The 64476-nt window shown below is 49.9% G+C and overlaps 3 protein-coding genes across 4 annotated transcripts; 1 reads left to right on the forward strand and 2 right to left on the reverse strand.

Moving 5' to 3' along the window:
* Positions 1-748: 748 nt before the first annotated feature.
* On the reverse strand, positions 749-6441 carry LOC311581830 (uncharacterized protein; the record flags this gene model as incomplete). The annotated part of the gene is made up of 2 exons (XM_084754350.1): positions 749-1577; positions 5365-6441. 2 exons carry the CDS (start codon positions 6439-6441, stop codon positions 1233-1235), a joined length of 1422 nt encoding a protein of 473 aa, XP_084610476.1. The 3' UTR covers positions 749-1232.
* Positions 6442-21601: 15160 nt separating this feature from the next.
* Positions 21602-33569, reverse strand: NDUFV3 (NADH:ubiquinone oxidoreductase subunit V3). Its single transcript, XM_084755086.1, has 4 exons — positions 33411-33569; positions 31944-32064; positions 24087-25187; positions 21602-21809 (listed from the first exon to the last, which is right to left on the reverse strand). The coding sequence occupies exons 1-4, from the start codon at positions 33456-33458 to the stop codon at positions 21673-21675; spliced, it is 1407 nt and encodes a 468-aa protein (XP_084611212.1). The 5' UTR covers positions 33459-33569; the 3' UTR covers positions 21602-21672.
* Positions 33570-37630: 4061 nt separating this feature from the next.
* On the forward strand, positions 37631-56868 carry WDR4 (WDR4 tRNA N7-guanosine methyltransferase non-catalytic subunit). Of its 2 annotated transcripts, none has more exons than XM_084755087.1 (11): positions 37631-37803; positions 39585-39653; positions 40451-40594; positions 48825-48981; positions 49542-49654; positions 51596-51656; positions 52237-52335; positions 53067-53131; positions 53844-54027; positions 54538-54607; positions 56010-56868. In XM_084755087.1, exons 1-11 carry the CDS (start codon positions 37715-37717, stop codon positions 56198-56200), a joined length of 1242 nt encoding a protein of 413 aa, XP_084611213.1. In that variant the 5' UTR covers positions 37631-37714; the 3' UTR covers positions 56201-56868. The 2 variants fall into 2 exon arrangements, with proteins under 2 accessions (XP_084611213.1, XP_084611214.1); XM_084755088.1 differs by having other exon boundaries at positions 54538-54653; positions 56010-56174.
* Positions 56869-64476: the final 7608 nt, after the last annotated feature.

The following is a 64476-nucleotide window of genomic DNA, read 5'->3' on the forward strand; positions in this document are numbered from 1 at the left end:
GACAAGCTGGACTAGCACACAATAGTGGGTTGCAGCAAATATGGCAGTGGAGACACAAGGGGTGAGTCCAGTGTTGCAGGCCCACCATAGGTTAGAGGGAGGAGTAAGGAAGTAGTTACTGGTGGTGGTAGTTATGGAGAAGGTAAGATTACAGAGGTGTTGGTGGCTAGGAGGAACAGTGCCTAGGCAGGTCCCCTGACCTGAAACTTCCGTCAGGGTGAGCTTTTTGTGCTGACCCCAGTCACAGGAGGAATGATTACTTGTGTTAGAGAAAGTGGCTGAGGTAGCAATTCCCTCATAATAAGGTGGGCTTGGGGTGATGCAGAGCCAACAGGACTGGGTTGCTTGGGGGTTGGTGGTGTTGAGGGCTTGGAAAGCCCCCTTAACCAGATTAAAGAGCCGATCTCCAGTCTTGGGTAAGGGTGGCTCTGTGTTTGGGGTAGTGGGTGGAGGAGTTGGGGCAATAGTCGGGAGCCTGGGGCGTGGGGGTTGTACTCCAGTGTCAGCAAGGACGGGGTTGGGGCCTATAGACATTTTTAGGGGTTTTTCTAATTTTAATCTAATGGAGAAAGTAAGTCCTGGGTCAGTGCCTTCTACATAAAATCTTAAGCCCCACTGTCGCCCTGTTACCCAATCTGAATACTTTTTTCCTTTTTCTGTAAATTTTATAACTATGGGATTACATTGGCTATTGTGATTGCAAGTAGCCTGGGAGCTAGGAAGATAGCGTCCCCGCTGAGGGCATTTAGTAGTGCCAGAGTGGTTGCGGGATACAGTTATTAAGTCCCATGTCGAGGAGGGCTTCCAATAGACAGAGCCTGACGTTTCACACCCCCAGGCAGCACAATAAGAGCTTTCCAGCCCTCCGCATCGGTGGGCTTCTGATCTTGATCTACCATCTCGAGGACAAACATAAAAAGGAGCCAGTCGTAACTGGCATCTTGACCAGGGCCTGGCACAACCTAAGGCTGCTGTTCTTTGGTAATGAGTGGCTTCAGAAAGAATGGGTAACTCTTTATAACTTCTCTCTGGGATATCCCAAGTATCTAAGCCAGCAATTAAGAGGCACAAGTCTAGGGTTAGATCAGGCCACCAGGTATGGGGGGGGGCTTCTCGGGATATTGACCAGACCACATCCCCCAGTTGGGATCGGACCTGCCAAGTGAGTTTCATGGGCTGATGGGGATTGAGGTAGGCCACTGTCCCTAGGGCCAGCATGAGGAAGAGCACAGTTAAAGACCAGATCTGGTGAGTCTTATCTTTAGAGGATCTCCGGAGCGGTGTAGGCGCCATTGGGAGCGTTGCTCGGGGTCTGGAGGAGGAGGAGGAGCGGCCTTGGCGTGGGAGGCGTGTACCCAAGCTGCAATTCCGTCTACTTTGAGAGCGGTGGGTGTGGTCAGGAGGACTGTATAGGGTCCCTTCCACCGAGGCTCGAGTCCTTGGGACCGGTGTCGTCGAATGTAGACTGAGTCACCGACGTGGAAAGGATGTCCTGTCTGGTTGTGGCCAGGCTTGTAGATCTCAGCAAGGGGGGCCCAAACTTGGGCCTGTACTGCTTGTAGTCCTTTTAGGCGAGCCTGCAAATCAGTTTTGGAAGCAGAGGGCTGATAAGAATTGAGCATAGTAGACAGAGGAGGTGGCCCTCCATATAAAATCTCATATGGAGTCAAATTAAAACGAGAAGGGGTGTTTCTGGCCCTAAACAGGGCCAGAGGTAGGAGGCGTCTCCAGTCTTTTAAGCCAGTCTCTATGGTCAATTTAGTTAAGGCCTCTTTTAGGGTTCTATTCATCCTTTCTACCTGTCCTGAACTTTGGGGTCTATAAGCACAATGTAATTTCCAATCAGTCCCCAGGATCTTGGCCAATCCCTGACTTACCTGGGAGATGAAGGCTGGCCCATTGTCTGACCCAATTACCTTAGGGAGTCCAAACCGAGGAAAGATGTCTTCTAGGATAGCCTTGGTTACTGTTTGTGCTGTTTCCCGTCGGGTTGGGAAAGCTTCTACCCATCCTGAAAAAGTGTCTATGAAGACCAATAAGTATCGATAACCCGCAGCTGGGGGCTTTACCTCAGTGAAGTCAACTTCCCAGTAAGTTCCTGGTCTGTCCCCACGGACCCTGGTTCCTTCTGGGGCTTGGCTTTTTCCAGCGTTGACTTGCTGGCAGGCTTGGCAATTGGCTACAGTTTTGTCAATCAGGGCATTGGCTCCAGGGATGATGAACTCTGTTTTGTCCAGGATCTGTCGAAGCTTTTTTGATCCTAGGTGGGTCCAGGCATGCATCTGTTGGATCATGGCAGTTGCCTCTTTGGCTGGTAGCACAGTCTTGCCATTTTTGATCCACTGTTGGAGTTTTGAGTCTAATGAGGCCCCTAAGGCCTGAGCCTTGGCTTGGTCTTCTGAAGTGTAGATATATGGTTCTACTTGGCTGATTGCCTGATTGGCTTTATCAGCCTCTAGGGCCAGTGTTAGGGCCTCCATACAGGCGACTTGTTTTGCCACTCGGTCTGCCTGTTGGTTCCCCAGGGCAATGGGGTCCTGTCCTTTTTGATGCCCAGGACAGTGAATGATGGCCACTCGAGCAGGCAAGAAGAGGGCTTTTAGCAAGGCTTTAATTTCGGGCTTGTTTTTTATCTCTTTGCCCTCTGATGTTAGTAAGCCCCTCTGTTCATAGATGCTCCCATGTATATGGGCAGTGGCAAAGGCATACCGGCTGTCAGTGTAGATATTAGCCTTTTTGCCTCGAGAGAGTTCCAAGGCTTTGGTTAGGGCTATAAGCTCAGCCTTTTGGGCAGAGGTCCCCGAGGGAAGGGCCTGGGCCCATATGACTTTCTGCCCATCCACCACTGCTGCCCCGGCCCGTCTGGTACCTGAGTCCAAATAACTGCTACCGTCTGTATACCAAGTGTGGTCGGCTTCTGGAAGTTCACGATCTTGGAGGTCCTCTCGAGTTCCATGTGTCTCAGCCAACACTTGATGACAGTCATGTGGAGTCTCTTGTCCTTGGTCTGGGGCTGGCAGCAATGTGGCAGGGTTGAGGGTAACTGGAGGGCCAAAGGTGATACGTTCGGAGTCTAGGAGTAGAGCTTGGTAGTGAGTGAGACGGGCGTTGGTGACCCATCTATCGGGGGGCTGGCGTATCACTGCCTCTAATGCGTGAGGCGTGACTATGGTCAGGGATTGTCCCAAGGTCAGTTTGTTGGCATCTTTAACCAACAGCGCAGTGGCAGCCATAATGCGCAGGCATGGAGGCCATCCAGCGGCTACAGTGTCTAGTTGTTTAGATAAGTAGGCCACAGGCCGTTTCCAAGGTCCCAGAGTTTGTGCCAATACCCCCTTGGCGATCCCTTGTTTTTCATCTACAAAGAGGGTGAATGGCTTCGTGGTGTCTGGCAATCCCAGGGCTGGGGCAGACAGGAGGGCCTTCTTTATGGCTTCAAAGGCCTGTTGCTGGGGGGCCCCCCACTGGAAAGAGTCAGTGCCCCGTGTCAGAGGGTATAAGGGGGCAGCCAATTCAGCAAAGCCTGGTATCCATAATCTACAGAAGCCTGCTGTCCCCAAGAACTCTCTTAACTGTCTGGGGCTCTGAGGTGGGGGAATCTTGGCCACCGTGTCAATTCGGCTCTTGGTAAGCCATCTTTTTCCCTCATGCAGGACATAACCCAAATATGTTACCTCCTTTTTGCAGATCTGGGCCTTCTTGGCCGATGCACGATAGCCCTTGTTACCTAGTTCTTGGAGTAAGTGCTGGGTGGCGGTGATGCAGGCCTCCTTGGTGGGAGCAGCCAATAGAAGGTCATCCACGTACTGCAGGAGTGTCACCTCAGGGTTCTGGGTGCGGAAGTCAGTCAAATCCTGGTGCAGGGCCTCATCAAACAGGGTAGGAGAATTCTTGAAACCTTGAGGAAGGCGCGTCCAGGTCACCTGTCCTGAGAGTCCTAATTCAGGGTCCTTCCATTCGAAGGCAAAATACAATTGGCTTTGGGGGGCCAAGGGCAGACTAAAGAAGGCATCCTTAAGGTCTAGAACAGTATACCAAGTAAAATCCGGCCTTAGAGTGCTCAGTAGATTGTATGGGTTAGGCACTGTGGGATGGATGTCTATCACCCTCTTATTGACTTCTCTGAGGTCCTGCACGGGCCTATAGTCCTGCGTCCCTGGCTTTTTTACAGGTAAGAGTGGAGTATTCCAGGGAGATTGACAAGGCTTTAAGACTCCTAGTTGCAGGAATCGGTGGATATGTTTTTTAATGCCCAGCCGGGCTTCTTGACTCATTGGGTATTGTTTGATTGAGACTGGTACAGCCGAGGGTTTAAGAGTCACAATAATAGGTGGCTGTGTGTGGGCTAGTCCGAGCCCTCCAGTCTCTGCCCATGCCTGAGGGAACTGCTGGAGCCATGGGTTATCTTCTGAAAGAGGCCCTTGAGGGGTGGGTTCGAACAGTCTGTGCTCATCTTGCAGTTTGACAGTAAGAATCTGCACAGGCATTCCCATGGAGTTAAGTACTTGTGCCCCTTCTTCTGAGAAATGTATTTGGACCCCCAATTTGGTTAGCAAGTCTCTTCCTAGCAGGGGATAAGGGCATTCAGGAACTACTAGGAAGGAGTGGGTCACGATACCTGTGCCAAGGTCAACAGTCCGTTTATTAGTCCATCGGTGTAACTTGCCTCCAGTTGCTCCTTGGACCCAGGAAGTTTTTGATGACATTGGTCCAGCTGGCTGGGTCAGGACTGAGTGTTGGGCGCCAGTGTCCACCAGGAAGGTGGTACGTTGCCCCCCGACTGTAAGAGTTAGCCTGGGCTCGGGGGGGGGCTTCAGAGCCCTGACACCTTCAGTCACTATCTTCGCCTAGGGCCAAGACTGGAACCCTTTTCTGGTCTCTGGGTCTCTTAGGGCAGTCTCGGATCCAATGGCCTCTCTCCTTGCAATAAGCACATTGGTCCTTTTCTACCCTGGGCCGCCTCCGATCTCCCCCCTCTCTATCCTGCCCCTTAGACCTAGAATTATTAGCTACCACTGTGGCCAAGATCCGAGTTAATTCTTTGCCTCTACGTCTTTCTCGACGGTCCTCTCGTTCTTCTTGTTCCCTTGCTATCCTAGCCTCCTTCTCTTCCTCTGTTTCTCTTTTATTATATACCCTCTCTGCCTCTTTCACAAGATCCTGGGTGCTGAAGGACTGAATGTTATCCAGTCTCTGTAACTTCCTTTTAATATCAGGAGCTGCTTGATCTATGAAGGACATGACTACTGTTGCCTTGTGTTCAGCTGCCATGGGGTCAAACGGGGTATACATTCGGAACCCCTCTAATAATCTCTCCAAAAAGGCTGCAGGGCTCTCATCCTTTCCCTGAATTATGGTTCTTACCTTGGCCAAATTGGTTGGGCGTCTGCCCGCTGCTTTGAGGCCTGCCAGCAGAGTCTGGCGATAGACACGGAGACTTTCCCTACCTGCTGGGGTTTCATAGTCCCAGTCTGGACGGGTGAGGGGGAACCCTGCATCAATCTCATTGGGCAGGAGTGTGGGTGAGCCCCCGGGGCCAGGAACATTTTTTCTGGCTTCTAGGAGGACCCGCTGTCGTTCATCGGTCGTCAGGAGCACCTGCAGCAGCTGCTGGCAATCATCCCAGGTGGGTTGGTGTGTCAGCAGAATGGATTCTATCAGAGATGTCAGTGCCTGAGGGTCTTGGGAGAAAGGGGGGTTATGGTTTTTCCAATTATAAAGGTCTGAGGCTGAAAAAGGCCAGTAAGTGATTTCTCCGTTGGTTGTACGGAGAGGAAAGAGGGAAGATTGCCATTGGTCTTCAGTGGGGCCCCGGCGGAGGCGGAGGCGAGGAGGGGAGGGAGCGGGTGCTGGGGTAAGAGGAGGGTCAGGGGAAGGAGGTGCTGTGGGTGAGACAGTGGAGGGGGTAGATACGGAGGTGGTAGAGGGTAGAGACGAAGTTGGTGGGGTTAGAGGTAGGGGGTACGGAGGAGGGGAGTCCAGATGGAGAAGGTCCTGCATTGGATCTTGGGGAATAACAGGTTTCAAGAACTGCCGAGAAATCGAATCGCGGGAAGTTGAAGTCTGGTCCTGATCTCCAGCAGCTGAGGACGTTACCGGCAGGAGGGTGGTGTCAGGTTTCAATTGAGGCTTCAGCGGCAGGAATGGGCGGATCCAGGGGGGAGGGTCTGAAACCAAGCTTTCCCACATTAAGATATAGGGTACCTGATCGGGGTGGCCACGCGACCCTGGACTAAAGACAATGGATTTTACCCTAGTGATAGTCAGTGAGTCAAAGGTCCCTTCGGGTGGCCAGCCTACATTGAAGGCGGGCCACTCCGAAGAGCAAAAAGTCTGCCAGCGTCCCTTGCGGACGCTTAAAGAGAGGTTGTGTGCGCGGGCACGTATATCTTTGAAATGGTCAAGCGTTAGAGTCAAGGGGGTGGTCACAGTCTGTCCCATGTCAGCGTTGGTCGCTTCAGTCAACACAAATACAAAGAGGGCTATAACACACACAAACGCAACTAGTAGACAAGCGAACACACGCTGCGCAGCATTGAATCGACGCCAAACCAAAAATACTGATTCTGACGGCGGCGTGCGGACACGCTCGCCTACTGATTTGAGGAGACTGACGGTGTCGCCGTCAGGGCTCCTCCAGAACACCACTGAAGCGTCCTCCAGGGTGATACCAAACCACCTAGAGCGTCCTCTAGGGTGAGGGAGAGAGAGTGCTCAGCACGTCTGCCCTTACTTCTCGTCCCTGCTACTGACTTGCGCGCTACAGAGAAACAAAAATACAGACAAATACGAAACAAAAGTCACTTACGTCTCAGTCGTCCGTCGGCGGCCCGGGCCGGGGGGAGGGGAACCTTCAGTGGGTGAGTCGGGGGTCTCGGGCGACCTCAACTTCCCGGCCAATGCACCAAATGTTGGACTCTAACACCCAACTCGGGAAGGGGGGTCGCCGTGAGAGACCACGCGAGGCACAACACACTGATGCAAAAGCAAAGGTTTATTGTTTTTACTGACGCGCCAGGGTCCCTTCAGCCTCGGGAGGTGAAGGACCCCGAGTAGCTGTTACAGACTAGTTTTTAAGGGCAAAAACCACAAAGCACGTGGGGTTCCTTATCAAGCTTAAACCATATGGACATTGGCAGTGGGAGACTTCTTGTGGGGACTTGGGTGTGGGTCCCTAGGGCGGTTACTAGAAACCATATGGGACTTCTGATATCGGGAGCTCGCATGTAGCTATTCTGGGAACTAGGGTGGGACTCTGAGGCTAGTAGTAACGAGAACTGGGAGAAGCCTCTGGGCAGGGCAAGCAAGCGTCTTACATTTTATAATTTTATAATTTCTCATGAGCAACAGTTGGGTTTTGTTTTTGTTTTTGTTTTTTGAGACAGGGTTTCTCTGTGTTAGCCTTGGCTGTCCTGGACTCACTTTGAAGACCAGGCTGGCCTTCTGCCTGCCTCTGCCTCCCGAGTGCTGGGATTAAAGGCGTGTGCCACCACACCTGGCTGAGCGACAATTGGCTTTTCAAGGCAAGGTATCTCTGTGTAGCTCTGACTGTCCTGGAACTTGCTCTGTAGAACAGATTGACCTCGAACTCACAGAGACCCACCTACCTCTGCCTCCCAAGTGCTGGGATTAAAGGCGAGCACTACCACTGCCCAGGCTGTGAGCTGCAATTTTGATGGAGGTCTGTTCACAGTGAGATGGACTGGATCACATGACTCACTCAGTCTGCAGCCCTTCTCTCCTCTCAGAGGGCAGCCTAGTAGCATCCGAGGGTGGTTTCACAGGCCTGCGAATTAGAGACTTGGTTACCAGCTGGCTGGTTTGGCAGATGTAATTGGATCCTGAAGGTCCTGACCTGATGACTGGACTGTCTCTTGACGTATGATGCCACTATTGGGCAGTGACCACCTACTGGAAGATGTAGATCACTAGGGGAAGGGGGGTATCTTAGGACCTCTATCTTATTATTGCCCTCTCTCTACTTCCTGTCCACTCTGACATACTGCCTCAGGATGAGCAGAGCCTCTGAAACTGTGAGCCAAAATAAAACTCATAGCCGGGCATGGTGGGGCACCCCTTTAATCCCAGCACTCGGGAGGCAGAGGCAGGTGGATCACTGTGAGTTCGAGGCCAGCCTGGTCTACAAAGAGAGCTCCAATATAGCCAAGGCTACACAGAGAAACCCTGTCTTGAAAAACCAAACCACCACAAAACAAAACAAAACAAAACAAAAAACCAAAGCCAAAACAAAACCTCACGTCCCCTGTGTTATCACTTACATGTGGTCACAGTGACCCCAAGGCTGCCCCAGTAAGGTTAAAAGCTCCCAACCCTCCAATGGCATGTTCTTTCCAGCAGGAAGGGCCTCTCCCGAAAGTGGGGATCCACAATGTGTAGTCCGAGGGCCATCATGAACCACCCATGAAACCCATGCATTCAGACACTCCCCTCTTGGAGCCAGGGACAGCCAACTCAGCAGCTTCCCAGTGGAGGACAAAAGCCAGTACCCTGTGAGGCTTCTTTGGGACCCATCCTAAAAACCACATCCTAGGGAGATGCAGGTACAGAGGACGCCAGGTAAGATACTGAGCACTCACAGACCTGTCAGGAGAAAACTTACAGCTGAGATGTCTCAGTGGGGTGGTGTTTACCAAAATGTTCCTCACAGGAATACAAAGTGCAGTATGCTGTGTGCAATAGCAAAAACAAGATGCTCTCTACGAGTCTCCGGTGACCAGCCGTTCATATGCTTGCTCTGACGCCTCACACTAAGATTTTAAACAATAGCCTTATACGTAAATGTGACTTTGTATTTCTCCATGTAGCCTTGGTTGTCCTGGACTCACTTTGTAAACCAGGCTGGCCTCAAACTCACAGCTATCCACCTGCCTCTGCCTCCTGAGTGCTGGGATTAAAGGCGTGCGCCACCGGGCCCAGCTCTTTGTATTTAGATTTAACAACCATGAGGCCCTCCAGTCAATCCCCACCACACACACACACACACACACACACACACACACACACACACACACACAGAGAGAGAGAGAGAGAGAGAGAGAGAGAGAGAGAGAGAGAGAGAGAGAACAAGCCTAGTAATGTGTCAATCAATTTACTCTTTAAAAAACAAAACAGGGTCTCACTATATAGCCCTTGCTGTGGCCCCAAACTCATAGGAATGCTCCTGCCTCTGCACTTCTGAGTGTTGGGATTTAAGGCAAAATATGCATGGGTGTGTGATGGGGATTGAATGGGGGGGGGGGGCGGGGAACCTCATCTCCGAGACCTTAATTTTGAAGCTGAATGCTGATCACATAGATTCCTTATACGCTCCTCTGTACCTTCATGCCTACAGAAATGCCCAAAATAATAGGTAAAAAATAACGTCAATAGCACCTGGCCCTGCCTAACACGTTAACTAAAAGCCACACCAGCTTCACAGTCCTCCCAGGGTGTTTGCCACTCCTCGGAGAAGGTGTCAGTATAAATGAGACTTTGCAGTGTTATTCTGTGGTCCTAAAAAAAAAAAGCGATTGCATCACACTGAGAGGCATTGTTGACAAGGAGACAGAAAATAGATTAGAACCCTGGGGAGGAATGTCTGTGAAGGACCAAGATGAAGCTTTCAAACAGGGGCAGCTCTGAAGGGGATTTGCTTTTAACATGAGGAATGGGAACCCCATCTGGGCCCATTGCTGATGAAGGACATAAACTCGAAATATATCAAAGATATGTTGCCTCCTAGCTGACAGTTTATTTCTGGAGTTCTATGTGTATAACATTTCTTGCCCAATAAAGTGATGAATAATACCTCTTTTATTTATAAATCACTGGCTTCAGGAAGGTACATACACTGAATAAAAAGAGGCTTCTAGCCAGGCAGTGGTGGCGCATGCCTTTAATCCCAGCACTTGGGAGGCAGAGGCAGGTGGATTGCTGTGAGTTCAAGGCCAACCTGTTCTACAAAGCAAATCTAGGACAGCCAAGGCTACACAGAGAAACCCTGTCTCAAACCATCCCCCCCAAAAAAGCAAGTCCAGGATGGCCAAGATAACAGAGAAACCCTGTCTAAAAAAAACCAAGAAGAAGAAGAAAAAGAAGAAGAAGAAGAAGAAGAAGAAGAAGAAGAAGAAGAAGAAGAAGAAGAAGGAGAAGAAGAAAAGAGGCTCCCGACAGCTGGGTGTGGTGGCACACACCTGTAACCCCAGCACTTGGGAGGCAGAGGCAGGTGGATCTCTATGAGTTTGAGGCCAGCCTGGTCCAAAAGTGAGTCCAAGACAGCCAGGGCTACACAGAGAAATACTGTCTTGAAAAACAAACAAACAAAAAAAGACTTTGTGGTCCTAAAGCCAGGCATGGTAGCACATACCTTTTATCCTAGCACTCAGGAGACAGGAAGGTGATGTCTAAGTTTGGGGCTAGCCTGGTCTATAATCAAGTTCCAGAAGAGCCAGGGCTACATAGTGAGACCCTGTCTCAAAACAAACCAAACAAACAAACAAAAAGGACTTTGTGGTCTTTGTTCATATGAAATGGTGTGAGAAGACAGTCATTTATAGGATACCAGCATACGTCACCCCAACTATACCTCATGAGCACAAGTAGACACCAGGGACACTTGAGGGATGTGGGGCACATCTAAGAGTGTCATTTTGTACAGGAAGTCTCCTTCTCCCTCCCCCATATCTCTCCAGACACTTAAATCTGTACAATACTTTTTATTTATTTGTTTGTTTGTTTGTTTATGTTTTTCCAGACAGAGTTTCTCTCTGTATCAGCCTTGGCTGTCCTGGAGTCTCTTTGTAGACCAGGCTGGCCTCGAACTCATAGAGATCCATTTGTCTCTGCCTCCCGAGTGCTGGGATTATAGGCGTGCGCCACCACGCCCAGGTTTTTGTTGTTGTTGTTGTTGTTTTCTCTGTGTAGCTGTACTGGAACTTGTTCTATAGGGTTTTGTTTGTTTGTTTTGTTTTTAAGCTTGGACCCTTCCTCAGAACTGGAGCTGCACAGCCTTCCCTGACAAAGAGAGCCCGTCTCAAAAAAAAAAAAAAAAAAAGGGGGGGGGGAGAGCAATTGAGGAAGACACCTGATTCTGACCAGAGGCTTCCACATACGTGTGCACACCTATACTAACAAGTACATGTACCACACACACCACAAAATACACCCATCACAAACACCTAGAAGCTGGTGGCACTAGGAGAAGGCAGAGCCCTTTGGAGGCTCAGAGCATGGCAGCTCCTCTAAGGGAAGCCCCAGAGAGCTCCCTTCCCTGATGCTGTGAGAAGATGCAGTCAGCAGGCACCATTTAATCCAGTACTAGGCCACTTTGAAATGACTGCAAACACCATTGGCTACGCGAGTGGCATATGCTTTGCTAGGACAGGAATTTGAAGGGAAGTCCACCTCTCTTGAGAAGGGTCACATTCTACCTCACCAACCACCACAGTAAGTCACCTGTCTCAAGTACTAGGGTCCAACCTCTAGGCTTGACAACACCCAAGGGCTTGACCGACACTCAGAGCTGTGTGTCCCTGCTAACCTCTGGGCTGATTTCCAAAGTGTCTTTCCCACAAGCAGCACTATCCAGTGTGAACGCTGATGTGCCCAGGCAGTGTGAGCACTCACACACCCAGTGGGAGTACTCTCAAACCTGGAGAGAATACTCATGTGCCCTGTGTAAGTACTCATATGCCCTGTGTAAGCAGTCACACACCCAGTGTGAGCACTCATGCACCCAGAGAGAGCACCCATGCGCCCTGTGTGAGCACTCACACACCCAGTGGGAGCACTCACCCATCCGCCAGGATCCTCCCACACCCACCCCGATGCACTGGCCACACCCACCTCAGCCTCCTGACTTTCATCAGGCTTAACATCCTACAGGCTTGACTAGGCAGTGCTACCAGCCATGTCCAGGGTCCAGGTGTTTCTCCTCCTCATCCCTTCCTTGTTAGGCACTGTGAACAAAAGGAAGTTCCTTTGTCTGCCCTTGGTCAGTCATGTGACCCATGAACTCATCTTCTTATTTTAACCTTACAAAACAACCAGTCTTGGGCTCGCCACTCCAGAACTGTGAGGAGTACGCCTGTTGTTTATAGGCCACACCACTAATGGCATTTCATTGCAGCAGCCCATATGGGAGGACAAAGACAGCTCCGTTCCCCTTGGCAGGTTCCCAGGCAGCGGCTGCTCCCACACAGCTGAGCGGGAACACGACAGAGAGCTGGACTGAAAAGATGGCTCCCGTTGTGTGTGCTGGAAGCGCCTTCTGCACGTTGGACAGCTTGACTGTGCCCTGCACCTCCCCCACCACCTCTGGCTGGCCCAAGAACATCAGCACGTCACGTCAGCCGTGTCATGTGCATTGGTTACACAGCCAATCTCAGCTACTCCCTTTCCATCCAGCCAGTGCATGTGGAGTGTGTGACATGGTCGATGGGACAGTGATGATGAAAATCTGTGTGAAAAAGCATGTTCCTCTAGCTTATCATGTCCCCCTCCCCCGCTGCCTCCTCCTCTGCTGCCGTCCCCTCTCTCTTCTTCCCCCTCCCATTAGTCCCCTTACCCCCAGGACAGTTTGCTTCTATTTTGTTTGTTTGTTTGTTTGTTTGTTTGTTTGTTTTTTGAGACAGGGTTTCTCTGTGTAGCCTTGGCTGTCCTAGACTTGCTCTATAGACCAGGCTGGCCTCGAACTCACAGCAATCCGCCTGCCTCTACCTTCCGAGTGCTGGGATTAAAAGCGTGCACCACCACCTCCCGGCTTATTTCTTTGTCATCTGTACATACATGGTTTTATGAATCTGTACAAAATCTAGGATCCACAAATGAGAGAAAGCATGAGATTTTTGTCTTTCTGAGACTGACTTGATTCAGTTGTGTGAACATGGCCTCATGTAAGCCAGTATAATGAAATAAGATTTAATAAAAGAAAATGACACTTGGGAGGCAGAGGCAGGCAGATGGCTGTGAGTTTGAGGCCAGCCTGGTCTACAAAGTGAGTCCAGGACAGTCAAGGCTACAAAGAGAAACCCTGTCTCAGAAAAACAAAACAAAACACAGGATTGTTCCTTCAAGAGAAGGAATTTGGAGCTGGAGAGATGGCTCAGCAGTTAAGAGTATTGTCTGCTCCTCCAGAGGTCCAGAGTTCAACTCCCAGCAAGCACATGGTAGCTCACAACCATCTATACTGGGATCTGATGCCCTCTTCTGGCGTACAGGTGTACATGTAGGCAGAGAACTCATCTACATAAGAGGGGAGAGAGAGAGAGAGAGAGAGAGAGAGAGAGAGAGAGAGAGAGAGAACCCAAAACCTGTTTTCTGCCCAGAAGACTAGAGTGGATGGACTTCAATCTATAGAATCTATCTTTATAGACTTGAGTTTCAGTGTAGTCACGTCTGATCTATATTTAGCTTGCTTTGTTACTTGATATTTTTGTATGCTTTGTCGTGCATGGGTGATCAGGCTAATCATCACAAGAATAAACTTCCCCAAATCGTGCTGTGCTTAAATAGGCCTCAAATAAAGCATTCCGGGTCAGATTCCCGAAGTCTGAACCCACACTGGCTACTGACTCACGTCCCAGAGACACCCCCTCCACAACCCCTTTGACCAGAGTAAATGTCTTGTGCAATATGCAAACGAGCAACACGGAAAGACACTGGAGCTGGGGTTCCCTTAGCACACTGCTGGTTAGTCAAGGCTAGAAGGAGGAGACATCCCTAGCAGTGGCCTCCCCAAGACCAGTTGCTTCAGGGCAGCCTCCCAAAGAAGGCAGACCTGACCGGGTGGTAGGTCCAATGCTCTGAGAGACACACCCCACCACTCCTCCTTGGCACTTTTATCTGTCTATTTTCCAGCCCTGGCTTTGAAATCTGGAAATGCAAAGGACTGGGAGTCCAGCAGGAGGAGCAGGCAGGTCCGAGGCGCTCTATTCTCCAGAGCCTTGGACAAGGGGTTGAACCTTATTTCCCTTTAGTTTAAATGTATCACTACGCGGCCCAGGTTGAGAGCTCTCCAGCCTCCCATCTACCTGCCCGACTTCCACACTAGATTGTGCTCTGCCCTGGGGATTTTTATTTATTTATTTATTTATTTATTTTTGGTTTTTCGAGACAGGGTTTCTCTGTGTAGCCTTGGCTATCCTGGACTTGCTTTGTAGACCCGGCTGGCCTCCATCTCACAGGGATCCACCTGCCTCTGCCCCCCTGAGTGCTGTAATTAAAGGCATGTGCCACCATGCCCAGCTCTGGGCATTATTTTAAAATGTCAGAGTTTTCCATACCTACCCTCAGCTCCAAGCCAGCCAGGGGAAGGCATAATCTTCCCTAAAATGCACCAAGTGCCTCTGCCAACTGCTCTTTGGATACCACCGCTGCCGTCAGAAGTTCTAGAAAAGCCATTCTCTCACCAGGAACAAAGCTTTTTCCATCAAAGCTGTTTTCAGGAGAGTATTTACTAAAGAGTTCATGGGGAAAAGGGGGAAGGAGGGATGAAGGAAAGGAGGGGGAGGAGGAGAAGCCACTCCTAGGGGATCTGAGCCTGTCAGAGATGGCCTCAGATGGGGTGGGGGTGGGGCTGCCCAGGTGGGCTCTTACTAGCTAGGGTGCACTAGACTGCAGGGACACTTCAGGCAGCCAGCTCCTCCTGGCTCAGTTTCCACCTTTCCTCCCTTTTCACTGTGGTAATGGGCCCTTTAAAAGATCCCCAGTGCAGCTGGGGGTGGAGGTGGGGGGGGTGGCGGGGTGCCTTTAATCCCAGCTGTGAGTTCAAGGCTAGCCTGGTCTACAAAGCAAGTCCAGGACAGCCAAGGCTACACAGAGAGATCCTGTCTTAAAAAAAAAAAAAAATCCTCATTGTTTTCCCAGAAACCCTCTTCTAAACCAAGGTCACTGCCTGCAGAAGGCTTCTTAAGGAGACCCTCTCCTCCGTCTATTTAAAGCTTATATTTGGCATCTTGTGCTGCTCTTTGTACTGTATTAATCTTACAGTTATTTTTCTCTAAAATGCATAACTCTCGGCCTTCCAGGGGTTTCCACGCCCATATCTTTGCAGTGAATTCTGTACTTACTGTTGTTGCTATTGTAGTTGTTGAGAATTCCACAGCGGAACAGGAAATTTTATGTAGCGTTGCTAGAGACTTAAAGTTTTTGATTTCTGAATTTATTGTTGGAGTTAGTATGTCATTAGAGGGAGAAAGGGCCCACAACAAACGGGCCTGTTGGCATTAGTAACAGTGGAGGCACCGTGTGCTCATATATAATGCATAAGTCTGGGTAATGGATACTTTTCGTTAGTCATAAAAGGTTTAAATGACTCACAGATGTGTGGCCCTCGCAGCTGTTCCTCCCCGGCTAATGGCGCTGGCTTCAACTCAAGAGTTTTGTCCCAAAGTTGTCTGGCAGCAGGCACAGTTCTTGTGATATTCCCTTTGAGGGGAATCATTCACTGTCAGCACAGCCTAAGTGACAAACCACTGAAGACTGGAGGTAGAGGCTGGCCAGCAGGCCAGGATGGCTGTGTCCCCCACTGCTCCCTGAAAAGGATCCTTAGCTGCAGAATTCTCACCCCTATTCAACTCAGGCTGTTTTGTTGATAAAGTCTTTTTCTTTCTTTCTTTCTTTCTTTCTTTCTTTCTTTCTTTCCTCCTCCTCCTCCTTCTTCTTCTTCTTCTGGGGGAGGGGCGTGCTTGACACAAGATCTCTCTCTATGTCACCCTGGCTTGTATGCAAGTCACTTTGTAGACCAGGCTGGCCTTGAACTAAAAGAGACTCCATCTGCCTCTGCCTCTGAGTGCTGGGATTAAAGGCATGTGCCACCATGCCTGGCATTGTTTTATTTATTTTTAATTATATATATTGTGGGGGCCAAAACAGATGCCCTGCAGCTGGAGCTACAGGCGGTTGTGAATTGCCCAACATAGGAATTGCCCTCGAACCCAGCAGTTACCAGCAGTTTAGCAGCAACAGGGTAAGGCTCCGAGAGCCCCAGAGTAGCTTAGAGCTGGGGAGAGAACTCAGTTCATAAATTGCTTGCTTTACAGACTCGGGGGGAATCTGAGTTCAGTCCCCAGAAATTATCTTTGTTGTTGTTGTTAGATTTATTTAGTTTGTGTGTATGAGTGTTTTACCCACAAATATATCTATACACCACATGCTTGCCTGATCCCACAGAGGCCAGAAAATGGTGTCAGATGCCCTGGAGTTGCAGACAGATGTAATCTACCCTGTGGATGCTGGAAATTAAATCCAGGTCCTCTGCAAGAGCAACAATGGTCTTTATTTTGTTTTTTTGATTTTTGAGACAGGGTTTCTCTGTGTAGCTTTGGCTGTCCTAGACTCGCTTTGTAGACTGGGCTGGCCTTGAACTCATAGCAATCCCTGTGCCTCTGCCTCCCAGGTACTGGGATTAAAGGTGTGTGCCACCATGCTCCGCCCTTTATTTATTTTTTATTACACTGTGTGTGTGTGTGTGTGTGTGTGCGCGCGCGCGCGCGCGCGCGCGCGCCATGGACATGAATATAAGTGAGAGGACAACTTGTGGAAGTCAGTTCTTTATTACCACTATGTGGGGGCCTGGACTGAACTCAAGTCATCAGGCTTAGCAGCAAGCGCCTCTACCCACTGAGCCATCTTGCTGGCCCTCGCCCCTCAGCTTCTGTTTATCTCATTTCCTTTAATGCTGGGTACTCGGTTGTGACAATGGTGACTGCTTGTCCTGGAAGGTGACCTGCTGTCCTGCCCCCCTTCTCCTCCTCATTCTCACTAGTGGCATTTTGAGCAGCTCTGAGTGGTGTGACTTCCATGATGGTTTTGTCTGAATTCTATCTGTGAGGGGGCCCTGGGCGGGGCTTGGCGTGTCATTCGCTGTGACCGATATGGACCCTGCACCGAGGTGGTCTTAGAGAACAACGGTGAACAAACCGATGCAACTGATGGTTACATGTGTAGGTGGGGGAAAAAATGAAGACCACGTATGGAGAGCTGTGTCACAAGGAACATGCTCCAGACGCAGGCTCAGGCTGCAGGACCCTCATCCTGATGAACCCACTGGACGACACGTGGAAGGGATCGGCACCCCCATGGACAGGCCACGGCCTGGGCTGGCCTTCAAGATGGCGGAGGAACGATGATTGTCATGCACCCCACGTGCCCTGGCTGTCTGCCTGAGCTGGCACTTTACCCCCCACCTGCTTGAGCATGGCAGTGTCCTGATCCTCGCCAGGTCAAGCTTCCTTCCCTATGCCATGCTGCAGGGGACTAATAGGAGTTTCTTTAAAGGTCTTTTACTAGGAAAGTCTACACCAAAGCGGGAACAGAATTTCAAGCCCTTACATGCCCTCATAGACCCTTTCCATCCCTTCCATTTCTGCCACATGGTTGAGGTGGGGGAGTGAGGATTTCAATCAAATTATAGAGGGGTTTGTTTGTTTGTTTGTTTGTGTTTGTTTTGTTTCTTTTTCTTTCTTTCTTCTTCTTCTTCTTTTTTTTTGGGGGGTATTTTTTTTCCCAAGACAGTTTCTCCGTGTAGCCTTGCCTGTCCTGAACTCACTCTGTAGACCAGGCTGGCCTCGAACTCACAGAGATCTGCTTCCTCCTGCCTCCCTAAATGCTGGGATTACAGGAGTGTGCTATGTCCAACTGACCAGGGTTTGGTTTTGGGTTTTTTGTTCGTTTGTTTGTTTGTTTTTTCTTTTTCAATATAACACAGGAATAGGGCTAGAGAGATGGCTCAGTGGTTAAGAGCACTGACTGTTCTTCCAAAGGTCCCGAGTTCAATTCTCAGCAACCATATGGTGGCTCACAGCTATCTATAATGTGATCTGATGCCCTCTTCTGGCCTGCAGGTGTACATGCAGGCAGAGCACTGTGTACATAATAATAAATACATATTTAAAACAAACACAGGAGTAGAGTACTCCCAGAGCTCAACCCTCACGGCTTGGTCTAGCCTCAAACTATGACCACAGCTTCTGGCAGTCCCAGTGCTAGCTCGGCACCTATGCCTGGGCATACACTAAGGTCTTGAGGCCCCCTTTCCAGGGCTCCCACCATCAATCTCATGGTCTGTCTCTTCCCCACGTCCTGCCTCTTATATCTACACTCTACCATCTCGCAGGTCCCTTGCCAGGGTTCTCCAAGGGCTGTTTTTCCTGCCTATGAACTCAGAGAAGGTGGGGTATCCTGACTTGGATGCAGAGGCACTTAACATAACCCTCCTTCCAGGCCTCTGAGATGTCAACCACTCTTGTTAGCTGTTGTGAGCTGCACTCCCCCCCCATCCCCTCATCCCCACCCCCCCCACCCCACTCCCCCCCCCTTCCCCAGTCAGGGTTTCTCTGTGTAGCTTTGGCTGACCTGGACTCCCTCTGTAGACCAGGCTGGCCTCGAACTCACAGCGATCCGCCTGTCTCTGCCTCCCAAGTGCTGGGATTATGGGCGTGTGCCGCTGTACTCCGCTTGTTGTGAGCCTCTTATATCACAGTGTTTCCAGGCTCTTTTGGAGAAGAGGGAGAGAAGAGAGAAAAGGGGAGTTGGGTTAGCACCTTACCTCCTTCAGCATTATCCCTGCCCAGCCTTTTGCTAAAGAAACCATGTTGTGCTGGGCAGTGGTGGTGCACGCCTTTAATCCCAGCACTTGGGAGGCAGAGGCAGGTGGATTGCTGTGAGTTCGAGGCCAGCCTGGCCTACAAAGCAAGTCCAGGACAGTCAAGGATACACAGAGAGAGACCCTGTCTTGAAAAAAAAAAAAAACCTTAAAAAGAAAAGAAAGAAAGAAACCATGTTGCAACATCTTGAATCCTAGGATTGGCAAACCACTGCGTCACAGACAAGTTCTTGCTCCTTTTTTGTTACCCAAGTGTGTAAGCCTGACTCTGGGGATCTGGGCATGCTTGCTTGGCTCTGAGACCAGCAGAACACAAGCTATTCAAACACAAAATGGGTGTTTATTTTGACTCTACAATGGACACAACAGGAAAGACTTCTGCTATCTTTTCTTTGTTTGTCCCTTTGTTTGAGACAGGGTCTCTCATATAGGCCTGGCTGTTCTGGAACTTTCCTCTGTTGATGAGACTGGCCTGTAACTCAGAGATCTTCCTGCCTCTGCCGCCAGAGTGCTTGGGTTAAATATATTTGCTACCACCACCCAGCTGGCTCCTGCTATTTTTGTTGGTGGTGGTTGGTTTTGGGGTTTTGGGTTTGTTTGTTTGGTTTTGAGATAGGGTTTCTTTATGTAGCTTTGGATGTCTTGTTCTGACTGCCAAGGCTTCAAGGTTCCGAGGCCCCCCTACTCTTTAAAGTGAAGCACTCCGGGCCCCTCCCATCCTTTTCAACTTTGGTTGTCCTGGAACTTGCTCTGTAGACCATGCTGACCTCTAACTCAGAAATCCACCTGCTTCTGCCACCCAAGTGCTGGCATTAAAGGCGTGCACCGCTACTGCCTGGCAGGCTCCTGCTGTTTATAAGGGCTGAAGTGACTTTGTATACAACCTGCTTGAGTCAGTGCGCATCTGCACCACATGTAAGGGGGCAACATGCCAGGGTACCAGTGACAGAAGAATAGGAACTGTATCCATGCATGTCAAACTGGTTTTAAAAGTCAGCAAAAGAGGGCTGGAGAGATAGATGGCTCAGTGGTTAAGAGCACTGGTTGCTCTTCCAGAGGTCCTGAGTTCAATTCCCAGAAACCACATGGTGGCTCACAACCAACCATCTATAAATGAGATCTTCTGGCATGCAGATAGAGAACTCATATACATAAAATAAAATTCAATAAATCTTTTTTTTTTAAATCAGCCAAGGAAAGCAGTACCAAAGCTCATAGTATATGGCTCGAGTCAGAATCTGGAATGCCAACCTAACGCAATGACTCAAAGCCCAAGCAAGTTCAAGCCACACAAATGCTCTGGTAGCAGTCTTTAAGAGAGAACAGGAAAACAACAGACACCTCACCCCCAACCTGAATGTGGGGGTAACCACCAGCTGGAGTACCCAGGAAGCACCAGCTGTGACCATGCCTGGGGCTGCTTGCCATTGTCTTTCAATGGGCAGTGAGCCAACTGCCAAGAGGGTTGGGACAGCCCAGAGGGGGCAGTTCTAAGGCAAGAACGGTTCAAGTCTCATACTTACTCTTCAGATCATCAAGTACTTACCCTTGGGGCTAGATAGATGACTCAGAGGGTAGGAGCTGCCAAGCCCGGTGACCTGGGTTCTGTCCCCTGGATCCACATCACATAGTAGAAGGAGAAAATCTGCTGCAGGTTGTCCTCATCTCCACATGTGTGCTTTGATGTGTGTGTGTGTGTGTGTTTTTGGGGGGGTGGGTGTTTCAAGACAGGGTTTCTCTGTGTAGCTTTGGCTGTCCTGGACTCGCTTCATAGACCAGTCTGGCCTTGAACTCACAGCAATCCACCTGCCTGTCTCCCGAGTGCTGGAATTAAAAGCATGTGGGCTGGAGAGATGGCTCAGTGGTTAAGAGCACTGCCTGCTCTTCCAAAGAACCCAGGTTCAATTCCCAGCACCCACATGACAGCTCACAACTGTCTGTAACTCCAAGATCTGACACTCTCACACCAACGGACATAAATTAAAATTAAATAAAATACATTAAAAAAAAAAAAAGGCAGGGGTCCCGCTCAAACTAAGGCACCAGCCAAGGACAATACAGGCCGTAAACTTTAAACCCGACCCAGATCTAGCCAATGGTCAGAACATTCTCCACAGTAGAGTGGAGAGTGGGATATGACTTTCTCACATACTCTGGTGCCTCACATTTGACCATGTCCCCTGGAGGGGGAGACCTGGTGGCACTCAGAGGAAGGACAGCAGGTTACCAAGAAGAGACTTGATACCCTATGAGCATATACAGGAGGAGGTAATCCCCCTCAGGAACAGTCATAGGGGAGGGGAATAAGGGGAAAATGGGAGGGAGGGAAGAATGGGAGGATACAAGGGATGGGATAACCATTGAGATGTAACAAGAATAAATTAATAAAAAAAAAACTAAATTAAAAAAAAAAGGCATATGCTACCACCACCCAGCTGTAATGTAGTAGTTTATATTTTTGATTGTGAGCCTAGCCTTTAATAGCTGAGCCATCTCTCCAGCCCATGTAGTAGTTTAAATCAGTGTAATTCATGGATCTCTGTGAGTTTGAGGCCAGCCTGATCTACAAAGTGAGTCCAGGACAGTTAAGGCTACAGAGAGAAACCCACAATTTGTGTGTGTGTATGTAATTCCACTCTTCAGTTTATCCAGGCTATGGCTCAGATCTAGCAGTCACTGCTACTGCAGACCAGCACAAAGCTGAGCGGGTCTGACATCACTTTGTTTCTCTCATTTTATAGATCCCTCTGGCTGGTTGTAGACTGGCAATTAAAGAGGCTTGTGGTACACAGCCATTCCTAAGGGTGTTCCACAATAGACAACATCCCTCAGGCCTTGTTAGGGATGAGGAGCCACAGATGGTAATCTGAAAGCACCATGACACTTCACTGTGGCCCCTGGGGGATGCCACCAAATGACACAGACTCTACACAAATAGTCAGGGTGTCACCAATTTATTTTCTGGAAGGTGTGAAAGAAAATAACCATACACCAAGCTTTGCGACTCTGACTTTTATTCTCACAGGCAAGAATTCATGGGTCCGGCACGGGGCTGCCCTGAGGTGAGCTCAATGCCGAGGCGACTCTCGTCCTGAGGAAGGTTGTGGCATCCTGAACTTAGAGAGATCCAGGTTCAGGTCGAGGAAGGTGTACGTGTGGTAGTCATGATGCTGCAGGTTCTTGTAGGTGCTGGTGTTGGTGGGCTCTGTAGAGGAAAGTGACAGGAGAGCTGTCAGACACATGTGTGTGTGGGCACCGAGGGAGCGGAAGTCTGCACACTGCCGGCCTATGATGTGTGAATGCTCTAACTAGGAGAGACCTTGAGAACCCTCTATCTTCAAATACAACATAAAGGAGTCGCCTGAGAATTTCTGTTGAAACTTAGCATCGTTCCAGCTAAGTGTAACCACAAAGTACAGGAGGCAATGCTGTCGCCATAAAACCTCTAACCCTGCCACAGAAGCCTCCCAGAGTGAACCACACACAGGAAAAGACTGCCTTGTTTGTTTGTTTGTCTTGAGACAGGGTCTCTCTGTGTAGCCTTGGCTGTCCTGGATTTGCTTTGTAGACCAGGCTGGCCTCAAACTCACAGTGATCCGCCTGCCTCTGCCTCCCGAGTGCTGGGATTAAAGGCGTGCGCCACCACGCCTGGCATCAGCCTTTTACCTTAAATGGGAAAATGAAAGCTATATGCCTAAACACTTGATAATCTTAAAATTCAAAGTGGGAGACTGAAGTAAAAGGACATGGTTCTCTTGCAACACGAATGAAACAAGACAGGAGACAAAACAAAGCTAGCGGGGCCCACAGGGCAAGGTCTGGCCTAAGACTCTTCCCAGCTCTCGAACAATCAGGGAGGTAGAGCTATCTCAGTTTCTGCTCACACTGCACAGAAAACACACACACACACACACACACACACACACACACACACACACACACACACACACACACACACACACTTAAATATGCATTTCCCTATTCCAATCTAAAAGCTGTTTCTCATAATTTAATTTCACTTAAAAAAAAAAAAGAACGAAAGGATGTCTTATAGAGCTGGCGTCTTCTCTTCCTCACCAAGCTGGAGACCTTCACGGTGCTGAAGGCATACCTCAAGCCATGGACATGGTTATCACAGGGGAGGCAGCAGCCGATGGGAGCTGGGGGTTACTAGCTCTATCGGTAACAGCCCATCTGTAAGCAAGGGGTTTCAGGCAGGGACCACTTTGTGAGCCTCAGCTGTCAGCAGAGGCTTGGGGGGGTAGGGGTGGGGAGGGGTTGGTGAAGGCAAGTTTGTTTCCATGGTGCTGAGTGCAGGACCTGACACACTGGCTAAGGTCCATACCAAGATCACAGGCAGCCCTGGGAGTTGTTGTTTCCCCAGAAACAACCTAGAGATCCCCAGCCCAGATTTTCATGGTAGGTTTGAGGCACTCCCCTCCAGACGAGATCAAGTCTGAAAACTGCAACAGCGTCAGAAAGGCAGGTCCTGAGGTCTCAGGAAGTCTGGCAGGCATGGTACCTGGCAGATTTGTGAGAGAAGGGAAGCAGAAAAGGAAGAAAACATAAATGCTGTCGCCATCCTGGAAGAGCAATAGGTAGCACACAGGGTGATGCAAATTAGGCAAGGATGGGCTGGGAATGATGCACAGGCGCAGGAAGGAAGCCTTGTTAGTGATGCTGTATCTTAAAGCCTCCAGGACCCGTAGGTTCTGAATATCAAAGCATTCCTGTTTCCCAGGGAGCTTCCCCGAGGATGTGACTACAGTAGGATAGAGTGCTGTCCTGCTAGACAAGGCCCTCATCAGAAGCTCACTGTAGGAGACTGAACAGCCCAACGTGCTGTGCGGTGAACAGACCGAGGATGCAGTCCATGGCTGCCTACCTGCTGACACTTGCTTCCTTTTTTCTTTTCTTTTTTTGAAATTTTGAGACAGTTTTCTCTGTATGTCCTTGGCTGTCCTGGACTCACTTTGTAGACTAGGCTGGCCTCGAACTCTCAGTGATCCACCTACGTCTACCTCCAGAGTGCCGGGATTAAAGGCATGCGCCACCACGCCCAGTGACGCTTGTTTTCATTAAGGCCCCTATCTAGTTCAGTCCACCGAGGGGTATCACCGCCAAGTGTGGCCACTCCTCCAAAGGACTTCCACTCAGCAGGATGCTGGACAAGTTCATGAACTACCTGTGTAGACACCCTCAGGGCTAACTGTGGTGATGCTAGACTTTCAGTTTCCATAAATTATGCCATCTAGGAAGTAAACGAGGCCAAGCGGTGCACACCTGTACCCAGCACCTAGGAGCCAGAGGCAGGAGGATCAGGAGTGCAAAGCCAGTGTTAGCTACCTAGCAAGTGTGAAATCAACCTGAGCTTCATATGACACTGTGTCAAGAAAGAGGGGGGGGGGGAGGAAAGACACTCCTTTCTAAACACACAGAAACTCAAGAGGTCAAGGAGAGTCTGAACCAAGGCAAGGTGTACCCTGTGTGTCATCTGGGACTTCCTGGGCTGGGCCTGCATCAATGGGCGGGGCTTCACCGACTGCCTCCTGGAACTGCCTCTCCAGCTGTGGTCCTGCTTTTTCGTCAAAGGTATCTTTCTTCTGGGCAGGAACTGTCTTCGAATATCTCCCTAGTTTCTGATCTTCCAAGGTCTCCTCCTTGGCTTTTGAGAATCCTTCTGGCACCTGCTTCTCCAGGCTTTCCTTTCTGATCAGGGGAGAGGCTGCCTTCCATTCGGGCTCTGGCACTTCCAGCTCCAGGTGTCTGGCCCCTCCGGCCCCCGGGGCGGCAGCTGGCAGCTGTTGTACACTGTCCTCCTGTGTTCTCATTGTGGGCACTGGGCCACTAGTGAGCTGGGCAGATGGCCTGGTTTTTGTGTGGTCGGGTAAGATTCCTTCGGCTTCAAATGGCTTTGGCCTTTCCTTCCCTGTCTTATTTGGTCTCGGTTTCCCCCGCTGGGGCTCTTCCTCTACACTTTTCTCCGAAATCTCAGTGGATCGTGAACTGGGTGTTGCAGGCCTGGACCTGGTTTCTCTGTGGTCTTCTCCAAGCTTGGTGAAGGTCCCTTTCTTCTTTGGCTGTAGGGACTTCTCTGGGTAGGAGACGTCTGTGTGTGGCTTTTGCACCCTGGCTTTCTCTTTTACAGGAGCCGTTATTTTAGGGGCTGCATTCTCAAAGGCACGGGAGGCCTCTGGTTTGGAAAACCCTGCCTTGCCTTTGCTTGCCACTTGGTGACGAACGTCTGAGTCGGGTTCCTCTCCATCGGAGTCTGAATCTGAGGAGCTGGATGAGGAAGATGAGGGTGAATCACCTGTCACCTTCTGCGGAGCCTCAGAGTCAGAACCCCGTGCTCGGGGTGGAGATGGAACTTTCTGGGGAAACTCTACCAAAGTCTTTCTTGACAAACGCTTCGGAAGCCCTTCGTCTGTGAGCAGCCGGCTGCCACCAGGGTGCAGGCCGGCTACGGCCCCACCTGTGTTCTCCACGGATGGGTAAGAACCGGGTGGAGATGTGCTTGTGGACAGCGCCGCTGCCGTGTGGGTGGCTAGGAGCTTGCCCCTCTCCTCTGCTCCCACCACATCTGGGAAATGGCATAAAGAGGAACATTTATTACTTAATGAACAACTCAAAGCCATAGACATTGCATTGCGTAATGAGCGTGTTATAGTGCTGTCCAGGTAACTGACTCAGGTAGGTTCCAGGCACCTCTCCTCGTGCTGGGGCAGTGGAAGAAACTGCCCCTGAGCAGAACCTTCAAGGAGGGGCTTTCTCTCCAACAGGACTCAATTTCTCACACTCATGGCTTCCCGGATGATGACTATTTTTAAGTGACTTCATTCAAATTTACAACGGTTAAACTCTAATGCAGATATTTTCAGTTGACCATATAAGTTTTACAAATGCACAATTTCTTTTTCTTTTCTTTTCTTTTTTAATATTTATTTATTTATTATGTATACAATGCTCTGCCTTCATGTACACCTGCAGGCTAGAAGAGGGCACCAGATCATATTATAGATGAGCCACTATGTGGTTGCTGGGAACTGAACTCAGGACCTCTGGGAGAACAGCCAGTGCTCTTAACCGCTGAGCCATCTCTCCGGTCCCCCAAATGCACAATTTCTTGACGCGCTAAAACTGCTCAAGTATTTGGTACTTCTCCAATATTAAAAAGGTCAGAGTTTGACCTTTCTGAACAAAACAGCCAAGGTCTAGACGTAAGTCTGGAGTGTCCCTGTGAGAAGAGCGGGCGGGAATGGCAACAACTTTTCAAGCAAAGTTGCCCTAAAAAGGAAGAAAAATCCTCAAAATCACACAGGCCACAGGGGGATTTCTTCCAGAAAGTCCAAAATAATTTAATACCACACATGTCACTGGAAACAGATGTTAAACTGCAGAAGAAGCCAGATAAATTGTAATAGAAAAATCTTACATTTCGTAGTCATTTATGAAAGCCCTCTACGCCCCCAAAAATCCCTTTAAAGCTAATTTCATTTAGTCTTCTCAGGTGTCAATCTTTCCTTTTGTTTCTTTTTTTTCTTTAAGACAGGGTTTCTCTGTGTAGCCTTGGCTGTTTGGACTCACTCTGTAGACCAGGCTGGCCTTGAACTCACAGAGATCCCCCTGCCTCTGCCTCCCAAGTGCTGGGATTACAGGCGTGCACCACCACTGCCCAACAGATGTCAATCTTTCTAACCATTCAGATGAGAAGATAAACACAGGACAAGTTATTAATCTGGTAAATTGCCCTCTGAGCCTGAAGTGGGAGCGAACAGTCTCTAGATGAGCAGATGTATAGAGTCCTTAAGACAGGCTACATATGCGCTAAAACCACCTGCTCCTCTACGGTGCACTCAGGCCCCTCCCACCCATCTTATCATCCCTCACAAGGGGAAACCTATGATTAGCTGGTAGAGTAGGAACAAAGAAAAGTGAAGTTTCTCAAGCCAGGGAGTGACAGACACCATCAAAGGAAATGACCATCGCCAGATTGGTGGGTGACAGGTGGAACCAGCCCTGGCTCACAGACAGGCTACATCTGCTTGGCCTGGCTACCTAGAGTAGAGACTGACATGATGATGCGGAGGCCACTGCTGCATAGTACAGTGGAGCAGGGCAGTACACACTTGCTCTCTCTGAGCTAGGAGCGCACAGCTCAGAATTCCCAACAGCCTCACGTATGACTCCCTGCCTCCTAAGCCAGCTAGCCCACTCAGCTACTCCACTGGTATTTTTCTGAACTCGACTAATACAAATAGGAGATGACCTTAGGGCCAGGGTGTGGCTCAGCTGGCACAGTGCTAGCTTAACATGCAAGAGGCCCTGGGCTCCAACCCAGCACTGCACTAAAGTGGGTGTGGTGGTATTTGACTGTGCACCTGGGTTCAAAAGCCACCCCCAACACAACGCGCGCACACACACACACACACAAGAGAGAGAGAGAGAGAGAGAGAGAGAGAGAGAGAGAGAGAGAGAGAGACAGACAGACAGACAGACAGACAGACAAAGAATGAGAATAGAAACTTACACTATAGGTTATTCACCTATAAAACCAGAAAGAACATTTCAGACAGGCAGACCTGGCTTGATAATGAGACATTACCGTACATAACAAGAAGACCTGAACTGTTTCTCTTCTTCTCATTGGTTACGGGAAGAATTCCAGGGAAAGGCTAACAGATCCAGGAACTGGTTTTGCTTTTGATGGAGGGTCAGTTTCTGTCCTGCCCAGCCCCAGCCCTGTCTTTGAACCTCAGGCCCATGTCTGCCATATGGATCTACAGTTGCCACCATGAACCATCATCCACAGCAAGCCTGTGTTCACCAGTGGAGTAGATCACAGAAGGTGAACGTGCCTCTGAGAAGCACACTGCATGGACACAGGATGCAGCACCCCTCGTGGCATTCTAGCTAAAGACTGGCTTCTCCTGGCAAACAGCCTCATCAGCCACCTGCTGCCTACCCCAGACTCCTGCAGGCTCTCTCGGAGCACATAAAGGGAGGTGCAGGGGGCTGCTAGCTCCGCAGAGACCACAGCAGCCTACACAGCCAAGTCTACAAATACATTCTAATGGTGCCAACCAGTTCCTCCCCGTTGCCTCCCCATCTCCTCTCAAGACACAACTCAAGTTTCTAAATCTCTTTTCTGTTCAGTGGGGCGTGAAAGAAGGCTCAGCAGTTAAGAGCACCTACTGCTCTTGAAGAGGACCCCGGTTCAGTTCCCTGCACCCATGTTGGGTGGCTCACCTGCTAACTCCAGCTTCAGCGATCCAACGACCTCTTCTGCCCTTTGTAGGTACTGCACTTATGTACACAGCCACACACACACACACAATCACACACACACATCCACATAAATAAATGTGTGTGTGTGTGTACAAATAATGAAGCAGCAACCCTACAATATTCCTATGTAGTGTCAATGGCTTATAAAACTAACCCAGGAAACAAAGCACACTTCCAAAGGTACTTTAAACAGACCAGGAGAGTGAAGTCACTCAGATGTCATAGGCTTAGGATTACATGTGTGTACAGATTAAAAAAAAAAAAAGAATGCAGGAGAATCCAGATTACACCCCCACCCCCAGAAGACAGCACAGTGGCTGAAATATAGATTATGGGCCAGAATGTCAAAGTCCAAAGCAAACTTTGCTGGCAGGATACCTCATCAGTAAGAAGTGTGCAGGGTGACACATAGGAAGTGTTCTGAACAGTGCTCCCTCTGCCCCAAGGCTGTGGTTAACATGGCTAACCTCTAGTTTTAGAACTGACACACTTTTAAGCCTGGACTGAAGCCTAGATGGAGAAATAACTTTGGCTTTACACTCTTTTTTTTTTTTTTTTTGGTTTTTCGAGACAGGGTTTCTCTGCGTAGCCTTGGCCATCCTGGACTCACTTTGTAGACCAGGCTGGCCTCGAACTCACAGTGATCCACCTGCCTCTGCCTCCTGAGTGCTGGGATTAAAGGCGTGTGCCACCACGCCCGGCGGCTTTATACTCTTAAAGAGCTATACAAAAGCAAGGTGTGAAAGCTGGAGAGATGGCTCAGTGGCAAAGAGTACTGGATTGCTTGTTCTTCCAGATGGCTGGGGTTCAATTCCTAGGACCCACTTGGCAGCTCACAACCATCTGTAATCAAGACCTTCACAAAGACACACACGCAGGCAAAACGTCATTGCACATAAAATTTTTTTAAAAAGTAAAAATCATACACACACACACACACACACACACACACACACACAAGGTGTGATGATGCACACTTGTAATCCCAGCCCTCGAGAGGATCAGGAGTTCAAGACCAACATGTACTACATAGCAAGACCATGGGGGTGGGGGGGATAGAAAGAAAGCAATGTACAAATTACTCAGCTAGTTACTGTACAAAGGTGGCCTGGTGACTGGATTCAACAAACAGCAAAGAAAAGCCAGGCCTGTCTCCAAGAAGGGCCTGTGGGAGTGCCCTGATCCTGATGTGTGTCAACAGCTTTCCTCCATTAGGAAGCACATGTTGGTAAAGATGGCGGCCCCCAGAGTAGGGCATAAAATTCCGCCCTCAAGGGCAGGCCTTGACCCTTGGGCAGGGGACTCCCACCCAAGGGTTCCCAAAGCCACTCTGGTTCAGATGGATTCTAATCCCTAGCACTGCCAGAGAAAACAGGCCCACATGTGGCTATTTAGAAGTGTTATCTCCCTTTCTTTGTATAGAGATCATTTAAAATTATACTATAGAATTGTAGTATGCACAGAAGGCAATTTCTTTCTTTCTTTCTTTCTTTTTTTTTTGGTTTTTTCAAGTCAGAGTTTCTCTGTGTAGCCTCAGCTGTCCTGGACTCACTTTGTAGATCAGGCTGGCCTCAAACTCACAGCGACCTGCCTGTCTCTGCCTCCCGAGCGCTGGAATTAAAGGCGTGCACAACCGTGTCTGGATTTTTTTTTTAAAGACATATTTACTTATTGTGTATACAATGTTTTGCCAGAAAAGGGCACCAGATTTTTATTATAGATGGCTGTGAGCCACCATGTGCTTGCTGGGAATTGAACTCAGGACCTTTGGAAGGGCAGGCAGTGCTCTTAACCTCTGAGCCATCTCTCCAGCCTGGCAATTTATTTCTAAAGACCATCTTCCACCCTGAAGTATATTGCCATTCACAAAATGCATGAGTGTGCACTTGAGTGGACACCCACCCACCCCACAGCCTCATCAGCCCAGGGCACCCGGGAGGTGACAAAGATGCAGGCTCAGATGGCTGAGGGGCAGGGGCAGGAGCTCTACAGGAATCCAAGGCCAACCCTCAGGCCAGGCCCCCCTTCCCAAACCTTCCCAGGACGACACCGCTTCTATTCCCACAGACACCTGTTTTTATGTATAAGGCTCTTGGGTCCCAAAACCCACTTAGTCTAAAATCATGTACCTAAAAGAGAGGATTCTAGTCATAACTTAAAAATCCCCTTGAGAAGAAGACACAGTTACTATTGAAACCGGAGTCACTCACTAGCAAGTAGTCATAAGCATTCCAGGCTGTGCAAGACCCTCGGCTCAATCCACAGCATGCAAAAATAAACAAAAGACCATGCCAAATATGGCGCACAAGTTAGTTGACATTCTTCCGCAGACATTTCTTAGGTAGATTGGAATTATCTTTTGTTATTGTTTTAAGTAGTCCTCGTGTTTAATATTTCTATTTTTCTTTTTCTTGTTTGTTTTTTGTTTTTGAGACAGTGTTTCTCTGTGTGTAGCCCTTGCCATTCTGGACTCGCTTTATAGACCAGGCTGGCCTCGAACTCAGAGATCCATCTGCTTCTGCTTCCCTAGTATTTCTAGTTTTCAATGTATCCAAAAGGAAAAGAGTTCTGTATTTTAAAAATTGGGCAGGTCTTGGCATAACTGAATCGTGTTCCTATGGAACTCAGGCCTGGACACCTTTGCTATAGGACTTATAGAGGAGTGTGTGTGTGTGTGTGTGTGTGTGTGTGTGTGTGTGTGTGTGTGTGTGTATAGGGCAGGAGAGGCTGTGGGCAGGCACTGTCTAACACTGCAAACATTTAACACCCACTGATAGCCAGTACTCAGACAAGGAGAAAACAATAGAATCTCTATAGTTTCACACACTCAAACTGAGGAAATGCTATTTTAGTGACACTAAGACCAAACTTAATTACTATTCCATTGTCTCGTGTTAAGATGGAAGCTCTGCCAAGAAGCAGCTCTGCACAATTGTTCAAGGGCAGATCAGCCTCCATGAATAAGGAACTAAATTCAATGAACCTGGTTCATGATCCATTAAAAAAAAAATGAGCAAGGCATAGGAAATAAAATTATTCTCAGAAGAGAAGCACTTAAAATGCATTACAGTTCCTGCTTGCCTGGTGTGAGGCTATCCTACGCTGACACTGAGGAAGGGAAAAATGTGACAGAAATCAAAATGATTTCCAAAAGGGCTGGAAATCAACCAGCCAATTGCAGCACAACAGAATGCTGGCTCCTAATTCCCTCCCTGAGGTCATGATGATGTCCCCCAGCCAGTGATGGGGGACACTGGGAGAACCCCACTAGACTCTTAGAGAGACAAGGAAAGCCAGAAACCAGAGAAAGGAAAGTAGGGCGGGGGTCTCCTTACTTCAAGCTAGCATGGGTTTCTGAGAGCCTCAGAAAGGCCAGAGAACAGCTGGGTGTGGTGGTGCATGCTTATAATCCCAGCACTGGGGAGGCAGAGGCAGGCAGATCTTTGAGAGTTCGAGGCCAGCTGGTCTACAAAGTGAGTTCAGTATAGCCAAGGCTACAAAGAGAAACCCTATCTCAAAAAAACAAAACAACAAAAACAAAACAAAAATTAAAAAAAAAAAACAAAAGCAAAACAAAACAACAACCAGACAAAAAAGAAATGTCAGAGGCCTCTGCTCTCCCTGCTGAGCTGGGCATTTAGAAAGCACCACTCAGGCTGGAGAGATGGCTCAGTGGTTAAGAGTGCTGACCGCTCTTCTGAAAGTCCTGAGTTCAATTCCCAGCAACCACACGGTGGCTCACAATCATCTATAATGTGATCTGATGCCCTCTTCTGGCCTGCAGGGGTACAGGCAGGCAGAGCACTGTGTTCATAATAAATAAACAAATCTTTAAAAAAAAAAAAAAGCACCACTCTATCTCTAGAGCTAACAGAGTCGAAGCCTATACCACTGGTCTGGTCTGATCGTCCAGCAGACTATAATCTGGACACTGGGACGATTAAGAGCCGTAGGTTATGTGGCTGGCCAAACTCATTTCATGCTATTGACTTTGCATTCTTTGCCGCCCCCCCCCCCCCCCGCCACGCCACCATCTTTAAAAAAATCTCACCTTTGGGTGTGCTTTGCTTCTTGGGAATTGGTCGTGTTCCCTTTTCACTCTTCCCTGACTCCGTAGAGAGGGGCACTGTAGAAGCCAGTTCTCGGAACACCCTTGCCTCCAGGAGCACAGGCTGAGGAGAGTGAACAAGGAAGGATACTCACTTTGGTAATAGCCATTATAATGTAAACACTATGTATTAATATTCATGTGGCACATTTATTACAATGTTCAGACCATATGGGAATTATGACTATTATGAAAAAAAAAAAAGCTACAAGAAAAATATGCCCAAGTTCCAGTACAATCACTATTAACATCTGGGTAAAAATTTCCCAAAATAGACACTTTTAAAGTTTTATTAAAAATACTTTGGCCAGGCAGTGGTGGTGCACTCCTTTAATCCCACCACTTGGGAGGTAGAGGCAGGAGGGCCTACAGAGTGAGTTCCAGGACAGCTAGAGCTGTTACACAGAGAAACCCTGTCTCGAAAAACAAAAAACAAAAAACAACAACAAAAAGACTTCGTTATACAAAGCGTCAGGATATCTTGGAGAAGAGCCTAGTCCTGTGTTCTGCAGGAACCTGGGGCTCAGGGGTAGGGGGTGCATGAGAGGCATGTGCTGCTGGAAGAAGCTCTTGATGCCACGTGTCCTGCAAAGCCCCAGTTAGACCTGCCTTGACATGCGGGGTGGGGTGGGGGTTGCTGACCTCTGCCATCACCTCACACCAGGATACCGATACACGCCAGTCCAGCCTCCTGGGTCCTAAACGCAGCAGCCCGTTTATCCTACTGCTGATTTTATTTTAACTCTACAAAATACTACGGTTATTCTATTTGCAAAATTATCTCCCCATACTTAGTCAAGCTGCAGAAACATTATCTACTAGTAAACACAATGTAGCTAATTGCTTCAGAAGTGTTACAATGTGAGAAAATTTTTACTGTAATTCCCCCAGGCCACTGCAAAGGTATGCGCGAGATCCTAGGATGCTTCATGCAGGGGCCTGAATGGAACAAGAAAACTACTTACATGATGATTCTCCAGTACACAAATTATGTGTACCGATACACGTTGGAGGGGGGGGGCGGGGAAGCGCTAAGAACAAGATACCTGGAGAAGTTACTAAATAGTGCCCATTAGACGACGGGGACCCTCTGTCACCGGCATTTTATTTTGCTGTGAGCACTTCCTGTTTGGGGCCAGTTCAATGACAGCTCTTGACAAGCAAGCGCAAGGCTCTAGAATCCATCCCCCCCGAACCCAACCTAAACAAATCCCAACACTGGGTTTGCAGAGAAAGCCAGGTTTAGTTTTTAAAGCAGCCAAGGAGCCTCAGCTTTACTCCTGCAGAGAAAGCCCGTCTCTCCGCATCAGGTGAGCACAGGCCCTGGGACCCCTCACCGCACCGAGCCCACGGGTGCAGCTGAGGCTCGGGCTGGGGGCTGGTAGGTTTCGTCCCTCTCGCCCTTTTTACCTTCAGCGCCCGGATTCGTCCTCCCCGGAGCAGAAGAGAGACCGCCATGGCCCAAACGCCAAGCCCCGAGGTCGCACCTAATTACGTGACCTGCGCATGCACACGCTTCACCTAAGGCTCCGCCCTGCGTTCACTTTCGCCAATGGCCGACCAAAGCGGGCCCAAGAGTTTGCGCGCGCATCCCGGGCGGGCCCCTCACGGGGCCACGCCCCTTACTGTGTCCACCAATCCCAGGTTGGAGCGCTAGGGGTCCGCCCCTGGGCAGGCTCTACTGGAAGTCCTGCCCCTCCGGTTAAGGCCGGTCCACCTTGCCCTGATCTCACCCTTACTTAACACTGCAATTTACCAATGCTGCACAGCTAAAATCATGCCTTTTGCGTTTCTGGCTCGACTTGAGAGTCTTTTGTGTTTCGTGTGGTTTTTGTGAGTTTGTTGTTGGTGATACAGTTCGGTGGTGGTGCGCTTGCCCGGTAGGGGCGTGACCTTGTACAAACAAACCAGAAGCTATAGGGCTAGTCAAACCTGTGCTTTATAGATCAACTATAGGGAATATAATCAACTGATTAACTCCCTAATGAAGGCAGAAACCCCCACGCCCACCCTCACCAGTTGGAGACCAAGCCTTAAACGCACAGGGCGTTTTTGGAGAACCTTCATATCAAAGACATAGCTGTGGAGTGTGTGTTATTGGTACACACGGTATGCAGTGCACTGTAAGTGTTTTATTCAGATGAATGTATCCACACCTCTAATTTACACCAAGGAAAATTCAGTGGTAGTGAAAGTGTTCAGGACGTTGGGGAGAAAAAGTTCATTAGAGCTATTAATGCTGTGTATAGGCAGACAGGCAGAAAAGTATGACGGGAGCCAAGCCCCGAGGAGCTTTCAGGCCCCAGAGACAGAGCATGGCCAAGTCTCTGAAGAGTGGAGTCAGCCTAGATGGGAGAGGTTTCTGTGAGCGGGGGGGGGGGGGGGGGGGGGGGGCAGGGGGGGCAGGAGTGCTACATATACTGTAGGCGGAGTAGAAGCTACATTCTTACATCGCAGCCTTATGAAGTCCTTGCTATTGACTGGAATCAGGCCTCTGAGCAACATCAGGAAATTCACTCAGGTGGCAGGATAAACTGGCAGAGCCAAGAGCCGCCTGACGTTGGCAGACCATAGGATCGGCAAAAGAATAAATGCTGGGCCCTGGAGAGATGGTTTGGTGGTTAAGAGAGCCGCCTGCTCCTCCAGTGGTCTTGAGTTCAATTCCCAGTAACCACATGGTGGCTCACAACCGTCTACAATGAGATCTGGTGTCCTCTTCTGGACTGTAGGTGTACATACATGCAGACAGTACACTGTATACATAATAAATAAATCTTAAAAAAAAAACAAATGCAAGTCTAGACAACAGTGAGAACACAACCTGTTGTCTCTGAAGAAAGAAGCCACAAACAGATCTGCTCCTCTTCACCTGACTCTTGTCTCCGGGGACATTCCTGTTCAACACCCTGAAGTGTACTTACTTTTTAGGCAAGCAAATAATACTGACCAGAACCTCCACTTCTCACATCTGACCAATCACACAGTGGAGGAACTAGATGACTCAAGAACAAACAAAAGGGAAAGACTCCCCAGTGGGAGAGTTGTCTGCTTGTCCCCTTCCAACCCCCCTTCCTGAGGGCTCATGACTTGGAAGCTCATGGTCTCCAGGGTAGTGATTTGGAATAGAAGCAGTTGGAGGTGGGGCCCCTGGGAAGTAATTCATCTTAAGGGGTGCAGCTATGAAAAGGGACCAATGTTGCTCATGTGGGAATCTAGTAATGCTCATAAGAAGGGTGATGTTTTGGGGGTGACTGGCTTGATTGATTTGGAGTTTCTTTGAGACAAAGTCTCCCTATGTAGCCCAGATTGACCCGGAACTGATTCTGCCCTTCCTCCTTCACCCCCTTCTTCTTTTCTTTTTCTTTCTTTCTTTCTTTTTTTAAAAACAGGGTTGTTTTTTTGTGTGTGTAGCCCTGGCAGACCAGGCTGGCCTTGAACTCAGTGATCTGCCTGCCTCTGCCTTCCGAGTGCTGGGATTAATGGCTTGCACCCCCACTGCCCAGCTCAGATCCTCGTTCTTGCAAGGCAAGCCTTTAACTGACTGTGCTGTCTCCCCAGCCTCCTCCTCCTCCTCTTGTTATTATTACTATTATATCTTGTTTTTTGGTCTTTTGAGACAGGGTTTCTTTACATCCTTGGCTGTCCTACACTCCCTTTGTAGACCAGGCTCTCAAACTCACAGAAATCCACCTGCTTCTGCCTCCCCAGTGCTGGGGTTAAAGGTGTCCATCACCATATCTGGCTAAGACAGGGTTTCTTTGTGTAACAGCCCTCAGTGTCCTGGAACTTGCTCTGAAGACCAGGCTATGCTGCCACCACCACCTGGTTGGTTATTTCTGTTATGAGCTAAGCAACCACAACTATTTTGTTATATCAACAGCAAGTGGGCTCACTCACACAGGGTGTGGCCACAGGCCAGGTTGTTAGAGGAGGGGATCTTTAGCTGAGGGGGAACCCAGAGGAAAAAGAGATAGAGTGGGCAGTAGGGATCTTTTTGTGAGGGGACCATGATTGGCAGTGCTGCTGTTTCCTCTGGGTTGCACATGCCCTTGCTACTCAGACCAGAGCAGCTGTAAGTTCCCACAGGAGATCCTCACAAGATCTGGACTGTTAGCATTTCCTCCTGGAGGGGGGCATGAGGCTCATGAGGCCCTTCCTCAAGATTACAGAAGAGGTAAACAATTTATTAGGGGTGAGAATCTTGAGTGGGACAGAATCCTCCATGTGACACGGGAGTCGCTGGTGGTCTGGCTGCCTGTTGGGTGTGTAGAGGACTTTGCAGTAGCGTCGATGCCTTCTAGTCAATCTTGCTCCTGTGAACAAGCAAAAACAAATCCCTTGATGCAGCAAACTGAACTTGGATGTGTGCAGAGTTCCTGAAAAGACGCTGTGTCTGCAGAGGCTGATTGACTCGTTACAACTGCAGTGATGTAGGGAGGCGGGCCTGTTGCAGGCCCAGAGTCACTTACAGTTATCTTGGGATAGTGTTAGCCCCTAAACAGCCATTTCTTTTACCCCTCTGAGTATCACCTAACATACTGACAAATAGATTAAAACCTTGGAATGTATTAACTTAACCAAACCCTTCTTCTCCACCAATCAAAGGGCTAAGAGACTTTGTTCTGTTACTGTAGAAACTTCATGAAACTGAGTCCATATTGGAACTTGGAACCGAAATCTGTGCTTTGGTTTTTTTTTTTTTATGTACTTATTTTACGCATATCAATGTTCTATCTGCACGCACACTTACAAGACAGAAGGCGGCACCAGATATCGTAGATGGTTGTGAGCCACCATGTGGTTGCTGGGAATTGAACTCAAGACCTCTGGAAGAGCAGCCAGTGCTCTTAACCGCTGAGCCATCTCTCCAACCCAAAATCTGTGCTCTTAAGATGTGGTTGGTCAGAATAAACTATCTGTTATTCCCCTTGCGGTGAAAGTTGTGGTAGTTTTTTTTTTTTAATCTAGTTTGTTTTCAAGACAGAGTTTCTCTGTGTAGACTTGACACGCTCTGTAGACCAGGCTGACCTGGAACTCAGAGACCTGCTTGCCTCTACCTCTCAAGTGCTCGGGTTAAAGGCGTGTGCCACCGCACCCGGCTAGGATTTCATTTTTTATTCTTTTACCTTCGCTAGGATGTGTTGGGTGGGTGGGGCAGATAACCATCTTTTTAGGAGATGCCTTGGAGGTCCACATCCAACCTGTAAGAGACTACAGCATTCTGGACCTTGAGAGTCACTGATATGGATGGAAGGAATCTTTTGGAGGTTTGGACAGGCACACTGTTAGATAAACACGTTTGACACTTGGGGTCCAAGGCGTCTTCCTCCTACATGGAGGAGGGTAAGTAACACATTTCCAGCGACCTCTGCCTTGACCAAACTGAGACAGTTCGGTCTCCTACTCACATAGGGCCACATATTGGGCCTGGCCATCTAGTACTGACCGCACTCAGCAGCTTTTTACCACTACCCGCTGGGTACCAGGCTCTGTCCAAGAGGAACCACCTAGCCTGACTGGCCGAAAAGCCAATCAATACGAAAAGCACGTGGGGGCTCCACAGCATTAGCACCCTTGAAGCACTCAGTTCAAAGGAGACTACTCCCTGTGCGCATGCTCCAGGCCCGCATGCGCGGCGCTGAGTGACGTCACTGGCCGGCGCCAGCAGGAAGGGCTGTGCGCTTCACGCGCGTGCGGAGGCCGCGGGTTTGTCCATGGCGAGCTCCGTGGGACTGGCATTGTGCGGCCAGACGCTAGTCGTGCGGGGTGGCAGCCGGTTCCTAGCCTTCTCCACTGCGAGCAGGTAAGAGGCCCGGGCCGCGGACTGCGGGGCCGGACCGCCGCTGTCCCGTGTGAAGCCTCCTCCTGGATTCCCTGTCCTCTTCAACCCCGACCAAGCACCCCACGACCTGCACACCAGGTCCGGGGCACTCTCTCGGTTCAGAGTCGGGTGCTTCCGAAGTCGGCGGCGCCTGCGTGGCGTCGGGAGGGCCGGGTCATGGTGGGTGTCGCGTTGTCCAGGCTTCTGGTCCTTGGCGTTCGATCCTGACCTGCTTGGAACCTCCCTAATGAGAGGCATGCATGTATTCGGGAACGCTGCCGGGTCTCACTGAGGGCAGAACGTGCTTCCTCTCTCCCTGGTCTGCGTCCAGCAACCTGGCTCTAGTTGCTCTTCTGAGTTTTTGGGTTCTTAATACGACACCCCCCAAACCCAGGATGCACGGAGAGTCTGGTGTGGGCATCTTCCTGGAAGCCCCTCACACGACTGGTTTTGCTTTATGTTATTTTTAGTTTTTGGTTTTTCGAGACAGGGTCTCTGCGTTAGCCTTGGCTGTCCTAGACTCGCTTTGTAGACCAGGTTGGCCTCGAACTCAGAGATCCACCTGCCTCTGCCTCCTGAGGGCTGGGGTTAAAGGCGTGCGCCACCACGCCCAGGTGCTTTGTTATTTCTGTCTTTATGTATCCCTAGTGCTAGGTCAAAGGATTCTTAAATCAGTGAGTGTTGAGCAAGTAATTGATTCCCAGAACTTTTGGGAATCATTGGCGGTCCATTTTGGCTTCGTTTTCCTTTTCTCATTTAGTTGTGGTACCTTGGCATTTGAAGATAGACATGCTCCTCGGTTTGTGCCTTTGGGGGAGTGCTAGCGGCCAGCCAAGTTTCAGTATTGGAAAATAACTTTCCTTTCTGCAGTTCAGTGTTTAATTGGAAGTGTCTTTGGTGCAGCCACTTTGTAGGTTGTCAGTAGTACACGATGGTTTAATGTGCCAGAGTCCAGGGTCAGAGCAACAGAAGGGAGTTTAGGGTCTAATAAGGAAAGTAGGTGATTCCTATAGGAGTGCCTGAGGCTCATGGGGGCTTTTTCCCTAGCAGGTGAGACTTCAACTAGGTAAGGAAAACCTCAGCTGTTTTAATTTGGGAGCAAAACCCAGTTGAAAACAATACCAGAGTTGTCGGGCGGTGGTGGCACACGCCTTTAATCCTAGCACTTGGGAGGCAGAGGCAGGCAGATCACTGTGAGTTCAAGGCTAGCCTGGTCTACAAAGTCTAGGCTAGTCAAGGCTACACAGAGAAACCCTGTCTCGAAAAACCAAAAAAAGAAAAAAAAAAAAAAAAAGAAAGAAAAGAAAACAATATCGGAGTCTGGCAGTGGTGGCACACACCTCTAGTCCCAGCACTCAAGAGGCAGAGGCAGGTGGATCTTTCTGAGTTCGAGGCCAGCCTGGTCTACAGAGCGATTCCAGGACAGCCAAGGCTAAACAGAGAAGCCTCCACCACCACAATAAACAACAATAAAACAATATCAAAGGATAATTTCTTAGAGTCAACAGTTTGGTGCCTGAAAGAAGAACACGCTGATTCCAGGCTTGCACCACCACGCCATACTGCACTGGTTTGGAACAGAGCTGTGCTGACTGACTGTGGTGTGTACCATTAGGTGGTTAAGCAGGTGACAGTTCTTGCCTTTTCTCTGTTATGGACAAGACCCATAACTTCACAGCGACGGAATGTTTTTGTTCCAAGAGTGAAGTGAGATCATCCCGTATGTTTGCTAATAATTGCTCACTCCTGTTCCTTCCCTTTAGTGATGAAGGTTGCATCTTCACATATGACTGCAGTGCCACAGAGAAGAAGTCCACGCCAGAAGATAAGGGGTGAGATGTGGCGAAGTGCGCTCGCTTGCTGTTTGAGTGCTGAGCCAGGGCTTGTGCTGCCTCGCTCAAGTCCTAGTTTTTTGTAACCTACTTCAGGGGTTGGGCTAAGTTCCATTTCAGAAAGAAACATGGAAATAACTTTATTTTATTTTTTTATTTTTTTCTAGACAGGGTGTCTCTGTGTAGCCTTGGCTGTCCTGGACTCTATTTGTAGACCAGGCTGGCCTTGAACTCACAGAGATCCAAGGGCTGGGATTAAAGGCGTGTGCCACCATGCCTGGCCATGGAAGTAACTTTAAATTTAGGCGTTCAGAATACTTCCCAAGTACTTTTAGTTTCTTTAGTACTCATTTTTTTTTGTTGCTGGCTCCTTAAATTAATAGTGACCATTTCAAATGCCTTGAGGGCAGGTGTGGGACATTGACTAATTGACAAGTACACAGCAGCGTGTGATTGCTTTGTGTGGTGGCTTGGTCTTGTGACTCTATCATTAATATTACTGGTCTCTGCCTCTGGCCTTGGAATCCATGTCCTCGAGGGCTAGGCCTGGGATTGCTGAGAATTCTTTCAGCCTACCCTGGATGTCAACACGTTTGCAGAGACATCTTGTTGAGTTGGGTTTCAAGGCTGGAAAATCAGAGCTGTTCGCTGAACTTCCTCAGGTCCCCTTACCCTGTATTATGCTCTGGGTACACGAACTGCTTAACCAAGCATTTTCTACCTGTGTTAGGACGGACAGACCTGGAGACTCAGCTGAGGCCTAATTGTCTTCCTCTCTGGCCCTGCCCTTCTTTCAGGGAGGACGGACAGCCCGCAGACAAGGGGAGTGACACGATTCTGGCGTCCACCTTCTCCAAGTCTGGCAGCCATTTTGCTTTAACTGATGACAGTAAGCGTCTGATTCTTTTCCGTACAAAACCATGGCAATGTCTGAGTGTCAGGTATGAAATGCTACCCCTGCGTCATTGAGATGTCCCATGCACCCCTTATCCTTGCATGTCAGTAGAGCAGTGAGAGTAACCGTTGTCACAAGCAGCTAGTGTGAAGGGCCAGCTGTGTGTGAGACACTGCTTGCCAAGCTTTACTTGTGTTAACTGACTGAATCCTAACAGCAGGAGAGGGTGGCATGGGCCTGCTTTCCCTCACTGGGTGCTGTGGGGCTAAGTAGCCAATTTCAGGCTCTTCAGCTTGGAAATGCAGAAAGGCTCCTGGCTACAGTGTCAGGACTCAGAGGCTGTGGTGCTATGCTTTCCACATTGCTGTGGCCTCATGGCCTGCAGGAGTAGGACTGTTGGCTCACACTGAGAGTGTCAGGGCTTTGGGGAAGTGGAAGTGGGTGCGGCATATGTGAGCTGGGTGAGCAGGCGCATCCTACTGAGTCTGAGGTAGGACGGATGTCTGTCAAGGTACTAGGTGTTGGGTGAGACCAGCACCTGGGCAGGAGTTCAGGTGACTACTCCACTCTCCCAGGAGTTGCATAAACACTCTATACCACTTACTCCTCCTCTCAAACTGTAACTGTCCTTTCTGAAGGCAAGGTGCAGGGAGAGAGATGGGCCCATGGTGTGGGGGCGGGGTTGGTGGTGGTGGTGAAGAGGAGGAGACTGAATCTTTCTCAGTGCCACCTTGTCCTTGTGAATGGAGGTGGGTGTTGCTGTGGTACAATTTTGTTGGCTCTGACAGCCTTCTGATACAGATGCTCTGGGCCTCCTGAATCTCTGATCCTTCTGTGGCATCAGCACATGGAGCAGAGTCAGCCAGGGCCTCATTTGTGCACACCCCACCCCCGCTGGAGTCAGCCAGGGCCTCATTGTGCACACCCCCACCCCAGCTGGAGTCAGCCAGGGCCTCATTGTGCACACCCCTAACCTCGCTGTTGATTGAACTGTGCTTGGCTTTACCCATCAGTTTTCTGTTGCTGTTTCAAAGTACCCAGCAGAAGCAACTCAAGGGAGGGAGGGTTTATTCTGGTTGGTCGCTCGGGATGCCATGGTGACAGGCATGGTGCTAGTAGTGTCAGGATGTGCTGATTGGGACAGGAAAGGCCAACTATTCTCCTAACTGCACAGATCCCTCAAAGCAACTGCTAAACACTGTAGGTTTGTGGGAATGACACGAGTGAATAACAGCCAAAACATGTCTTTGCAAAGTCTGTAAAGCCTGAAGGGGCATCAGGGATGGGTTTTTCTAATAAGTACCGCCTAGGAGTCATGGGTTACAGGAAGTATGGATAGGATTTTATTTTGAGGGAAATAGTTATCTATTTTACCCTGGAAATTTAACAGAAAAAGCTGAGCAATAGAATGGGGTGAGAACAACCAGGCAAGAAGTCCTGCGAAATTGGAAGAATAATTGATGCTGGCTTTTTTTTTTTAAAGTAATTATTTATTTATTATTATGTATACAATGCTCTGCCTTCACATACACCTACAGGCCAGAAGAGGGCATCAGATCACATTATAGATGGTTGTGAGCCACCATGTGGTTGCTGGGAATTGAACTCAGGACTTCTGGAAGAACAGCCAGTGCTCTTATCCTCTGAGCCATCTCTCCAGCCCCTGATTCTAACTTTTTACCGAACAATAAAAGGCATGTTTTAAGCACCATTAGTGCAAGAGTGAAAATATTATGTATAAAAGCTGTAACATTAGGAGCAGAAGAATACGCCAAATGAACCTTGTATAATATTTTATTGGGCAGTTGGAAGAGTGCCCCAGTAGGAAATCCCTGCGTGGGCATCACAATGCCTCAAACCTCACTAGTAGGATCAAACTGATGTAGAAGGCTTGGCGAAAGCCTGCGTTAGCATCCTGTAGAGCCTGTTTCATCTCCTTTGTAATGGTTTAAATCTCCTCTGGCTATTTGGCACCATGGAGCTGAAGAAAGTGGGGTAAGCTATCCTGTGGTAACAGGAAGGCAAGGTCTAACCCATGCCAAGTTCCCCAGAAAGGTCTGCATGGAAGCCAGTGGGGGGGAGGGTGTGGGAAAGGAGAAATGTAGCTTTGGGGCCTAATAGCATAGGAGATAACTGTGTGTCCTCAAAACAAATACAGTTCTTGAGTTTGTGCCTTCTCCAAGCAGTAGAGCTATCCCGGAGCTTGCGCTGTAGGGTTTGTTGCTCAGGGTGATCAATCAAGGTATCATCCATGTAATGGATCACAGAACAGTCACTGGCCACCTTTTTAATAGCCCCCCCCCCAATAAATCTGACAAACAGTAGGGCTATTTCATCCCCTGTGGCAATATCTTTCACTGATAGCTGCTCATAGGTATTTTATTATTAATTCCAGGCACAGAGAAGGCAAATCTTTGTCCTCTGGATATAGAGGAATAGAGAAAAAAACAACCTTTACAATCTATGGTGACAATACAGTATCCACGAGGGACTGCAGCTAATGCAGGGAGGCTGGTCTGGGTAGTCCCCATGTCTGCATAGCAGCATTGGTAGATCTGAGGTCATGAAAGAATCTATCTAAATTTGCTTGACTTCTTTTTTATAACAAAGACAGGAGAATTCCAAGGACTAGTAGAAAGCTCTATATGATCACAGCCAAGTTGTTCTTGGACAAGCTTGAGCAATTCCTAGTGGTTTCTCCCGCTATTGGCTATTGATCCACCCACATAGGCTTATCAGAATTCCATATCAATTTTAGGGGGAATTGGAATCTGGTGATGACTACATCCGTATCTTCCAAGACATTTCCCCAGAGGCTGTTGGGAAGGCCTACCAGCATGGGGGTGTAATTGCCCCTTGATTACCATCATTATCACACCATGGGATTGCCTGAGCTGTTAGCCAAGACTGTATCAGGCTTCCAATGCCCTTCACATGTGGTTTTGGGGCAAAGTTTCCAAAAAGTGGCAACTTCCTCCCTTTTTTTTTTTTTTGAGACAGGGTTTCCCTGTGTAGCCTTGGCTGCTTGGCTGTCCTGGACTCACTCTGTAGACCAGGCTGGCCTCAAACTCGCAGTGATCCACCAGCCTCTGCCTCCCAAGTGCTGGGATTAAAGGCGTATGCCACCACTGCCCAGCCTAACTTCCTTCTTAAACAAGTTCCCTCCACCCTGCTACCAATAATACCACAACATATGTTATCCTCTAATTTCAACAGAAGGCGGGCCTGATGCACACTAACAGGAATTGTCCATAATATTTCCCTGGGTTCCCCCCTTAGTTGAGGGGCTGGGGGTTGCCCTGCTGGAAGTTTGGTAGTTTTGGAGCAGCAGTCTTAGGCCCAATGGAGCCCTTTCTTACCTTTTGGGAAGATTGGAGGGGGCATTTTCCAGTTTTGTCTTGCATCTTATTAGGACATTGATGGACAACATGGTCCGCCCTTACATGTTCAAATTCTGCCTTGCTTTTATCTCCAATGTCCTGTGTTTTTAAGTGTATAACTAGAGTGGCTGCCAAGTTTTCTGTCTGATGAGGGTAGTACCTAAGTCTCCAGTGGCAGTCATCCAGTCTTCCTGTCTCTACTCTGCAGTGGATCAACAGCCTCCTGTTCGAGTACTTTTGTTAAGACATGTGTGGCGGCGTAATGTTGTACCTGCCGATTGACTGCTTCTTGCACTCTATAGACAAAGTCGACAAATTGATCCTTTGGCTTTTGTTTTAACCCACTGAGCGGTCCTGTATAGCACCCTTGGTAGTTTTCTGTGTGGCCTGCATGGCACACAAACGCATCTGAGTGCAGTAGTTTAGGAGGCCTAGCATTTGAGTAGCAGGGGAAGCATAAAATTACCTTCTCCCTGGAGGCTCAGCAGGGATTTGAACATTCTGAGCCAAATTTCCTTGTCTGAGGACTTCTCCCTCATCATCAGTGGAAATCATGCAGATTTCCATTGTAGGAACTGCCCTTTGGATAAGATTGCTCATATAATATTTTTTCAATCCTGGAGTGTTTTTAAAGTGATGGCCGGGGGCTGGAGAAATGGCTCAGAGGTTAAGAGCACTGACTGTCTTCCAGAGGACCTGGGTTCAGTTCCCAGCACCCACATGGCAGCTCACAACTGTCTGTAACTTCAAGATCGAGAAACACAAATGCACACAAAATAAAAATAAATTAGCTGGGCGTGGTGGCACACACCTATAATCCTAGCACTCAGGAGGCAGAGGCAAAGGCAGGTGGATCCCTGTGAGTTGGAGGCCAGCCTGGTCTACAAAGTGAGTCCAGAACAGCCAGGGCCACACAGAGAAACCCTGTCTCGAAAAAACCAAAAAAGAAAAGGAAGAAAAAAAAAAGACTAAAACATTTGACTAAGGAACGGTGCATGCAGCCCATTCTCACTAACTGCTTCTCCGATGTGCTTCCCAAACTCTTTGAGGAGGATTGTCGCCACCCCGGGGCTGGAGAATTACAGACAAGCTTGGGTGGTGAAAAGTCGTCCTTTTTTAGGGTTTAATATAGCCTTGTAGAGGGGCAACATACATGTTGCAGGAGAACTAGAGGGGGATACCCAAGAATCTGTGTGGGAGGCCGTCCCCTCAGCCACATTGGGCATGTCCCTGCAGGGGAGCAGGAAGCCACCACTGTTCCCTCTGAGACCGCACCACTGGGACAGAGTGTGATGGCGGCGGCCATTCTCCCTCAGTCTCACTTTCACCAAGCTGATCCACTAGGGAACTGACTTTTGGTTTGGCTGGGTCCTTATCTATGGCCCCAGCAGTGGTCAGAGTATGCCTGCTCACGACAGTCCTCGGCCTTTTCTGTCTCTCCAGGCTCTGCCACCAACGTCAAAGGTCATGTGACAGCAGATCCCTGAAGGTAGCTAAGAACAGCCATAACTATAGGGGGAAAGTAGGGTGGGAGGTCGTCCTCTAGCTCTTTCTTCTCGGCAAGAGTTGCAGTCCGCTCCCAAGTCTGCCATCCCAGATCTCCCCTACCAGCATCCAAGGACACAGTTTAAGTATCATAGAATTAACATTCTATTAACATAGAATAAACATAAAAGTTAAGTTTTTAATCTGAGAAAGTCACATACTCTGTAGAATACCTTCGGGTATGCTCTGTGTAGCCCTGGCTGTCCTGGACTCGCTTTGTAGACCAGACTGGCCTCCAACTCAACAGTGATTCGCCTGCCTCTGTCTCCCTGAGTGCTGGGATTACAGGCATGTACCACCGCACCTGGCTCCCTTTCAGGATTTTTAACTTATTCTCTTTTCACTGAGAATTTGAGTTACTCATCCTGAGTAAAGAGGTCCACTCATTTGCATTGATTATGGGGTTCCTGTTGTCCCTGCTGTATGGGCACCAGCTGTGAGGATCAGGAATGGGGTGGGGAGGGGAAGAGTACCACACAGAATTCTGGGAATCAGACTCCAGAGAGCAGACTCTAGGTGTGCAGATCTAACGTTATTGTGCAGTGTATAAGCCTTTATACGATTAAAGGGCCAGTCAGACCATCCTATGTTAGCCTCACGTACCAATAGCAATCAATCAGGTTGGTGTAAGTATAAAAAAATGTGATGGGGAGGCAAGGTCACCTCAGGAGACTTTGAAGTCACCTCCCTAGCCTCGGATTAGGAGTCCCTAATAGATCAACATGGTGTGCAATGGCTCGGGACCATTCAAGGGGCAGTAGGAGCCTCTGACACTTCACTTGGCATTCTCTGTGGGGCTTCTCTAGACACTCCTCACACTGACCCTCCTTGATCCTGGGCCCTGCAGCAGGCCAGCAGCACAGCGAGGGAACTCTACAAGGAGACCCAGGTGCCTTCTGGGATGAGGGTATGTGGGAGAATGGGGTGTGGCTTAGAAGGCAGCAGCAGTAGTGCAGGCTGCATAGCATCCTGGGACTGCCGTGGCTGTGGAGCTCCACTGGGTGGGCCCACAGTAGGATTCCTAAAGCCTCTCTGTTGATGGACATTTTTCTCTTACATTTTGCTACTTTAGGAGGCACCTCAGTGGACAAGCGTGTACTGTTTTGCATTTGTGAGTAAGTCTGTAGATGTTTCCAGAGTCAGTTGCTGGTCAGAGGAGCTGTACTTGTCATTTAGCCTGTGGTCACAGAGTACCCTCCAAAGGCGCTGTATCTGTCTCCATGTTCCCCTGCTTTAGAAGTGTCTCTTAGGGCTGCTGTGTGCCTCATGGCGTGTGTAAGGTTTTGCAGATCATCTTCAGCCACTAAGAATTATTTTGAAAATACTATTTTTATTTATGTGTGTGCATCCGCCTGCTTGTCTCTGTGTACACTGAGTGTGTGCCTGACGGGGCCAAAAGAGGATGTTGGATCCCTTGGGACTAGAGTTACAAATGATGGTGAGCTACCTCTTGGGTGTTAGGAACTCGGGTCCTCTGCAAGAGAGCTGTTGTCTTTAACAGTGGAGCCATTCTCCAGTCTGCAGAAGTGTGTGTTTTCTCATCATGTAGCAGTTGAGATCCTTGGTGCCTGGCAGGACCTAAGCAGTGTGGTTCTGAAGGCTGGCCTGGGGCAGTGCCATCTATATGTAAATGGGAGCTTTAGGGCCCAGCAGTGAGGCACTTTGGCAGAGACCAGTGTGTTCCCCGTCCCCTGGAGCCCACCAGAGAGGAGAGTGCTCACTGTTCTGTGGGGCTCTTGACCATAAGCCCTAAGACCAGAAGATTATGGAAGTGCCCAGCACGTGCTGTGACATAGAGTTCATTGGAGTCTGCTGCCTCAGTTCTTGGGGTGATGCCCACCTCCTTTCTTGCTGGTGTTCTGACCTGGGCCCTAACTCCAAGCTTGCACCCACATCAGGTGCCTTCCTGGGGCCTCTATGGCACAGTCTGAGAGGCGCTTGGTGTCTGCCTGGAGCTGAGTCGCAGCAGTGTGGCAGGAATCATACAGGAAGAGAGCTCTGGGAAGATGGGATCCTGGGGTCCTCCTGTGTCGCCTTGACCCCTGCGCAGAGCTTGAGCTTGGGTTTGGCACGGTTGCTCGTTCGACCCATTAGCACAGGCTTGGTTGCTAGGCTGTTCAGGCCATTTGTTTTGATCCATTGGCTCCAGGGCCTAATTGTCTTTCTCCTGTTCTCCACTGTGGAGCACCCACTGCAGCTGCCCTGATGCCTAGAGCAGCAATAGTGCTGCTGCCGAGCCCCTCCCTTTTCTTCTTGTCTCGAGTGGAACACTGTCCTCAAGCTTCAGGTTCTGTTTGAGGCCTGCATGTGGTCAGCTTGGGGCTGTGAGTGTGTGGGTCCTGTTCTGCCCCAGCGACACAAGGGAAGCAGCGAGGCCAGGGCTTCTGTGATGAGGGTACATGCCCTGCGGAGCAGTGTTGGAACATGTGTCCTAGAGGATGGTGGGTGCAGAGGGATATGGTATGTAGCTGCTGGGGACAGGGGTCTGGGTGCCATCCCCTGGTATGGGAGAGGAGTGGACCACTGTAATCAGTGCCACTTAGCTGAGCCAGCTTGCCGGCAGAACTTATCCTGGGACCTAGGCCAAGGACTGCTGTGCATGGGTTGAATTTGATAGACTTAAGTGGTCCCCAACACTGTCTCTGTATCTTTTACTGCGGATTCTGGGTGTCTTGTGGCTGCTCTGTATTGCCTGTGGCCCACACTGTTCTGGGCAGCCTGATCGTAGCTGTGGGCTTCGACTCTAGGCACAGACCCAGAAGCAGAGTCACAGAGGTGGTGGGAGGGGTGGTGGGGCAGCGATGGGGAGGGGAAGTAGGTAGAACGGGGTGGTCCTGCTGGGTGGGGAGACTCCCGGGCTGAGGTCCACATAGCACACATGCATAGCTGGCACTTGTCTCCTTCAGATGAGTAGCAGGTTCAGGGGTAGGAAACAATTTTGCAGCATTTTATTATAAGCTTTTCAAACATACAGCTGTGTTTGGGGCTCCACATTCTGCAATGAAAGAGGCTGACTGCATGTAGAGTAGGTGCTCCCAACCTGCAATAGGGTCATGCCCTATTGGTTCTTCCTAAGTTAGAACTGTTAAGTTGAAAATGGGTTTCCTACCCAAGGCCTGTGGAGCATGCCAGCTTAGACTCGCCTTTCAGTTGCGGTCAGCACCCTGGTCAGCCCACAGCTGAGCAGAGCTGGGGAAGAGAAGGTCTGCTTTACAGTCCCACTGGCTAAAATGAGAGCAGGGCACTAGGAAAGTCAAAGTATTGGAAGTCTAGCTATTTTAAATTGGCTTATGGCTCTGTGGGGGCCTGTGCTGGCTTTAGACACTAAGCAGCTCACCTCTGGTCCTGCAGGACGGTGGTGCGGAGGTGCACTGCCCTGACTTTCACAGCCGCGGAGGATCGAGTCTTGGTGGCTGACAAGTCTGGAGACGTCTACTCCTTCTCGGTGCTGGAGCCTGATGGATGTGGCAGGTTGGAACTGGGGCACCTCTCCATGCTGCTAGATGTGGTATGTGGGGACACAACACTGTCCACTGCCACCAAGGCTCGCAAAGGGTCAGGGACAGAGAGGGGAGGGGCATGGGGATCCCAGAGCAGCAGGAGGTGAAGTGGATGGTCACTGTGCGCTTCTGGCTCACAGTCTGGGCAGTGTAGGGAGGTGGTGCGAGCTACTTGGTCTGTGGTCTCCCCTCTTTTCTGCCATACTCCTGAGAGGACCCCTTCTCACCTCCTACCTACATCTCTGAGGTGGGGTGGAATCAAGGGATGGGTGCAGTGCTTAGCATGACTCTGGCTGCTACCCTACAGTGTGGGGGGATGGGTGGTGTTGGGGTTAGTCTTAGTGTATAGAGGTGTGGCTCTGGCCTTCAGTTAAGCTGAGGAGTGGGAACTTGGCACTGCCAGGGATGCTCCCACTGTCCCCTGCCAGTTGCCATTGCTCTTCCAAGCTGCACTGCAGCTCCCTGAAAAAGGCCTTCAGGGTGGCCTTGAGAAAATCCGAGCATTCTCTTGGTACTCGCAAGGCCACCCAGTGAGTGGCTCTCCTTCTATTGACCTCTGGTGATGTAGGCTGTGAGTCCTGATGACCAGTTCGTGCTCACTGCAGACCGGGATGAGAAGATCCGGGTCAGCTGGGCTGCTGCTCCACACAACATCGAGGCTTTCTGCCTGGGGCACACAGAGTAAGTGCAACCCTGCCCCTCCTCAGGCAGGGAGGGCTGGGTCTATCGGTGTGGGTGGGTTGGAGCAGTGCTAGCTGTTGGTGGACTGGTAGGGCTCCATAAGAGCTACTTAAAGGCTCAGAAGACCCTTCCTGGCCCCTGGCTCACACCCCCTGCCCCTCTCACACCCATGCACACACGCATACGTGTGACAGCTATAGACATCTGGGCCTGGGTGCCTCGTGAAGTTTACTTCCTAGGCTGGTGCTCCTCAGCCCATTTCTACAGTCTTACATGGGAAACTCCTTTCTAGACCCAGGGACCAGAAGCCAGAGCCTGGTGGCTGCAAGTAGTCAGGAGGAGACTATGAGCAACAGTCTGTAGGCCCATGGACTGTTGGGAGTTAAGTGCCTGCCTGGTCTCCGCCTGTGCTCTCCTGTCAGGTGAGCTCTAGTTGTGAGGCACTGTGAAGTGAACTGCTCTTTGGCCAGAGGTTGATTGCAGGGTGCAGCACTTAGTGTGACCACTCAGAGTGGAAAGCACGCTACTGCAACAGTAGAAGTCCGAAGGACTTGTTCAGTTCTGAGCTGCTCTTGGCTTCTGGAGTGGGATGCAGAAGTTGTCCTTGGAGAAGACTGGTGTCAGTCACCTTGCCCCAGCTTAGTGTGACTTCAGGCCCCCAGCCATGTCTTCCATACACTCCTGCCTCACGTGGTGGGTCTTGGGACAGGAATGGTGTTTTCGTGGCAGCTCTTTGCTTCTCTTCCTCTCTTTCTGCTTGATCCTGCCTGCTTCCTTGGAGAATTTCCCTCCACCCTCTTGCAGGAATCTGTCACTTGAATCCACTGACTTAGTATGCGCAGTCCCTGTTGGCCTCTGGGATTACTGCAGGGCCAGAGATGGACCCCTCTGTGGCTTTTAACATGCTGATTCAGTTTAGTTGAGCCTTGTGGAGGCTGGTCCCCATTCTCACCTGCTGAGAACTGGGGCAATTTGGGCCTGTGCCGTGCACACAGGTTATTCCTCTTGCAGGACCTAAGGCTTAGGCCCCCTCAGAGATGGCAGCTGTTGGTCAGAGGTCAGCCGCAGGCCAGGCCTGGTCAGTATTGGTATTGGGGGTGGGGGTGACAGTGTGAGGGGAATCATCTGGACCAGCATGTCCAAGGAACCCTGGGTCTTGTGAGCGATGACTTGAGGTCTAGTAAGAGCTGGGAGAAGGGGCTGGAGAGATGGCTCAGTAGTAGTTAAGAGCACTGTCTGCTCTTCCTGAGGTCCTGAGTTCATTTCCCAGCAAACACATGGTGGCTCACAACCATCTATATTGGAATTTGATGCCCTCTTCTGGCCTGCAGGTGTACATGTGGACAGAGCACACACACAAAAAAAAAACAAAAACCAAAACCATACATACATACATATATACATACATACATACATACATACATACATACATACATACAGAAAAATTTAAAAAGGAGCTGGGAGAAGGGCAGCCTTGTTGCCTGGCAGGTGCTGGAGGTCATGAGCAGGGCCAGGACTACAGGGTAGCTGCGGGGATTTCTGGAGAGCTAGTGTGTGCAGGTGCAGTTGCAAAATGGCCACTGCTGTCCTGTGCAGTTAGAGGTGCAGAGCTAGGCTGCGGTTTGTGGGTTCCATAACGCAGTCTCTGATTGGGATCCTTGTGTTCTTCTGGAACTGCTCAGCAGTATGCCTTTCCTCTTTGCTGCTCTGAGACTCAACACTGACCTTGCACATAGGCTCTTGAGGGAGGCCGTTTGTGGGACAGAGTGAGGTAGCACCCCCACACAGCTGCATGCCCTTCAGTGCTCCAGCAGAACTGGGCCCTGCTACCCTTGGTCCAGATGTAATTAATGTTGGGGACTCAAAAGTGCCCAGCCATATTGTCAGTACCGGTGGATGTGAGTGAGGCATGTTCTGGTGACTGTCCTCCATTCCCCACAGGTTTGTGAGCCGCATCTCTTTCATGCCCAGCCATCCTGAGCTGCTGCTTTCCTCCTCTGGGGTAAGTGCTGTGCTTGCTGGGTAACAGCCAGCGTAGGGCGGTGGTGGCACACTCCTTTAATCCCCAGCACTTGGGAGGCAGAGCCAGGCCTGTCTTGAAAAAACAAAAAATAAAAAACAAACAAAAAACCCAGCCAGCCTCTTGTTCGCAGCCAGGGCTCCAGTCTGTAGTGGGGGCCACTAGGGAGAGCATCTTCCTGGCTCTTAGAGTGGCCCCTTCCTCCAGGGCTGTGTATATAGTTGTGTGCACATGTGTGTTTATCTCCCTGGTCCCAGCACAGCAGGCATTGTAAGTAGACTTTACTTAATAGGGGCCATTTTGGTCCCTTTGCCTGTTGTGCCATGGTCTGGGTGTCTTGATTTGTCTGTCAGCACAGAGGCTTTCCAAGGTGTTCCGTGGCACAATTAGTTAGCTTGTGGTACTTCACAGAGAGATTTTCCTCATATGGGAGCCCTAGATATCAGAGGACTCTCTCCACACCCAGCCATGCTCAGTGTCTTGTGTGTCCCCTCCCCTAGCTTTCCTTGCTTCTGGCCCAGGCCTCTTGAGCCCACATACTGACCCTTCTGTCTATGCACAGGATGGCACCCTGAGACTCTGGGAGTACAGAAGTGGCAGCCAGCTTCAGTGCTGTGACCTGGCCAGCCTGCAGGAGCCTGCACAGCAACCAGGCCACAAGGTAGTAGCTTCATGTTCAACTGGGATACTGGGATGCTCACCAGGTGCCTTCTATTGCTCTGAGGGGGAAGTCATCTGTCAGAATGTTTTGTCGTCAGTGTCTGGCTTCCTCCAGCTTGGGAGACACACAGGATTTCCAGGTCTGCGGATGCCTGATCACCTGATGGGAAACAAATCACATTGTACCTTGTGTGTACACAGGGACTGGCTTACAGGAAGGCCTCCAGGCTACTTGGCCATGAAAAAAATATTGGCAGACAGCCTCCCCTGTGTTTGTCAGTATTGGGGTACCCCAACATTCTCTGTGCTCATGGAGTACCTCTTGACACCTGCTGTACCCACGCTTCCTCTGGCATCAGGAGTGTTCTCAAGCTGCTCAGGTCTTAAAATTGGGTAGCATGGTGCCTGCCTTCTGCCAGGCCAGCCAATGAGCGGCAGGCAGGTGCTTTTTTTTTTTCTGTACTTCATGAAACAGGACAGTTGTGTCTCTGATTACAGCTTCTCTTCCCATATGTCCTCGCTTTCCCATCTATTCTGTCACTTTGGAGGCATATCACAGGCCTGCAGGGAGAGAAACACTTCTGTCACGTGTGAGGGATGCTCCTGTGTCCTCTCTTGCCCTGCTTTGCATTATGAGGGAACCATAGTGCCCGTGCCTTACCTACTGTGCTGAGAAGGATGCGTAGGTGCCCTGGCAACAGTGCCTAGGTAAGCAGCTGCTTTTTCTTGCAGGGGCTGGCCGCATCCAGGATTGCATTCTGGGGACAGGAGAGCTGGGTGGTGCTTCTGTGCGAGTGGTAAGACAAAGGTTTCTCTTTGGTGGCCCATGGCTGTGATTGTATACAATGAAGACACGGGTAGCCATTAACTCTGCTCAAGTTTCTTGGGGGAGGGGGAGGGAGCCCTCTAATCTGTCCCTGCCACATGGTGATGTCCACTGGCTTAAAGGGTAGCAGTGGCACACATGGTGGCAGTTACAGGAGATACCCAGGCCAATTCACCCAGAACCAATCCTGTTAGAATCTGCTGGAGAGTTGGCACCCAAAGGGAGTTGCTGTCCCTGTCAATGCCCAGGCAGTATTTGGTGTTCTGCGTTCTGTCCTGTGATAGCTTGGGCACGCCCTTAGCTCTCCTTCAAATAGAGAATATAGATTTGGAGAGGAGAATCTCTTCAGATCCTGGCCTTCTGTGGCTCTCAGCCTTCCTAATGCTGTGACGTGACCCTTCTAAAATTATTTTTGTTTCCACTTCATAACTGTAATTTTGCCACTGTTAAGAATCATAATGCAAACACCAGTCTATATGTTGGGGTGGGGTAGCTATTTCACTTTGTCTTGTATTGGTTAGTTCTTGCTATAAAAACTAGTTGCCCCAGAACTTAGACAGCAAACTCACACTACCTCCTAGGGATTAGGTGACTCAGGGGCAGGCCTGGTGCTAAGATGCCTTGTGTGGCATTTGCTCTGGGCATGAGGTTGAGGTGGTGACCAGTCTCTCTCTCCTGGAAAGCGTTCCTGTGGTCTTCGTCTTCCAGCTTGATGTCAGCAGACAGCAGTTGGTGTTCAGACAGCAGCTGACTTTCCCTCACCGAGTATGGGATGTCGTGTTTGAAGAGACTCAGGGCCTGTGGGTTCTGCAGGACTGTCGTGACACTCCCCTCGTGCTCTGGAGGCCTGTGGGTGGTCAGTGGCAGGTGAGAGTATGGCGGGGCTGTGGCAGAAGTATTGAAAGTGGTAGCTGTGATTTTCTCACAGCCTTGAACCTCTTCAGCTTGCTCGCATTTCAAGGCAGCTGTGGCTGGAGGCCTCGTGTAGAAGTTGAGTGCTAGTGAGCTTGTCCCTTCCCTGGTTTGGGTACTGGTTCCTGCGCAGGAGGTTAATTTGCCTCAGCTATGGGTCCTAACACCCCATCTCATCCCATACTGCTAAAGCCAGTACTAGGCCTCCTGTGGGTGTGCTCTTCCTGTGTGCAGGCGCTGTGCCAGGGACCTTGCTGAGGACTGAGGGGGTGGAGGGAACAGTGTGAGGCCATCCCTGCAATCCCATGAGGCTCTTGGCCAGCTTCGGCTTCCTGGGCTCAGCTCCTCAGGCTGAAGGCTTTGTACGACTAACCCTAGAGGTAGGGAGCCTGAGCCATGGATGGGCCCTGTCAGGCCTCTGACTGCTATCTCTGGGCTCTGACCTGGCTCAATTGTCACCTGCAGGCTGCTCCTGAAAGTGCTGTGTCCCAGAGACTCTGCACCCATCTCCGTGAGAGCTGGGCCATGCTGGAAGGTGAGAGCTCAGTAAGATCTGAGGTGCAGATAAGACCCAGCGGGAGGTGAACAGGGGTCTCCAGCCAGAGCAGATGCATCCGGTGAACATGCTAACAGGAGGGTGTGCTGCTGAGGATGTGGGCTCAGGGCAGTGACACACAAAGTTCAGCGCTCAGTCTCTGGAGGCTGCAGCTTCCGGGTGTCCACTGTTGAATTTCCTGGCCAAAGAATGGCTACCACCCAGGCAAGACCACCCAGACCCAGTGTTTTATGAAACAGTTACCACTCCAAAAAGAGCTTGCAAGTTCTTAGAAGTTCGGCTTCCTAAACTTTCTTTCAGAGGTGCTTGCACCAACTGTGATCTAACTGCCCTCTAAAGCCTACAGGCTTTCGCCACAAGGCAGTCTAGTGGAGCATTTTCCTTATTTGATGTCCCCCTCTTTCAGAATGACCTAGCTTGTGTCGAGTTGAAGTAAAAGTAGTAGTCAGGACAAGGCGGGGAGAGGGTTGTGTCCTCTGGCCCTGTCTGAATTGCATTAGCAGTCTGGGTCTGTGGCTGGTCACCCTTGGAACTCCTGACTGCGCCACAGGTCAGTCTCGGACCATGTTGCTGCACTTCTCACACTGCCTGGGCCGTGCTCAGTCTGCCTTGTGGAGGGTTACCCGGCGCAGGCTCTGGCCAAAGCCCGACTTCCCTTCTAAGATACTCCATGCACAGATGTGGCATGTGTGGCTAGGGAGAGAACCACGCTAGCCTGTGCATCCTCAGTAGTGTCCTTGGCTGCTGCTCGGGGAACCACACCCTCCTGTAGGTTAGAGTGACATAAGGGCACTCTCTGGCATGCAGTGCTGCCTGTCCTCGGGTGTGCCTCACCAGGGTGAGACTGGCTGAGGGGCTGTCCCAGTAGCTCCTTACCTACCTTAACACTTACTCCAGGAAGTCCTCTGCAGTCTGTCGTGGTGTGGCACGCTCTGACCACCCAGAGCCACACACCCTGCCGAGTCTGGGTTCTGTAGCTCCTGTGGGCTCTGTAGGTTGCCTGCTGTTCACTGGTGTTGACTGACACTGGCTGCTCGCAGGACCCCTGGGTAGGATCCATTCCTGCTCAGCAGATGGTTGGAGGATTCCTGTGTTACTCCCGGTTTAGGGCCTGCAGCCAGCAGATGAGAAGTCCCCAAACCCTTGTCTTTACTTCCCACCTCTCCCCCTTCCCTTCTCCACATTCTGTTGAGCAAGTCCCCAGGTCCTGCCTGAGAACGGATCCCAGGTGGTAGGGTCCCATGAGGCCCCTCAGGGTCGTTGAGGTGTCAGGGAGTTGGAATTCCCAAAGCCCTCCTGTGAGTGGAAATAGCACAGGCCACTGGGCCATGTTCCAAGTCATTTCACCTAGCATGTGTTCTTGTCCTTGTCCTTGTCATAGGCTCTGTTGGCACAGATGATGGCTTCCGCAGCCTTTACAAGGCCACCTTTGACAACATGACCTCTTATCTGAAGAAGAAGGAAGAGAGACTGCAACAGCAGCTGAAGAAGAAACGACAAAGGAGCCCCCTCCCAGGGTCCCCAGAACAGACCAAAAGGGCGTGCCCAGGCCAGTCAGCCCTTAGTTGCTGACAGTGGGCTTGGCAGCAGCTCTTAGCTCTGAGGCCCCATGGGCCGCTCTCTCCCTCCTGTCTGGTTCCTCCATAAAGAGGGAGATTATGGCAGCTCGGTCCCCACCCCTAGCTCAAAGTCTCTGGTCTCCAGGCTCTGCCACCGCCTTTGTCACTGAGCACAGGTTCCTGGGGCTCCTGCTGGCTGCCAGGAAGACATGTGGTGTTAGCTTAGCTAATGATTCTACACACTGTGTGGGAGCACCTTCACATTGAAGGATCCACTCACCGCAGCACCGTGCACGGCCGTCAGTGCCCACAGTGCGGTCTCTGCAGGTCTTCAGGAGGCCTGCCTCCACGGCACTGCTGTGGCTCTCGGGTGGAGCGTCGTATGGCTCACGTGGAGCTGCTTGTTGTTGGGAAGCGGAGACCATTGGTGCTGTTTCTGTTGCTCTGCACTCTTGCAGCCACATGGGAGGAACTCAGTGTGGGCTGAAGACAGCTGCGTGTACATCCCAGGGAAGCAGTCCTTGCTTCCAGGCATATGAGAATGGGACATGGCCAGGGCAGCCTTGTTTTACAGGGGATGTCCGGTGACAGGGCTGTTGCTTTGATATGAACTTTGCATATGCTGCAGAACAGCAGGGAACCAACTGACCACCCAGCATCAATAAAGACCAGTTTTGCACAGCTTTGCTTTCTGGAATGTTTCGCAGCAGCCTCCAACGCTGATCTTAAGCATACACACTGTATACTGTTCAGATCACATGGCTCTTGGTGGTTAGAGAAGGGTGCCACCCAGCTCTGCCTACTTTCCATGCTGTCCCAGACAGCATTGGGAGAAGTGTTCCTGGGCTGGGGAGCTGCTTGGTGAGTAAGCAGCTGCTGTGAAACCAGAAGACGTGAGTCAAGTACCCTCCCATACGTACCTCACACCTGCAACTCTAATACTGGGGCTGCAGACCAAGGCAGCCTAGTTCCCTTTCAGGTCCAGTGAGAGATCCAGTGATCTATGCAGAGCAATAGGGGAAGGCACCCAGTGTCATTCTCTGGCCTCTGTGGGCATGCACACTAGTGTATTCAAGCGTGCAGACAACACACACTAGGAAGTCTTCCTGACTCAACTGTGCCCAAGTGCTTTGTTTCCTCCCTCAAAGTCAGCAGAGAGGGCGGTGTACGTGGAGTAAGGCATGCCCTCCTGTCTAAGAGCTAACCTTGTTCTGCCTCATCAACTGAGGCAGAGATGCTTGGTCCCCAAAGAAATGGATCTGCAAACTGGTCTGTGGCCTGGGTCCAATGATCTAATTAAGATGTTATGGTTCTAAATAGTTGGAAAGAAATCAAAAGAAAAATATTTTACAACTAAGTTCAAGTCTGAGGGTCAAAGAATACAGCTTTGCTGATGGCGTCTGTTCACTCAGCCCCTTTGGCATGTGTGGGCCAGGCAGAGCCTGTGCCTGCAAAGCAGCAGTTCTTTCTATGCCATCATGGCCTGTGGCTTGATGCACAGAACCTTGAGAGAGCCATGTGTTCCTAGACCCAGAGGCACCAGAGCTCCTTGGTGTCTGGCTTATAGGCTCTGAAATAGCCACATAGTGATGGGGAGTCCTGTGTCAAAAAAGATGAGAGTGGGGGATGTAACTTTCCAAGGGTGCCTTCATGATGAGTTTATTCCTATGGCCCTGATGTGTCACAGATCCAAACAGCAGTGAGTGACAGCTGATGGGCCCACCCTAACAACCCCAGTCCCTGGCTCCACTTTGCTCCCTAAAGTCATGACTTTTTCCTACCCCATGGTGACACCATCACATCCCTTGTGGATCCACTTGCAGTTTGTTCCTGAGCCCACTGACCTGAATGAGTGGCCAGTGGAGGTGGCACACGGTGGTGTGGGGTAGAGGGCAGTGCTGGGCTTTCATGTCCTAGCCAGGCTGTAGCGACGGCCACCAGGCTCCTGCCTACCTTCTGGCAATGGGGCCAACCGTTGGCCCTGTTCACTTAAGCATCACTTCAAAGCCAGTAATTGGTCCTACTTTTAGGGTCCTTAATGCCTCTAGGCTGGGTACATAGCTTTATTCTTATGGGCTCCTGCTAAGCTAGGCCATATACTTGCCCTTAAAGTTGTTCCAGAAATTTCTGCTATAATAGACTGAGAGGAGTCCCATTTTAATTGGTACTTCATTTAGTGAGATTTGTGTCTTTGAACTCCTCTGTTTTAGGCCAGTCTGATCTAGGCGGTTGGTGTCATGATTTCAGGGTGTCTTCACCTCTGAAGCAGCACCTGACTTCCTCTTTTGTCGCTAGGGTCAATTTCGTGAGGCTGGCCACAGTGTCTCAGTTACTTTTCACTTGCTGATAAGATACTTCAACCAGGGCAGTTTATAAGGCAAAGAGATTACTTGGGTGTACACTCCCAGCCTTTTTGTCAGTTTAGACCTGGCCTCTACTTGCACCCCATAAACTACCTTCATTCCTTATTACCACTTCCCTTTCTCTGTCTTGCTTTAAGAGAGATTCCTTGCGTTCTGCACCCCCCCACCCCTCGTTGATTGAATACATGTGGTGGTGTTCATAGCCCTCTAATCATTACAATGCAAGGCTGTGTGGAGCACAGCTAACGTGCGTGTGGAATGTACCTGCTAGAATTCCACCACTTGGATTTACATACGTGAAGGTGCCCTCAGGTACAGCATTTGCCGAGAGACTCCACATTCCCTTGTACTTGCTGCCTACCGACACTGGCAGACAGACTGGCCTCAGTCGTCCATCTGTGGAAATACCCCTTGACTATCCACAGGCACTGAATGGCCTAAGAATGCTGGCTAAGCGGAAGGATGCTGTGAGCATTCAAGTCCCTGCTGTTTGGTCCACAGGGAAGAGGAAGCGTTTCTGTGGGGTACAGAGTCATCCATGCTCAAGTCCCTTGCATAAGTGGAGTTTGCAGGGCAGCTCCCATGAGTCACCTCTCCAACCCCCTGACCTTGCTTTTAATTCTCAGTGTGAGAATTCTTCCTCCAGTCCTAGATCCGGAATATTTTCTTTTGATTTTTTCCCAAAAGGCTCTTGGTTTCATTTTACACTTAAGTCCACAGTCTGTTCTGATCAGATGTTGTATGACTCTCGCTTCTTTGGTCTTGGTTTGGGACATCCCTTTGCCAATCGCTTCTGCAGGTCTCGCTTTCTTGGCTACAGTTCCAGATTGGGTGCTTATAGTCATTTCTTTCCTTGGGCTTTACTCCCTTGCTTCTGCCCTGTAGCTGTCTTTTCTGCTGACCCTGTCAGCTCTCAGTGCCTTGCCTCTCAGCTCCTGCGGCCTCTTCTTGCTTTGCTGGAGATGGACACTCAAGGCTTGTCTTTTGTTTGCAGGTGCAGTGCTGAGCTCGGCCACTAGAGGGAGAAAGAGGCACACCAACAGACGAGGGGGCTCCAGCTTCCAAGTGCTGCCTTTTCTGGGTTTCTGTGATGTCTTGCTCTCCTGCATAATATGGGGACATTCGGGCACACTCTCCTGGAGTTTGGCAGCACCCAGGGGGTGGCTTCCTAGTGACTTGTCTAGCTAATAGGGAAAGGTTCCAATGTGGGCCTTGGTTGCCAGCCCTTTGACAATCCCACCGTCCTCTGTGACATGGCCACTTCAGCACACAGTGCTGTGGGTTCTCAGATGCAGTGGGTGTTCAGGTCCTTAGCATCCAGGCTCAGTACTTGTTTGTGCCCGTCACCTAGACTGTCACACAAGCTTTCTTTCCATTGGGCACAAAGTGACTCTTCCCTGCTGCTTTTGAAGCCTTTTTTTTTTCTGTGATTTAATCAGGAGTGTGTGTGTGTGTGTGTGTGTGTGTGTGTGTGTGTGTGTGTGTGTGTGTGTGTGTGTGTGTGTGTTCGTGTTCTATTTGGAGCTTCTTGACTCTTGTTGTTTTCTGTGAAGTCTGTGACATCCCCAGCTCTTCCCCCTCTCTGCACTCTTCTGTCTCTGGTACGGCTGGCTTGGTCTGGTGACTCCCCAACCGCTGCTCCTGGCACATCTTCAGGCTTTTTTTTTTTTTTCCCTTCCTCGCTTCAGTTTGTATAGATTTCAGTTGACTAATCTTCCCCATGGCATTTAAATGCTGTTGCTCAAAGCCACGGCTTTTCTTGATTTCAGTTTTGGCCTAAGCCTTCCGTTTCCCTGACAATCATAATCTAAGGCTTTAACTGCATTCTTGTGCATTGGGGGCATGAATGGGCTTCTGCTTGTTCTGTCACCTGTGTCTCTGGGGATTGGTGGAGGGGAAGAAGGAGGGAGGGAGGGAGGGAGGGAGGGAAGGAGGGAGGGATTGTGTGTACAGTGCTTTGTGTGCCATTGTGCACATGTAAAGGTCAGAGGACAATTTGTGGGAACTGGTTTTCTTCTGTTTTTTTGTTTGTTTGTTGTTTTTGTTTTGTTTTTTGTTTTTCAAGACAGGGTTTCTCTGTGTAGCCTTGGCTGTCCTGGACTCACTTTGTAGACCAGGCTGGCCTCGAACTCACAGCGATCCTCCAGCCTCTGCCTCCCAAGAGCTGGGATTAAAGGCGTGCGCCACCATGCCTGGCTGGTTCTCTTCTTCGACTGTGTGAATCCTAGGGTTCAATCTCACATTATCAGGCATGGCAGCTAGAGGCTGTACCCACTAAGCCATCTGTTGGCCCTGGCCAGTTTATCCTATGCTTAGGGGAGCCCTTTTCCTGGGACAAGCTTGCTGCATGTTGGGGCCGATGATGCCCTGCCTGCATCCTGGTTCACCTGAGCCTCATTCTGTTCCTTTGGAGACTGTTCTGTCCTTTCTTCCACACAGGCCTGCTCCTGTGGACTTGACTTTCTCACTTGTGGAGTAGGACCAAGGTAGGGATGACACCACTGCAGCTCAGTTTCAGTTTTGGCCTAAGCCTTCCGTTTCTCTTACAATCATAATCTGCAGATGTGGCTGCACTGGGCCCCTGTTGAATGTCCTGTGTGCCCAGAGCATGACCCCGAAGCACTAGAGACATCATAGTGGCTCCCAGGCCAGTGTGAGGTGTGGACTTGCTATCTTTAGTGCCTTGGCATTATTCCTTCTCAAACATTGCTTTCTGGCCTCTGGCTTTCATGGGTGTGCTGTATTTAGCCATACTGTTGAGAGGACCCCGCCTACCTCCTTACCTCCATCTCCTTCTGCAGGCACTCGCCTGTCTAGGAGTCCAGTTCCTGTTCCTGGTGGCATTGCTCTGTCAGGGCTTCTTCTTGGGGCGTTGCAGTCAGAACTGCTTCAGGAACACAGGCTGGAGGATGTGCTTCTGAGGGCTGGGGCACGGCCTGCACCATTGGTTCTCCTGTGGGAATGCAAGAGGGTCATTCTAGACCTCTTTGCCTTGTCCTGGACAGGCTGGGAACCCCTTTACCCTATTTTAAGGTTTGTGTTGTTATTGTTGTTGAGTCTGAAGGTTCATTTCAAGGTGACCTTTCAATGAACTTCTGCCCCCACCCCAAATTTTACCTTTTGATTTTAAATTTTTGCTTTTGTTTTGAGACAGTCTTACTGTCTGGCCCAGGCTGGCCTCAAACTCAAAGATCTGCCTCCCCCAGCCTTCAGAGTTCTAGGATTAAAGGAGTGTGCCACTATGCCTACCTTAAATTTTTTTTGGTTGTTTGTGTGTGTGTGTGTGTGTGTGTGTGTGTGTGTGTATGATTGATGTGTATGTGTGTTTCCATGTGTGATGGAGCTGTACTCATCCTACAGGTGTGTGTGTGTGTGTGTGTGTGTGTGAGTGCGCACACGTGCGTGCGAAGCATTGCATTTTGCAGGGAAGCTCCTTAAGGAAGTAAGCAACCCAAAGTTTTCAGGAAGTCCCTGAAACTGACCAGATACACTACATCGTCAGACAACCTGAGCTTTCTAGAAGAGGCTCAGACCAGCCTAATCACCTGAAGAAGCAGGTATCAGCAAAGGTACCTGGATAGCTTAGATCACCTACCTAAACTGCCTGTGAGAGACAGTCTCCACCCTGTCAAGCTGCCTGCAGGGTATACAGGGCACTCCAGGTTTCACAAACTCACCCATGCTGGGGTAGACTTTGGTGATGCCACTGTCTTTAGGTCATTTCTGTTCCTGTATGTAAACCCAATAAATTCATTGGTTCCCCAAGAAGACCAAAGCATCCTTATTGACCTGCCATTGGTCCCCTGTCTAAAGTGAGTAGGCATTTGTTCACATCTCCCCAGGAACAGTGTCTCATAACAGGGAGTCAGTAACAACCTTGGGTGTTGGTTTTCTCTCGTGTTGTTTGAAGCACGGTGTTTTGGTCATGGTTGTCATCTTTGGGTGAGCCGGCCCTTGAGCTTCCAAAGAGTCTGCCTCCTATGTCCCAATAGAGGCAGGCTGGGGTTACAGACACATGCGCTGCTGTGCCTGGCTTTTGGAGCCCCAAACTCAGATTGCCAGACTGGCCTGGCTAGCACTTCACCCTCTGAGCCTCCCAGCCTCTTAGTGTCTTCTTTTAATACAGATATCTACAGTCACACTGTCAGCATTTGCTCATGGCTCCTGAGAATGGCAATATGAAAGCTAGCTCTCTCTGCTCACTCTTGCTGTAAAGTGGCCTGGTGACAACCATGGCACCAGGAGGGACTTGAGCTGGGACCACCTGGGAAGGGTGGCAGGGACGTGTGGAGAGATCGGTCTCCTGTGAAAGTCACTGGCACGTGCTTGTTTTCCTCCCCGTGACATGAAAGCTGAGTGGTTCTCAACACCTCACTGTAAGCTTTGTCAGCTTTTGAAGCAGAAAATTACAAGCCCTATATTGGCACTAAGTCTTTCTGCTCCCAATTCCATGGTGAAGAAGTGAAAACGAAAATAAAACTTGAAGGTAGCCTTCAAGGTTCCTCAGGCCAGGTGGGGAGCCATGCTGGGGAGAAGGAAATGCTAAAGGCAGGAATCTGGGGAGCCAGAGCAAAGTTCCACCTGGACACTGGGGTTGTGCTTCCCAGAGAATTCCTGGAGAGCCAGGCAGTGGGATTTGGGAAGCCATGTTTAGGTGTCTCTTCTCAAACCCAAATGGGACTCTACTCAGCTGAACTCCCACTTCTGCTACCCTTGCCTAGTAAAGTGAGAGTGCACTGCCTCAGTGGGGGACAGATCAGGAAGTGTGTGGCTCCTCCAGGCTTTAGCCTACCACTAAAGCTGTGCCCCCAGGCCTTCTAGACCAGATGTCACTGCCACTGAGGACCAGGACTGCCTCAAGTTTGGCAGGTCCCTGAATCATCTCGAAATGGCCACCTGCAGTTAGAGAGGCCTGTGCTGCAGGAAAAAGCGTGCCTGTGCATGGCGTCACTTACACATAACACAGCATTTATCATTTTAGCTATTTGAGGTGCAGTTCAGGAAGAATCTGTTCACGCTGCCGGGCAGCCAGCACCATCTCTCTCCAGAACCATCCTCTGCAACAGAAAGCTCTGTGCCACCAAGCACCGATTTCCTAGCCTCTGGCACCCTCCACTCTTTTTGCCCCTCTGAGCTGGAAGGAACACCTGTTCCAGTTTCATCTCTGCTTTCCTGCTAACCTGGTCAATTAAGGTCAACAACTCTGACCCAGAGCAACTTAGAGGAGAAAAGAGGTCAGGGATGATCAATACCCACTCAGAGGCAAAGTCCATGACCTTGCTAGGCTTCCAGAGCCCAGCCTTCTAGCCCCTCCCTTTCCCCAGGGCCAGTCCACAACTTAAGATCCTGTCTTCTCTCCTGTACTTTGGTGGCAGTGTCAAGTCCTGGATTCAGTGTCACTGTGCAGCCACACCTGTGCCATCCTTAGCTATGTGTCTGCAGCCCAGTTTCTTCGAGAAGGTAGCCAGAGCCCCAGAAAGAGCAGAAAGCCCCCAGGTTTAACACTCAGTATAATGTAAAAATATCTAATTAGTTTTATACCAATTACATATTGAAATGATAGCACTTTGGCCATGTTGCTTTAATTAAAAAGCCTATTAATTTCTCCTGAGCTTTTCCTATTTAATATGGTTCTGAGAGCTTTCGGTCACACAGCGGCTGGCATTCATGGTTCACAGCATGTATAAATCAGATAGCACTACCTACACAGCCAGCAACTTGACACTAGGGGACTAGAACACAGGCATGTTTAAACATGGGAAATGGGGAAACTGAGGTAGGCTGACATGGGCCAGAAGATATAGCCATATGGGAAGGAAGCAGATGTGGATTTGACCCTGAGCTAGCCCCATAGGATGGCACACATAAAGATAGAGGTCGGGATCCAGGTGTGGTGGCGCCCGCCTTTGATCCCACTCAGGAGGCA

This window comes from Acomys minous (assembly GCF_964271855.1).
Source record: "Acomys minous genome assembly, chromosome: 13".
Classification (NCBI taxonomy): Eukaryota; Metazoa; Chordata; class Mammalia; order Rodentia; family Muridae; genus Acomys; species Acomys minous.

Bases quoted from the DNA above. Each gene is read 5' to 3' on its own strand.
- NDUFV3 (XM_084755086.1), bottom strand. From the start codon at position 33,458: ATGGCGGTCTCTCTTCTGCTCCGGGGAGGACGAATCCGGGCGCTGAAG. The intron at 32,065-33,410 runs GTAAAAAGGGCG...CACTCTCCTCAG, and splicing joins GACGAATCCGGGCGCTGAAG to CCTGTGCTCCTGGAGGCAAG. The intron at 21,810-24,086 runs GTACACCTTGCC...TTTCCTCTACAG, and splicing joins AGTCCCAGATGACACACAGG to AGCCCACCAACACCAGCACC.
- WDR4 (XM_084755087.1), top strand. From the start codon at position 37,715: ATGGCGAGCTCCGTGGGACTGGCATTGTGCGGCCAGACGCTAGTCGTG. The intron at 49,655-51,595 runs GTAAGTGCAACC...CATTCCCCACAG, and splicing joins TTCTGCCTGGGGCACACAGA to GTTTGTGAGCCGCATCTCTT. The intron at 54,608-56,009 runs GTGAGAGCTCAG...TCCTTGTCATAG, and splicing joins GAGCTGGGCCATGCTGGAAG to GCTCTGTTGGCACAGATGAT.